This window comes from Vicia villosa, linkage group LG3, assembly GCF_029867415.1.
Source record: "Vicia villosa cultivar HV-30 ecotype Madison, WI linkage group LG3, Vvil1.0, whole genome shotgun sequence".
In the NCBI taxonomy this organism is placed as follows: Eukaryota; Viridiplantae; Streptophyta; class Magnoliopsida; order Fabales; family Fabaceae; genus Vicia; species Vicia villosa.
The window spans coordinates 53,206,482-53,278,570 of NC_081182.1; the positions used below are offsets into that span (position 1 = coordinate 53,206,482).

The 72,089-nt window shown below is 38.6% G+C and overlaps 3 protein-coding genes across 3 annotated transcripts; 2 read left to right on the top strand and 1 right to left on the bottom strand.

Moving 5' to 3' along the window:
* The first annotated feature begins 3,373 nt into the window (after positions 1-3,373).
* Positions 3,374-4,582, top strand: LOC131658056 (uncharacterized). The gene has a single exon (XM_058927393.1). It carries the CDS (start codon positions 3,374-3,376, stop codon positions 4,580-4,582), a length of 1,209 nt encoding a protein of 402 aa, XP_058783376.1.
* A 12,956-nt stretch (positions 4,583-17,538) lies between these two features.
* LOC131655734 (protein INCREASED RESISTANCE TO MYZUS PERSICAE 1-like) lies at positions 17,539-18,790 on the top strand. Its single transcript, XM_058925547.1, has 2 exons — positions 17,539-18,144; positions 18,321-18,790. The coding sequence occupies exons 1-2, from the start codon at positions 17,750-17,752 to the stop codon at positions 18,472-18,474; spliced, it is 549 nt and encodes a 182-aa protein (XP_058781530.1). The 5' UTR covers positions 17,539-17,749; the 3' UTR covers positions 18,475-18,790.
* A 12,520-nt stretch (positions 18,791-31,310) lies between these two features.
* LOC131658057 (uncharacterized) lies at positions 31,311-54,890 on the bottom strand. The gene is made up of 4 exons (XM_058927394.1): positions 54,707-54,890; positions 54,068-54,562; positions 53,546-53,974; positions 31,311-31,396 (listed from the first exon to the last, which is right to left on the bottom strand). The coding sequence occupies exons 1-4, from the start codon at positions 54,888-54,890 to the stop codon at positions 31,311-31,313; spliced, it is 1,194 nt and encodes a 397-aa protein (XP_058783377.1).
* Between the last annotated feature and the right edge of the window lie 17,199 nt (positions 54,891-72,089).

A 72,089-nucleotide genomic window follows, 5' to 3' on the forward strand; every position in this document is an offset into this window, starting at 1 on the left:
GTTATGAAACGCGATAGTTCCATACTAAATTAATATCGATATAATACTAAAAAGGAGTAGCAACATCGCTCCCTATCGACACCTGTATGTAACAGGACTGTATATATATATATATATATATATATATATATATATATATATATATATATATATATATATATATATATATATATATATATATATATATATATATATATATATATATATACAAAGTACCTTTTCAAGTATATATACAAAGGTTATGTTCGCATTACAATTGTAACCATAACTTCGAAAAATCTAAAAACAAATTCAGAGCATGAAGAAACTAATGAGTTTGAACAATATCTTGATTGTAGATATATATCCATGCGAGGCATGCTCGAGGTTATTCTCTTTTTCTATACATGGGAGAAAACCTAATTTTGAATGTTTGTTCTTTCATCTTTTATTTCTAACAGATGAATTACATAAAGATTATTAGTGAAATTTCTTTGGTACAGTTGCAGATACACCATATTAATACTAATGTTCCAATATCAGAACATGACATCAAGACAGATGCTATGGCATCTGATCCTGATACATAATAATAACATTCACCTGTTATTTTTGCACACATATAGATCACATAATGATAACCTTCACAAATCACAGATTGAGATTAAAGTCTCAACACAAACAATAATGTCAGGACAGACCATATATTTAACAACTAGAAACATATGCAGAAAATAAATGCAGAATGGTAAATAACACAGAAAAATTGTTAACACAGTTCAGTGCAGCGTCACCTAATTTGGGGGCTACCAAGCCAGGAAGGAAGTCCACTATTAGCAGTATTAGCTCAAAGCTAAACACCTCGTTCATAACTTATCGCCTAATCATTACCCAATGCTACTTTTGCCTATAAGTCAACATCTAGACATGAGAATTCGCCATCCCATTTCCACTCACCGCAGTGATAAAGCAATCACACACCCTGCGACCAAAGGTTTTAAATAGAAAGATCACACTTTCACACAAACAAGTCACAACCTAGTGACAAGGGAAAACTACACTTCGAGTAAAATAAACACAATCTTGCTTCACAGCTTGAACTAAGAACAAAACTTGATCTTGCATAAAAGCTTAGATCAAGAACAATACTATACTCTATGATTAAAAGCATAGGAGTGAGGACAACACTCAAATTATTACCTAGAGGCTTCTGAGTGAGAACAAACATCCTTATAAACAGTCAAGCAACATACAATCTGTCACATAGTATTAAAAGACACATGAGAGACTTGAAACACAAGAGACTCTCAAAACTGTAGAGACGTTAAGAATTGCAACAAGTCTGTAGAGAAATCTCTTCCAATCTTGGAACAAATATTCAACTTTCCTGAATTGTCCAATAAGCCATTTTTAAAAAATTTAATACTGACTAGATTTGATTCTCTAGTTCCAGATTGAATCTTCTTGACCTACGAATATTATTGAGATATATTTGAAAGAGATATCACAAAATCAAATCAAATATGTCAGATTCAAAACAACATGTACTGATGTTCTGGTTCAGAATGTCATGACATCTGTTAGAATATCTATCTTCAATGTAAGCACAAATTCTGTTGTTTCAATATAATCAAGATAATGCGACATCTTGTACAACATCAGTCGAGAACTATGTTTTAGAAAAATTGTTGCAAACACAAAACCATGGAACAAACAATTTGTTTCACCACTTAATTAATATAATTTTTTTCTGAAGATTAGGAGTGGCAACGGCGCTCACAATTAGGGGTGAAGAAACATAACATGTACCGCCGCGCGTACCCGCCTAAAAATAGCGGGTTAGATTGGGATTTTAGGCCCACCGTCCGTTAAAGCTTGTCCTGCCTTAAGCCCGCCATTTTTTAGTTAATTATAATAATTCTAATTCTTGATAATTTTATTTTATACATTTATTTGTGAATATATGCAATATCATTTTAAGTAAAATTTGTTTAAAAGATGATTTATAAACATTTGTTCTAAAAATAAGTGAAAAATCTAATTGAAAGATAATAAGAGTCTATTAATCTACTAAATAAATAGACAGGCAAGCCCGCCGCCCGCCAACGTGCCACATTGGTAGAGTGAGTTAGATTTTTATGTCCATTTTCACTTGACGGACCTGCTCCTTTTTTGCAGGCTTAAGGAGGGGTGGGGCAGATGATCCATTTTGTCACCCCTACTCACAATATATAACTAAATATATCTACATTGAACTAATATCATTTTGGTACTAAAAAAGAGCTGCTCTTCGTGCGTACGCACGATGAAACCTACTTGTTACTCTAAAGATGTTATTTTGGATAGTTCATCACTTTATTATAATTTTTTTTATATCAGAACTTTAAAATTATCGCTCAATTTTGAAACTTTTTCAAATAGTTTTTCATATAAATTATTTTTGAGATACAACTTTTTTTTAAAAAATTGATTTTAATTTTAACTATGATTTAATCTTCAATAATGTATATTTATGTTATACGATTTTAAAATTAATCTTTAAATTTATAAAAAAAAACAAATATAAAAAACTTTTGATATTTTAAAAAGAGAAAAGGGATAGTGCACTGCACCATCAATCAATGACAACCATGTATCCTGTCAAGTCAGACTGTAAATTTTAAAACACTTAGGCTCTGTTTGGTAAGACATGTTTTCGAACTTATAGCTTATTAATTTAGACTTGTCTGGTAACGTTCTTTTCATCATGAGCTTATAGTTTATTTTACTAACTTATAGCTTATTTTTCTGACGCTATTTCAAATAGCGTTTTAGCTTATGTCTTAGAGCTTTTTTTTTCTTCCTTTTTTATCCTTATTATTTTAATTAAAGTTCTTTTTTAATCCTTATAATTTATTTTAATTTAAAATAAAATAATTATATATTAAATATTCTTTATGTCATTTTACATTTATAAGTTAATTGAACCGCTAATTTTATTAAATACTTCAATTAGCTTATAAGCCACCAGTCTCAACCATCCGCTAACCATCCGCTATAAGCCAAATCCCAATTAATTGATTTGCAAAACCTGGGATTCAAACCCAGGTCTTAATGCATATAGGGAGAACTTCCAACCATTGCACCATTCACGTTTTCTTGTACAACCATTGTGTTTCCTTATATATGTTATAGTTAATATATTTATTTAATGGTACGTTTTTATTAATATTTTACTTATTATTAATATTTATTTATTATTAATATTATTATAATAATATTAAACAAAAACATTAATAATAATAATTATTATTTACGTTATTAATATATTATTTACGTTATTAAATTTTATATAAATATAAATAAACATATTAATAATATTAATAATAAATAAATATTGAATTACACAGTGAGGATGGGGCGAGGACGTCCGAAAAAGACGGTGTCACCGTTACCGGATCTCACAAACGCTTCATCTTCGATTCCCACCTTGCAACCTAGTAACCTGCAATCTTCTGTGAGTGCCTCTAGCTCCCGTAAGGTTGACGACGATGCTGTTAATGAAACTATGGAGGAAGCAAAATCGAAAGAATCCCCTGAAACCCTAGTTCCGAATCGCAAGCTATGGGTTGATATCCTTAAGGATAACCGAAATCCTGCGAAAGGAAGGAGTATGAAATACATTGCCCCAAAAAGCATTGAAGGTGGATGCGAAGTTGCGATTGAAGAGGCTGATATAGTTGATGAAATCCAATTCGGGCGACCATCTCTTGTACTCTATGCTTTGGGATGTGAGTTGAGTATGCACGCCGTCAAAAACTTCATGAGTAAGAACTGGTATTTTGTTCAATTACCAGACATGTATTATCACGAAGAGGGGTATTTTATTCTCAGATTCAATTCTTTCAAAGATAGGGATGATGTGTTGATGAAAGGACCTTACTCTATCAGAAATATGCCGCTACTCATTCGTGAATGGAGGCCAGAATTCAATCTACAAACTGATTTGCTTCGAACTCTTCCCATCTGGGTTAAATTGCCTAATCTTCCTCTGTACCTGTGGGGCGAAACAAGTCTCAACAAAATAGGAAGTGCTCTTGGTGTTCCTATAGTTACCGATGAATGCACGGCAAATAGATTGCGGATCTCCTATGCCAGGATTATGGTTGAAATGGACATTACAAAAGATCTTCCAAGTGAGATTATTATTAGGGATAATCATGGTGAGAAGATGCGACAAGCTATAGAATACGAATGGCGTCCTGTTTTCTGTGGTAGTTGTCAAAAATTTGGTCATAATTGCGACAAGCCTAAGCCCAAAGCGAGAATTTGGCAACCAAAAGCTCCTGTTGAGATCAAGAATTCAGCACTCCCAACTGAAGAGGAACCACCAGTAACAAAGACTCAGCCCACAATTTCCCCATTACCTGTCATCCAATCACCTACTGATGCTACAATTACAGATCCAGTTCAGAGAACCCCTGATGCTAAGCAATGGACTTCAGTTAGAAAATCTGGCAAGGAGCGTGGCAAGCGAGTCATGATAGAGGAAACTGATGCTTTTGTTCTGAGTACAAACGACTTTGATGCTCTAGGGATTTTGAGTGATCTTCTAGTGCTATAAAATCTGGGCTAAATGATTAGTTCTTGGAACGTGAGGGGGCTCAATAAGAGTGGAAAGCTCAAAGAGATAAGCTCCCGTCTCGCCGAGCTTAAAGCTGACATAAATATACTGATTGAGACTAGAGTCAAAGCAGGGCAGGCAATAAATATCAGGAATAAACTCCATGTAGGAGGGAACTTTGTTGATAACTATAATTTTCATATGAATGGAAGAATTTGGATCAATTGGAACTCCGACAATGTGGCCATTGATGTTTTGGAATGTACTAGTCAGATGATTCATTGTAAAGTTCAGAACCTGCAGAGGAACTTTTCCTACTTTTTAACAGCAATCTATGCCTTGAATAAACTAGAACAGAGGAAGATTTTATGGAGAGATTTACACAATTTGCAGACTCAAGGCCCCTGGGTCATATTGGGAGACTTTAATAATGTGTTGAAAGTGCGGGATAGAATTGGGGGTCAAAGGGTAGCAGATGGAGAATTCGTGGATCTTCAAACATTCATGGATAATCATGGTCTCAATGAAATGGATAGCACAGGGGATTATTTCACGTGGTCCAACAAGCATACTGTGGGCACCATATATTCCAGGATTGGCAGGATAATTGCAAATGCAGCATGGTTCCAACTTCACATCAATTTCAACCTTAAGATCCTGCCTCCTCAAGTCTCGGATCATGCTCTATTGCTTCTATCAGATCAGCATCAGATTAAATTCAAAAGAAGATTTCGATTTCTGAATTGTATTACTGATGTTAAAGGTTTCAAGGAAATTGTCAGGAACAATTGGATTATCCCTTTGGAAGGTAATCCCATGTTTGTTCTTTGGTCAAAGCTGAAGAGACTACAGCCTATCCTCTATTCCATGAATAAAAACCTCACTCTTTCTCATCAAAATATCCTTCGGGCTAGGGATCACCTAGAGAAGGCTCAAACTGAACTTATGACTGATATGATGAACATCCATTTGATCGAGGAAGTTAAGCAGTGCACTAACAATCTGATTCACTGGCAGGAGATAGAGGAGTCTATATTGAAGCAGCGGGCAAAATTAAGGTGGATGAGAAATGGTGATGCTAACACAACTTTTTTCCATGATGCTATTAAGGCGAAGCATACTTCTAGAGCCTTAACTTCTCTCCATAAGGACGATGGAAGCACTATTAATTCCCAAGTTGATATTGAGCAAGAGATTCTGAATTTCTATGGCTCTTTAATGGGGAAAGAAGATGATGACCTCCTTAGCATTGACATAGAAGCCATGAGAAAAGGTCCTCAATTGTCTAGAGAGCATAGAATTGAATTAGAAAAGCCCATCACCGAAGCTGAAATTGTGAAAGCTCTTAAAGGTATTCATGAAATGTCAGCCCCCGGTTTGGATGGTTATAATTCCAAATTCTTCAAGTATTGTTGGGATGTTATAAAGCAAGATGTGGTTGCGGCAATACAAGATTTTTTTCTTCATGGTAGAATGTACAAAGCCTTCAACTGCTCCCTAATCACTCTCATTCCCAAGAGTAAAGCTGCTAAGGCAGTCAAAGATTTTCACCCGATAGCTGTTTGCTCGACCTTCAGCAAAATTATTTCGAGAATCCTCACAACGAGATTGAGACAGGTTATCTCTATGATCATTAGCCCGAACCAGGCAGCATTCATTCCGGGTCAACAAATACATAGTCATATCCTTCTTGCCTTTGAATTAATTAAAGGATGAAGTCGGAAGAGTGGTCCACCGAGATGCATGGTTCAACTGGATTTACAGAAAGCGTATGATATGGTTTCTTGGGAAGCCTTAAGAAACATTATGCAAGATGAAACACCCCTCTAATAACCCGCAGCAATTAAATAATTATTAATCAGAGTAAACATGCAAGAGGTGTCACAATTCATAAAAATAAAGAAAACACACGTCGGTACATATCATGCATTCACTGAAGCAACCGAAATTATAACTCATTAAATAAAATCATGTTTTACACAGCGGAATCAAAACATAGAGTCAACATTCATCATTAATGTATCCGACTCAACCAACAAAACCAATTAGAGTTATAATCAACTCAAAACAAACGTGTTCCCAGTGTTACATCTACCAGAGCATGACACCGACACTATAACTAAAAACCGACTTATGAGCTAATCCTCACCAAGTCGCGCCGCTATCCTCAATCTGAAAATGACAACAAGTAAGGGTGAGTCTCATCACAGTTAACCAATGTTATTGCATCATAAATAATAACATATCATAGTTATATCATTTACCCAATTGTTTCATATTCAGACAAATCACTATTCACACATCCACAGATAAACAGACAGTCAACATGTAACATATATCATTATGGTATAAACAAATCATGCACATGTATGAAACTGACACTATGCATGTGGTACCAATCATCACCAGTGGAATCATCCACCGACCGATCTATCATCATCCAGATACGGCCCTGCCAGCACCAATTCCACACAATGGGAATTCTGCCCCTCACTGAATCCTCTCATCATCTAGGATCCAGCCCATGTTTATGAATGCATGCAACATATATATAACATACTTACATCATTACCATTCTATGAGCAGCATCATCTATACTCATTTCATCATCATCCTCAACAATACTAAGCATGTTCATATATACATTACATCATTCAATACAATTAAAACATCAGTAAACCACATAATCACATCACAAGGTTTATACAGTACCAAACAGTATACAAACAGGCATACCAATCGAAAGTTACACATCATCGAACTTTCCAGAAAAATCACAAAACAGAATTTTGCACTCGTAGCGTCCATACGCGTATCGTGATGCCCATACGCATCAATACGCGTATCACTATGTCCCATACGCGTATCATACGCATTTCACCAGAACTCAAAATGGCCTAGAAACCAACCCATACGCGTATCAGCCTTGCCATACGCGTATCACCAGAATAATTTTCCTCTTTCAAAATTTCCATACGCGTATGAGCATCCTCATACGCTTCTCATACGCACATCACCAGCACAGGGTGTTTGGGACAGGGCAACTGCGTATCATACGCGTATAGCCCATTGGGAGTGTCCCCCATACGCGTATTGACCTCATCCCATACGCGTATGGCACTGTTTCATACGCGAAACACCAGAAAATGCCTAGAACCTGCATAATTCGTAACAGTCCAAAACCCATTCGTTTTTACTCATACCAGTCCACGATTGTGAGTCTAAAAACCATAAAAATTCACATCTAAACACCATACGAATTCATCCATAACCATAGTATATGATTCCCTACCAATTCTATTCATCATACCCTAAATCTATCAGTTATTAGGGATTAACAGTTCAATTTTTATGATGAACACAGACACAATTTTCAGAATATAGAATCAATTATCCAAACAATACTCCTAATCAACATTACTATCCATAACACGATAATAGAGATTAAATGGAGAGTCTCCCCTTACCTTAGACAAGAGTTCTTGATCCTTGGTCTCTCCCTCTACAGTTCTCCTTCACGTTCTTCGTGTTCTCAACCCTTTGTTCTTTCACGTTCTTTCTTCCTTTCCCAAATTCCAAATGCTTTATGAAAATAATAATAATTTAGTAAAAGGATTATAAAATCACTCTCCTTCTTTTACTATTTACTCACATGGCCCAAATGCCATAAACCATTATTTATTTATTATTTTCACAAAATCCCCAATAATTCTAATTATTAATTCAATATTCCAATTAAATTAATATTAAAATTATACGGGTGTTACAACTCTCCCCCACTAAAAGAGTTTTCGTCCTCGAAAACATACCTCAGGTAAAAAGTTCTGGATAAGAGTCCTTCATCTGACTCTCTAACTCCCAGGTAACATTGCCTTCAGCTGGTCCTCCCCAAGCTACTCTGACCAAAGCTATTTCCTTGCCTCGCAATTGCTTCAGTCTTCTATCTTCAATCCTCACAGGTAAAGTCTCAACCGTCAAGTTATCTTTCACCTGTACATCATCTACTTGGATCACATGGGACGGATCCGAAATGTATTTCCTCAACTAAGATACATGAAACACATCATGTAAATTTGCAAGCATCGGCGGTAGAGCGATACGATAAGCCACTTCTCCCACTCTTTCAGAAATTTGGAATGGTCCAATAAAACGCAGAGTCAACTTCTTCGACTTCAATGCCCGACCAATCCCTGTCATAGGAGTAACTCTCATAAACACATGATCTCCCTCTTGAAACTCAAGTGTTTTCCTCCTTTTGTCATGATAACTCTTCTGTCGGCTCTGAGAAGCTTTCATCTTCTCTTGAATCATTTTAATCTTCTCTGTAGTTTGTTGTACAATTTCAGGACCAATCACAACACTCTCACCAGATTCGTACCAACACAACGGCGTCCTACATCTTCTCCCATAAAAAGCCTCAAACGGAGCCATACCGATACTCGAATGAAAACTGTTGTTGTATGTAAACTCAATCAAAGGCAGATAATTATCCCAAGTACCTCCTTTTTCTAACACACAAGCACGTAACAAATCTTCTAACGACTGAATCGTCCTCTCAGTCTGTCCATCAGTCTGCGGATGATAAGCAGAACTCAATCTCAGCTTAGTACCTAAAGCTTTCTGCAAACCTTCCCAGAACTTAGACGTAAACCTCGGATCTCTGTCTGACACGATACTTGAAGGAATACCATGCAGACTCACTATCCTCTCAATATACAATTGAGCTAGCTTCTCCATCGGATAATCCATTCTCACTGGTATAAAATGTGCAGACTTCGTCAACCTGTCTACCACGACCCATATAGCTTCACAATTTTTTACAGTCCTCGGCAAACCCGAAACAAAATCCATTGATATGCTATCCCACTTCCATTCAGGAATAAACATCGGTTGCATAAACCCATATGGTTTCTGATGTTCAATCTTTGACTTCTGGCAAGTCAAACAAGAATACACAAATTCAGCAATTTCCCTCTTCATTCCCGGCCACCAAAACAACTTTTTCAAATCATGATACATCTTAGTGGCACCAGGGTGAATACTTAACCCACTACGATGTCCTTATTCCAAAATACGTTTTCGGAGTTCATCAACATCAGGAACACAAACTCTGTCACCAAACTTCAGTATACCATTCTCATCCACTCTGAATTCACCACTCTTACCTTGATTAACCAAAGTCAACTTATCAATCAATCCAACATCAGCTTTCTGACCTTCTCTGATTTCTTCAAGAATACCACTAGTCAGCTTCAGCATACCCAATATAACACTAGTAGGAGTACCTTCACACACTAAACTCAAATCTCTGAATTGTTCAATCAAATCCAATTCCTTCACCATTAGCATAGACATATGCAAAGTCTTCCTACTCAATGCATCAGCCACGACGTTTGCCTTACCCGGATGGTAATTCAAACCAAAATTGTAATCCTTCAGAAATTCTAACCACCTTCTCTGTCTCATAATCAGCTATTTCTAATCAAAGAGATACTTCAAGCTCTTATGATCACTGAATACCTCAAATCTCGAACCATACAAATAGTGTCGCCACAACTTCAAAACAAACACCACAGCTGCCAACTCCAAATCATGAGTCGGATAATTCCTCTCATGCACTTTGAGTTGTCTCGACGCATAAGCGACCACTTGTTGATTCTGCATCAATACACCACCTAAACCCATCAGTGATGCGTCACAATAAACCACAAATGATTCTGTCGGATTTGGCAAAATCAAAATAGGAGCACTAGTCAACCTCCTCTTCAGCTCTTGGAATCCCTCTTCACACTTTGCATCCCAAATAAAAGCTTGTCCCTTCCTGGTCAGTTTAGTTAACGGTAAAGCTAACTTTGAAAACCCTTCAATGAACTTTCGGTAGTAACCTGCAAGACCAAGAAAACTACGAATCTCCGACACTGACTTCGGAGCTTCCCATTGAGACACAGCTTCTATCTTTGTAGGATCAACAACAATACCATTCTTAGAAATCACATGTCCAAGAAAACTGACTTCCTCTAACCAGAATTCACACTTCGACAGTTTGGCAAAAAGTTGCTTCTCTTTCAACAATTCTAACACAGTTCTGAGATGCTCTGCATGTTCCTCCTTATTCTTAAAATATATCAGGATATCATCTATGAATACCACCACAAACTTGTCGAGATACGGATGAAAAATCCTGTTCATATATTCCATAAAAACACCAGGTGCATTAGTAACTCCGAACGGCATTACAGAATACTCATAATGTCCATACCTCGTTCTAAAGGCAGTCTTCTGAATATCGTCATCTTTCACACGTATGTGATGATACCCAGACCTTAGATCAATCTTACTAAATACACGTGCTCCAACCAACTGATCCATCAAATCATCAATCCTCGGCAATGGATACTGATTCTTGATAGCAACCTTGTTCAATTGTCTGTAATCTACACACAGCCTCATTGAACCCTCTTTCTTCTTTACCAGCAACACAGGCGCTCCCCACGGCGAAACACTAGGACGAATAAACTTCTTCTCAAGCAATTCCTCTAACTGCTTCTTCAGTTCAGCCAATTCAGACGGCGACATACGATACGGCGCCATTGACACTGGACTAGTTCCTGGAACCAAATCAATAGAAAACTCCACTTCTCTTTCCGGTGGCAATTCATTCACATCTTCTGGAAAAACTTCTGGGAACTCACACACCACAGGCAATTCGCTACTCGCCACTTTCTCCTTCCCATTCATCAATGCAAACAACATAAACACTGTTGCACCATCTCCGATAGCCTCATTCACTTGTCTAGCTGTCATCTCCAGATTATCATTACTAACCTCTTCAGGAAAAATTACCGTCTTCGTAAAACAGTTGATATGAACACGGTTGAATTCCAACCAGTTCATTCCCAGAATTACATCGAGTTGTTTCAACGGAAGGCACACTAAGTCCATCCCGAATTCCCTACCAAAAATGTCAACCGGACAATTCAAGCATGCAGACGAAGTAGTTACTGAACCCGACGCAGGAGTGTCAATAACCATACTTCCATTTATATCAGATATCTCAAGATTTAACCTCATAGCACAATCCAAAGAAATAAAAGAGTGAGTTGCTCCAGTATCAATAATTGCAACCAAAGGTGTGCCATGAATGAAACACGTACCTTTAATCAACCTGTCCTCTGGAGTAGTCTCTGACCCGGTCAAAGCAAAAACCTTTCCTCCCGATTGGTTCTTCTTTGGCTTAGGACAATTAGGACTGATGTGACCCTCTTCACCACAGTTGTAGCAAGTCACAACCCTCTTCTTGCAGTCAGCAGCAATATGACCCACTTGGTCACACTTGTAACACTTCTTCTGATCAACCTTGCATTCATTCCTACGATGTCCATCTCACCACAATTGTAGCACCTGATACGAGCACTGGAATCTCCCCCACTGGGTTTCTTCCATTCAACAGGTTTACCTCTACCATATGGCTTACCTCTATCCATAGGCTTCTTACCCTTTCTGTCAACCAACTCGCGAGAGTGAGATGACTTCAGCTTGATGTTATCTTCCTCAAAAATCCTGCTACAATCTACCAGATCAACAAACCTCCGGATTCTCTGGTACCTGATACCCTGCTTGATCTCATCACGTAGACCATTCTCAAATTTAACACACTTCAAGAACTCACTGGTTTCGTCATCATTGTAGTGCACATAGTACCTTGCCAGTTCCACAAACTTGGCAGCATACTCTGGTACTGACATATTACCTTGAACCAGCGCCAGAAATTCAACTTCCTTTCTTCCCCTGACATCTTCAGGAAAATACCTCCTCAGAAATTCCCTCCTGAATACAGTCCAGGTAATTGCTGTACCACTAGCATCCAGCTCAGTTCTGGTTGACATCCACCAGTCATCAGCCTCCTCAGATAACATATGAGTACCATACCTCACCTTGAGATCCTCAGCACAGTCAATGACTCTGAAAATCCTCTCGATCTCCTTAAGCCATTTCTGAGCACCTTCAGGATTATGCGTGCCCTTGAACAATGGAGGATTGTTCCTCTGGAAACTGTTCAGTTGTCTGTCAGCACCAATCGCAGCTCCAATGGCATTCCCTCCCAGCACATCAGCAATCATGCCCAGAGCCTCAGCGATAGCATCGTCGTTCCTTCCTCCTCTTCCAGCCATTGTTCTGCTTAACGCAAACAATCCAGTCAGAACAAAAGTATCGACAAATAACTTGTATTAGTCGCATACACAGAGGACTGACACTAAGACTCTGGTCACAACGACCGACTATGCTCTGATACCACTCTTGTAACACCCCTCTAATAACCCGCGGCAATTAAATAATTATTAATCAGAGTAAACATGCAAGAGGTGTCACAATTCATAAAAATAAAGAAAACACACGTCGGTACATATCATGCATTCACTGAAGCAACCGAAATTATAACTCATTAAATAAAATCATGTTTTACACAGCGGAATCAAAACATAGAGTCAACATTCATCATTAATGTATCCGACTCAACCAACAAAACCAATTAGAGTTATAATCAACTCAAAACAAACGTGTTCCCAGTGTTACATCTACCAGAGCATGACACCGACACTATAACTAAAAACCGACTTATGAGCTAATCCTCACCAAGTCGCGCCGCTATCCTCAATCTGAAAATGACAACAAGTAAGGGTGAGTCTCATCACAGTTAACCAATGTTATTGCATCATAAATAATAACATATCATAGTTATATCATTTACCCAATTGTTTCATATTCAGACAAATCACTATTCACACATCCACAGATAAACAGACAGTCAACATGTAACATATATCATTATGGTATAAACAAATCATGCACATGTATGAAACTGACACTATGCATGTGGTACCAATCATCACCAGTGGAATCATCCACCGACCGATCTATCATCATCCAGATACGGCCCTGCCAGCACCAATTCCACACAATGGGAATTCTGCCCCTCACTGAATCCTCTCATCATCTAGGATCCAGCCCATGTTTATGAATGCATGCAACATATATATAACATACTTACATCATTACCATTCTATGAGCAGCATCATCTATACTCATTTCATCATCATCCTCAACAATACTAAGCATGTTCATATATACATTACATCATTCAATACAATTAAAACATCAGTAAACCACATAATCACATCACAAGGTTTATACAGTACCAAACAGTATACAAACAGGCATACCAATCAAAAGTTACACATCATCGAACTTTCCAGAAAAATCACAAAACAGAATTTTGCACTCGTAGCGTCCATACGCGTATCGTGATGCCCATACGCATCAATACGCGTATCACTATGTCCCATACGCGTATCATACGCATTTCACCAGAACTCAAAATGGCCTAGAAACCAACCCATACGCGTATCAGCCTTGCCATACGCGTATCACCAGAATAATTTTCCTCTTTCAAAATTTCCATACGCGTATGAGCATCCTCATACGCTTCTCATACGCACATCACCAGCACAGGGTGTTTGGGACAGGGCAACTGCGTATCATACGCGTATAGCCCATTGGGAGTGTCCCCCATACGCGTATTGACCTCATCCCATACGCGTATGGCACTGTTTCATACGCGAAACACCAGAAAATGCCTAGAACCTGCATAATTCGTAACAGTCCAAAACCCATTCGTTTTTACTCATACCAGTCCACGATTGTGAGTCTAAAAACCATAAAAATTCACATCTAAACACCATACGAATTCATCCATAACCATAGTATATGATTCCCTACCAATTCTATTCATCATACCCTAAATCTATCAGTTATTAGGGATTAACAGTTCAATTTTTATGATGAACACAGACACAATTTTCAGAATATAGAATCAATTATCCAAACAATACTCCTAATCAACATTACTATCCATAACACGATAATAGAGATTAAATGGAGAGTCTCCCCTTACCTTAGACAAGAGTTCTTGATCCTTGGTCTCTCCCTCTACAGTTCTCCTTCACGTTCTTCGTGTTCTCAACCCTTTGTTCTTTCACGTTCTTTCTTCCTTTCCCAAATTCCAAATGCTTTATGAAAATAATAATAATTTAGTAAAAGGATTATAAAATCACTCTCCTTCTTTTACTATTTACTCACATGGCCCAAATGCCATAAACCATTATTTATTTATTATTTTCACAAAATCCCCAATAATTCTAATTATTAATTCAATATTCTAATTAAATTAATATTAAAATTATACGGGTGTTACACAAGAAGTTGGTATTCCCGCCCGATTTATTCAATGGATTATGACCCTTATATGCATTGTTTCTTACAGGTTCAGTGTCAATGGCAACATCACTCAAATAATGAAGGCTAAGCGAGGCATTCGACAAGGCGATCCCATTTCTCCCTACCTCTTTGTCCTAATCATGGAGTATCTTCAAAGACCTCTACACAAAATGCAACTCAACAATGACTTTCATCATCATGCAAAATGTGCAAAACTCCACCTAACAAATTTGATGTTTGCAGATGATGTCTTGTTATTTGCCCGTGGTAACAGCACGTCAATGGACCTCATGCTTCAAACGTTCTCCAACTTTGCTTCCTCTACTGGCATGAAGATCAATCAAGCGAAAAGCAAGATGTTTTTTGGCAATATTGTGACGGAGGAGAAACTTACTATGCTTGGTAAATATGGATTTTCTGAGGGCAGATTCCCATTCAGGTACTTGGGGATTCCCATGTCGAGTAAAAAGCTCTCTATTACTCACTATATGCCACTAATTGACAGGATCCTTGGAGGAATTAAGCACTGGTCAGCGAAACTGCTGAGTTATGCTGGACGGATTCACCTTGTTAAGAGCATTTCTCTTGCGATTGCGAACTACTGGCTCATGGTTATTCCCTTGGCAAAAATGGTGCTAAGGAAAACTAACAATATCTGTAGAACATATGTGTGGACTGGTTCTGATATGGGCAACAGGAAAAGTCCAGTAGCATGGGGAGATATGTGCAAACCGGCCAAGCAAGGAGGACTGGATATTCTTAATATCAACATATGGAATAAATGTGCTTTGATAAGATTACTGTGGAATCTTTGTAACAAGGGGGATAATCTCTGGATCAAATGGATTAATTCCTATTATTTAAAGGGCAAAGACATCAAGGAGGTTAAAATAAAAACTGATAGTACATGGATTACAAAGGCCATCTTAGAGCAAAGGGATTATATTGACACTCATCAAAGGCTATGGGAGGATATGACAGCCAAGAGTAAATTCAAAATGCATGAGGTGTATCTTTCGCTGAGCTACTCCCCTATTGTCAATTGGTATAAGCTTATCCTGCGTAATCCGACTAGACCAAGAGCAGTGTTCTTTTTATGGTTGGCATGCCATGAGCGTCTGGCCACAAAGAGCAGACTTTTTAAGTATGGTATGGTTGCTAACACAGAGTGTGTGTTTTGTAGACAGGATGAGACTAATACTCATGTCCTGTTTGATTGTGTGGAACTGAAATCTATATGGATGGCAATCCTAAAATGGATCAACTTTGACCATGTCCCCATGAAGTGGCAGCAAGAGCTAATTTGGTGCATTGAGCATGGTGCAATTAAAGGATGGAGGGCTACTCTTCTCAAACTTGCATTAGCAGAGACGATCTACGGCATATGGATGTATAGGAACCTTGTTTCTTTTGGAGGCCGAGCTGATCATGATTACATTATCCAAGATATTAAAAACAAAATCTGTTATAGGGGTTGGGTCCATCATTCTCTTAAGCCTAAGATTATTACTCTTATGTTAGAATAATCCCTTTTGTCTGTTTTTAGGATTATCATGCAGCTGGATCTTCGGATCGCTTTGTAATTCCTTGCCTTTTGGTTAATAAAGTTTCTATTTTCCAAAATAAATAAATAAATAAATAAATATTAAATTTTATTCAGTTTTTTAAATTTATATAAACGTTTTTTTATAATTATATTAATAATATTAATAAATTAATAAATTAAGTAATAAATTAATATTAATAATATTAATAATAAATAATTAAGTAATAAATAAATACTAAATAAAATTATTAAAAAAACGTAAATTAAAAAAAATTATTAAAAAAACGTAAATTAAAAAAAATTATTAAAAAAACGTAAATTAAAAAAAGTTAATTAATTTTTAAAAAGTTAATTAAAAAACTAAATAAAATTATTAAAAAAACGTAAATTAAAAAAATTATTAAAAAAACGTAAATTAAAAAAATTATTAAAAAAACGTAAATTAAAAAAAGTTAATTAATTTTTAAAAAGTTAATTAAAAAACTAAATAAAATTATTACAAAAACGTAAATTAAAAAAAATTATTAAAAAAACGTTTATACAAATTAAAAAAACTGAATAAAAATGTTTATGAAAATTATTACAAAAATATTTATATAAATTATTAAATATTACATTTATATAATTATATAAAAACGTTAATTAAAAAAAATTATTAAAAAAACAGTTAAGTAAAATTATTAAAAAAATGTTTATATAAATTAAAAAAACTGAATAAAAAAAACATTTAAATAAAATTATTAAAAAAAATGTTTATGTAAAATAAATAAATAAATAATACATAAAGTAAGATATACATATTAATAATAAATTTATAAATAAATATTACATAAAAATATGAATATATACTATTATTGAAAAAAAAGTAGAAAAGTAAAAAATATGTTACATATTCAGATCCTTCCATATTTAAAACATGAAAGCTTCTATAGCCTAGTGGTAGAGGGAATGCACGTGAATCCCTTTGGAGCATCAAACACCAAACAAGTTATCACTTATAAAATTGAACAATTATACATAATAAACTAGTATCAAAAAAGAATAATATAAAAAAGGTATGACGTTGGTAAAATGAGGAAGATTCCCGCAAGCAACGGCTGAGATTGGTTGTAAGCCTTAACACGCTTCGTTTATCTTCCACTCCAGTTTCCACCATTCCTTCTCAGTCACACACACTCCCTCCCTCTCTGTTTTTCTTTTTGTGTGAACTCAACTCAATTCAACTCCACCCATCCTCTCCTCTCTCTCACCTTCTCTTACACAACAACATGTTGTAGCTATAATCAACACTTTCTAACATAAAAAAAAACACATAGAATACAGAGAAAAGAGTAAGATAGAAGAAGATGCTACTTGGAAAACGTCCTCGGCCACCGACCATGAGAAGAACCAGAAGCATGAGCGGTGGTTTGTCCGTGGACATGCAGTCACATGATAACCAGATCACTACCAACACCGTGGAATCACATCATGAAGAAGCATCAGTCATGTCTCTGCAACCGCACCATGCGGTTGTGATTAAAGGAACGGAAACTCACGGTGAATTAGTGGAGAGTACAGTGATGTTCCCTTCACACACAACCACAACCTTAACCACCACAAACACTAAAAATAATATTAATCATAATAATGATCCTGTGAGTGCGAGTGCACATGTCATATACAGTACACCTCACTTTCTCCGAATTTGTGGCCTCTGTAACTGTCCTTTGGCACCCACTCGAGACATCTACATGTACAGGTACTTTTTTTTAAACTTTAACAATGTCCACGACGGAGTTATAACAACATATTTCTCTGGTTCATCTGAAAGAGATCTTTCATCATCTCATCTCAAGTGTGAATTATTAATTACTATTTAATTAATTTTATTTGGAGTTAATGAATTAATTGAAACAAAATTATCAATGATTTCAGGGGAGATACAGCATTTTGCAGTTTGGAGTGCAGGGAGGAGCAAATAAAACAAGACCGGAGAAAAGAAAAGTGGAAAGTTTCTGTTTCCAACAAAGAAGACCACCGTGTACCACCGCCGCGCACGGCCAAAGCTTCCACTGCGGCTTGTTCTTGAAGGTTGTTTTGCTTGCACAATTGAATAATTACAATAAGGAATTATTATTTCGGTAGAATATTAGTATTAATTAAGAATGAAAGAGTGTCACGCTTACCATGTCTAATGCGTGTGTTTGCACTTGCAACAAAGAAGGACCATCCTAAATTTGTCTTTTCATAATCATCATACTCCTCATGGCGTTTTCATTCTGGTCTATGCTAGTGATCGTTATTAACATAATTCTGCTACAAGCTTTGTCAAGGAGTTGTTGCTGTATTGTTATTATTATATATCTATTTCTACTTTACTAATCTGAAATCTAAAATTTCTCATATATCTATGTTGTCATATTATTTTATGAGTTTAGAAACATATGATTATCATATATAAACACATTATATAATTAAGTGTATGAGTAAAATATGTTTATGCTAAAAATAGAAATGAATTATTTTATGCAAACTCAGTATATGCAAATTAAAAAGGACTAATTTATTAGTATATGCAAACTTAGTAAACAAATCTTTCTTAGTATTATCGAAAATCCCAGCCTTCTTCATCAACAAAGAACTTGTCAAAGAGAATAAAAAGAGTATTTATGAATTAGAATGAATTTGAATCATACATTTTTTTTTTTTTAAGTGAGATACCTTATATTATGAGACTTAAGACTTTCTCTTATTAAACTTTTGAACCACCCGAACAAATTTAATTGTAGAAATTACACATTTTGATTTTAAAATAATTAGTATTATTTAACTCACTTTTATATGTTATATTCAAACATAGATGTTGTTATACTCTATTTAAAATAAATAACACAAATGATTTTATCTTCTATGTAAATTAATAAGAAAAGTCAATTTTATAAAATTCATTCCACCATGTCTTTTTTAACCTTCAACATCGCTTTTAATGCTGATAAACATAATAGAAAGGAATGCAGTTGACAAAATCAAATGCAACAAAACTAAACAAATGTTGGACCCACTTCCAAATCATAAAAGCCATGTATGTAACAATCAACCAAAAACAAGAATCTTCAGCTTTTATTTTTTTGTATCCCATTGCTTTTTCGTCCTTTCCTTGAGTGGTAGATCTTAGGGGCACGAAAGCATGCACATTCTTTTCCTTTTGTACTTTTCCTCCTTAACACAACTGAAAATTTTGATAAAAAATAAATGTGATTAATTAAGGATGGAGATTGATGGCACATCTACTCATCAAGTGGGGAACTTGGTATGGTGACGCCAAGTAGCACTCTTTCTTTCTTTTTCCATTTTCTATAAGTTTTTATTTAGAGCCTTAAAATATGGTCACTTACCACTACAAAAAGGAGTATAATAGTCACAAAACTCAGTGTCACGCACAAGGCCGACACTACTTTCGGATGTCATAATCCATCATTCTCTTTTTTTTTTCTTCTTTAATATTTGGGTCACTGAACCGTGTAATTTAATTTGGAATTAATTCATAATCAAATAATTTTAGATCTTTTCTGATCATAGTTGTAAAGAATTGAACTGGATTTCTTTATATCAATGTTTTAAAATTTGGATTGATCCGGCCGGTTGAACCGGTTTAATTTTGAACCGTTGTTTAATCCGGTTCGATTTGGACCAACAAACGGTTAGGTCTATAAAATTGAAATAAAATTGCTTCAAGCGCAAAATAACCGTAAAATTGGGACCGGTTTTGGTTAACCAGACGGTTCAAAAAATCGAAGATAATTTTTTTATATTTTACTTCATTTTATTTCTTTGCTTAAATCTAAAAAATTAATTATAACAAACATTTAAAATTGTATAGATGAAAAATAAAGAATAAAATTAAAGGACACAAGACAAGACAATGTAAATGTAACAAAAAGAGAAGAAATAATGTAATGTATGTGGACACAGGATAGCTGATGTTGGTCTATAAAGAGATGTGAAAAATTATACTGATGAATAATTTATGGCTTTGAGTTAAACAATTAGGACAACTATATACATATTAGTCTTTAACTAATTTTATGATTTGTTATTAGGTCATTCTTTTTATTTTGTAAGTTTGTTTATTAGTATCATATTTATTTGAGAATTTTATTTTACAAATTATGATATAAATTAATTTTATTACGATATTTAATAATATATTTATTTATTTTTTATTTTAAATTTAATATATGGTTCAATCATGGTTGACCGATTGAACTATGACCCGCATTTTAACGGTTCTTTATTCGGTTCGGTTTTTAGAAGATTGCTTTATATTAAATTTAATATCAATCACTAATTTTTTTAACAAATAAATTCTTTATAAAAAATTTCATGTTTTTCCACTAAATACTCAACTTTTTTAAATATACTTTTCTTATATAACTGATAATAGTTTTTAATTCTGATTTTTTTTCTTCAAACAATTATATCTAAGAAGAAATTACGTTTTTAGTTGAATTCTTATTTCCTAAAATATGTTTCGAGTAAATAAACTAAAAAAAAATACATAAAAATGAAACCAAACGATGAATTGATAAAATAAATAAAATTATTGTTTGATTGATTATGTCATGAATATTTTTATAAATATATTATTGATAAGTAACACAAATTTTGCTGGTCAAATTAACGTAACCTACACAATTCAACCTTGCTCAACTAGTTATGTGTGAAGTGTGTAGGAGTATGTAGCACCAAAGCCCCCCTTGCTCTTTTCTCTTTTGCGAAATTTCTTGTTTCTCTAATACGTGCATGTGCCATCTTCTAAGAAGATATCTTTGATCTAATAAATATTGAAAATTTCTTTGCCAACCTCCCTACCTTCTAGTCCACCTCTGGTGAAAATCCCATACTACCCCTAACTTTGGAAATGCATCTCCGAAATACAAGAAAAAGGTGTTTTCGGAGATGCATCTCCGAAAGCGTCTTTTTTTTGAAAAAATTGTCTTATTTCGGAAGTTCATTTCCGAAAACAACATTTCAGAAGTGCACTTCCGAAATACTGCGATTTCTGCAGATTTATCAAAACACTCCCCCTCCCCCATTCATTTACCCTAACTCAAATCAAAAACAAGCAAAGGCGAAAATTTGTGCAAACAGAATTCCAAGGCTGCATCAAGGCTCCAATCACATTGCTAAACAACATTCAAAAGCCCTCAAATCACTCAATTTGTAAGTTTTGAATTTGTTAGATTCATTATTCAAATGCATGTTATTTAGGGTTTCAATTGCATAAATGATATGTGGACTGGTTGTTAGTAGTATTTAGGTTGTTTAGAAGCTTTTTGAATTGGTTTTATGTTTGATTTTGGGGTCTGCCATGGAAGTTGCAGAAAACTCCATCGCAGGGGTGTTTCGGAAGTTCATTTCCGAAAACACCTCCATCCCAGTTTTCGGAAATGAACTTCCGAATTGTATCAGAAGTTCAAATGTTTTAGTTTTTTATTTTGTCTCGCATATTAATCGACTTCAATTGTTTACAGGAACATGTCAGGCAACCAACCAGCACGCATCAGACAGGGTAGGGAGACCCAGACTGCGTCGGCTAGACGCGAGCGGGCGGCGGCGCAGCTGGCGTCGACCCAGGGACGGGGGCATGGTCGGGGACGCCGTGTGCGAGTTCCCGTGGGCGAGGGAGAGGGTACATCTGCTTCAGGATCTAGGAGTCGGCTGGCTCGGGCATCTTCTTCCCGCCAGCGAGAGGAGGAGGAGGAGGAGGAGGAGGTGGCGGCAGTGACTTACCACGAGCCGGAGGGGGTACCGGAGGTTGACCCTCCAGCCGGGGAGGATGATGAGCAGGAGGACGGCTATCCGGGAGGGCCCTTTGACACCTCCGTGCTGATTAGCTACCACGATCACGTCGCTCGGCGTATCTGGGAGGGAGAGGTATTTTTTATAATTTAACCGTTTAATTGTCACCATTTTTTATAATTTAACCGTTTATTTGTCGCTTATTTAATATATGTTGCTTATTTGTTTTTTTTTGTAACAGGAGCGAGAGCCGTTGAAAATGGTTAACCACGCCCGGAAGATTTTCAGTCTGTTTAAACCAACAGCTGAGTGGTTTAACGACCATGTGCGAGGTTCAGGGCTTAGCGGGCTCTGCATGACGGGGTACACCACCATCAGCACCGGCATGCAGGGGGCATTTGTGCAGCACTGGCACAAGGAGACGTCCTCTTTCCACTTGCCGGTTGGGGAGATGACGATCACCTTGCATGACGTGCAGTGTCTTCTCCACCTGCCGATTAAGGGGCCGCTACTCACCCACTCCAAGATCCAAAGGGTCGAGGCCATTGAGTGGATGACGCTCTATTTGGGCATGGAGCACGAGGTTTCTCACTTTGAGTGTGCCACGACATCTGGGCCTCATGTCCGGTTCACCACACTGAGCACTTATTTTGAGCACCACCTGGACGCGGCTGCCGAGGCTGAGGGTGAGGGCGACGAGCTATTCACACAGTATCACCGCGGCTGCGCTCTCCGGTGCTGGTACATGCATGTGGTAGGCGTTGCATGCTTTGTGGACAAGAGTGCCAGGTACGTCAACGTGACATACCTCCGCTACTTCATGGACCTGGATACCGTTCACCAGTGGAACTGGGGGGCAGCTACTCTGGCATACCTCTACCAGAAGCTGAATGAGGCCTCCAACTGGAGGACGAGGCAGTTGGTCGGATCCTGCACACTACTTACGGTACATTTTATTTTAATACATTATCGTATTTATTTATTTATTTATGTTTCGTATTTATTTTTAATACATTATCGTGTTTCTGTTTCAGAACTGGATCATCTCCTACTTCTCCCGCATCCACGGCTTTCACATCGATCCTGCATACGTGGACGCCATGCCCAGGGCCGCCAAATACGCTCTCTAGAGGGGGAACGATGCGGTGGGACCATACCGTTTGTACTTGGACCGCACGATGCACGACGACGTCACCTGGAGGCCGTTCGTCAACTACGCTCAGATTGTCCCCTTTGACGACATTGCTCTATATTCAGGCTGGTTGGCATGCGGGACCGGCATCATGGTCCGGTATCTCCCTGAGCGGTGCATGCGTCAGTTCGGATTCGTGCAGCGGATACCCGGGTCACCTTTTGAGGCTGCTCCCGACACAGCGACCCGAGTGCAGCTCACTGCCATATGGGAGGACTGGCAGCATCATGTGGTACCGCAGGAGTACCGTCTCACTCGGGTCACACAGGACTGGCACAGTGAGGAGGGGTACGTCACATGGTTCTACCGGGTGTCCCATCCTCTGCTGAGACCCGACGTTCCCGGCGCTCCTAGGCCAGCACATGAGGAGATCCTGGAGAACCAGCAGGCCGAGGATGACCACGCCATTGATCTCATGCCGATCTGCCAGCGGATAGAGATGCTTGGGCGGGACGCGTTGGATCGAGGTATCGTTGATCAGGGCGGTCCAGAGGCAGTCGCCGTGATGGAGATGATCGTCACTGATGCGGGCCGTGCGGCGAGGTACAGGCGGCAGAGGAGGGCCCAGGGTGAGAGGGTTAGGCACACCCAATAGTGGTCGGGTTTATTTATTTTTTGATTTCGGATTGTATCTTTCGCACAGTATTATTATTATTTTCGGTTTGTATATATTATTTGGATTGGATTATCATATTAGTATTTTAAGTTTATCTGTTGCTTATTTTATTTGGCGTTTGCGTTTAATTAAAATGCGAGACTGTTAAGAAAAAACATAAAAAAAACACAGTTTCTGCATAATTCGGAAGTTCATTTCCGAAGACACCCGCCATGAGGTGTTTTCGGAAGTTCATCTCCGAAGACACCCCCCATGAGGTGTTTTCGGAGATGCACTTCCGAATTGTGGAAATTTTTTTTTAAAAAAAGCGCTTCGGAAGTTCATTTTCGAAGCAGGGGTATTTTGGGATTTTCGCTGGAGGTGACCCCCATAGGGAGGTGGCTAAAGAAATTTTCTAAATATTTTGGTTAATGTCACTAGTAGCAACAAACACAAATAAAATGTATCCAATTTCACAAAGCCTTAACTAAGTCTAACACCTTCTGGCCTTCGTGGACCTAGTAGTGAGAAAAATTTGACAAATTGGCATTTGAGCATTTTTATACTTACGTAGCTTTCTTTGGATGAGGGCAGACTTGATCGATCCTAAATTTGATTTTTTTTGTCAGTTTTGACTAACAAGTTACTTATTTTTTTTAAATGTAATCAAATGTCACATGCATCGTATTATCGGCTAGCGTTGAGTCTGAGATCAAGTGGCATAAATAATAATTACTACATGTGAATAATATCATTTGATAAGTGGTTTTTGCACCACTTTTTATTAGTTGTTTTTCTTCGTTTGTGTCTATTTATTCTTCATTTAAATCCCTTTTTATGTGGGATTGTGTGTTTTTCCATGTTTTTAGGATCAAAAGAGTGTCTCCGGAAAAAAAATCAAAAGGAATCAAATGCATAAAAATGCGAAAAACGGAAATTTTCTCTATACAAAATCCAAGGAGCTACTACAGGTAGTTATAGCAGCTGCTACGGGTCGTAGTAGCCAATCATCCACTCCCCATATAAAAGGAAGAGGTCATATACGGGTGTCCGTAGCAGGAGAGCAGATTTTTCTTGCTCCTTTCTCTTGTCTTTTGGAATCCCAACTGTTTCTGAATGTATTGATTGTTCCTCTCACTAAAGGGACACAAATTTGATGTTTGTAAAAATATCTTAGCCTATATAATCTTAGAGATATGAAGAGCAAAAGGGACCTTATCCCCTAGCTTTCTAATTTACATTTCATTTAATTGTTGTTCATTCGACTCATTTCTTTTATTCCAGGTTCTTAATTTTATTGCTTTTCTCGCTATTATTATTACTCTTTATCATGTATGCAATGTATGCTTTGATTATTATTGCGATTACCATGTCTGAGTAGTCTATTAGGGGTTTAGGGAAATGAGAATTGTATCGTAATAATCCTCATGTAGATTCCCAAACAATTTGTTACGAGAACATAGGGAAAATTTATATTCGCTATGAAATTAAGACTGGCTTATATATCACATATACACTAAAAGGGTGTAACACGATATCGGAATTAGAAACGCCAAACAGGAGAATTGAGACAATGAAAGTGTCTTAAGTTTGCGATAGAGAATATATTTTTGCTAATGGATGCTTTGAAATTGACTCTAAACAAATATACTACCCTGACGAAAGTAGGTAGCGTGTTTGATTAGAGTAAGACACTACACCGACAAAAGTGGATGTTGTTTACCTTATCCATTTTTCTATGAAACTAGCTTTATTCTCATAACGAACCTGGGTCTACAAGAGGATTAGAGGCATGAATCAATGTCCTAAACTCTGCCTATTTTATTTATTTAATTTATAAATGTAAAAATCATTCCCAAACTCTATTTTCGATTGTTATAGCTACACAAAGATAAAATATAATTCAGTAGTCATTCACTTGGTCTCTGAGGTACGATGCTATTTATACTACTCGATATTGTTGTACGCTTGCGGCGTGTCAAATTTTTTGCGCCGTTATCGGGGACCAAATTGATACGATATTGAAATTATGGGTTCACCGTATAGAATGAAGCACTTTTCTCGCCGCGAGTTTATGCGGAGATCTCGTAATGCAAAAAACCTTGTTAAGTCTATAAATGAGATCGAGCGTTCTTTCATGAGAGACGTTGACTTTTAAGATAACAACAACAAATGGCTGAAGAAGTATATAATAATCCCTTTAAAGACTACGTGATTCCCACTAATGAGGAACCGCAATGCAATATAGTCCATCTGCCCATTGGGCCAAACAATTTTGAGATTAAGCCATCTCTTTTGGGCATGGTTATGCATAAGTAGTTCTTGGGATTACCCCTTGAAAATCCCTATACCTACCTATCTTTGTCGAAATTTGAGGCACGCTAAAATTTTACAATGTCAATCTCGCTGCTATCCGACTTAGATTATTTCTCTTCTCCTTACAAGATAGAGCTTATGCTTGACAACAATTCCTTCATGCAAACTCCATCACAACATAGGGTAAGCTAAAAGTTGCGTTTCTCACACGATATTTTCCGTCAAGTAAAACCTCACAAATTACAAGAATAATAACACCTAACATGCCATAGGACCAACAGGTTTCCAAAATGGTATAGTTGCTTCGCCTAAGAAATCCAATCTAGAACTGATGATGGAGAATTTTTTAGCGACTCAAACTCTCCAAAATGAAGAACTTAGGAACCAAAATCTCCATACTAATAAAGTCCTTAGGTAGTTACCCACTAAGATAGAGTTCATTGATGCTCATAACAAAATAATAGAGACTCGAATCTCACAAGTTGTAGGACAACAAGCTTTATTGTTTATCCCTCCTAGATTATTTAAAGGACAACCTGAATAAAATCCTGAGGAACATATAAATGTTGTAACAACTAGGAGTGGTAAGCAAGTGGAGGGGCCTAGTGAGAAAAGTAAGGAAGTGAAGGAAAATGAACCAACACTACCTAAGAAAGTGGTTGTTGAAGAGAAAGATAAGGAGGAACATTATGTTGATCCTCCTTCCTATTAGTCACCTATCCCATTTTCGTAGATTTTGGTAAAGGCAAAAGTCCAGGCCCAATTTAAAAATTTTGTGGAGATGCTCAAAAAGCTCCACATCAATGTCCCTTTCACAAAGGCTTTATCTCAAATGTCTCCTTATGCAAAATTTCTGAAAAAAATCCCCTGTAATAAAAGGAAACTCGGCCATGACACCATTCTGATAATTACTACATGTAGCGTCATAATTCAAAACAACTTGCCACCCAAGCTTAAGGACCCATCGACTTTTTCCAATACCTTGTATTATCATAACAGTGAGTTTCGAGAAGGCATTGTATGATCTATAGGTCAGAGTTATCCTGATTACCTTATCTTTGTATAAAAAAGCTTGACCTTGGTGAGATCAAGTCTACCAATATTTTTGTGCAACTATAAGATATGTCAGTTAGATACCCAGTATGGATATTGGAAGATGTGCCCATAAGGACTGGGCAGTTGTTTATACCCACTAATTTTGTGATCATAGAGATAAAGGAGGATTCTTATATCTATATCATCTTAGGTAGACCTTTCCTAGCCACATCTAATGATATTATAAATGTAAAACAAGGAAAGCTCACCTTTGAAATATGGGATGATAAGATCGAGTTTATTTTGGCCAATTCAATGAAAAATACCTCTATTAAATACTCTTGTTTTAGTCTTGACACAACTTATAAATATGTCAAAGAGGATAAGACCCTTGGCAAATTGCTAGTTGAAAATCCTACCCTCCCATCTGAAGTGCTAACCCACGCCGAGGGGGGGGGGGGGTCCCAAAAGTGGAAAAAACCCCTAACATCATACCTCAAATATGAACCCCCTAGCAAAAAAATAAATATAATGGTAAAAAGTATGATAAACGGTTATATGTGTTGAAATGGATCCCTAAGTCCGTTAAGAACAAGGTTAATGATTCGAGCTTGAAGGAAGCACCCTCTTGATTATGAGGGTCAAAATAGTTGAGTTAAAGGACTTTAAACAAAGTACTACGTAGGAGGAAACCCACGATTTGTTTTACTAATATAGTTGTTTTTATGTTGTTGGTTTTTGCTTTAGGTGAATAAAGGACTCACAAGGACTGAAATTAACTGAAAATAGATTGGAAATGTTGGAAAAGACCGAATATCGAAAGTCGTGTAAAAGCCCCGCAAAATGCAAAATCTCCATACAAATTCAAGGGGGCTACTACAAGTGCCTGTAGCAGCTGCTACAGGTCGTAATTCCCCCCATTACCTAAATCTTAAACACCCATACAAAAACCAGACACTTGCTATGGGTGGTCGTAGTAGGCTCCACTACCTCCATTTTTTAATTTTTTTTTTAAATCCTCACTTTTAGTGGGCCCACCCAACTTTTTAATGTCTAATCAAGCCATTTTACTACCCTTTCAACACCTCTAATAATTATATATTTTTCATTTTCTACCAAACATTCTCTCTACCATCATCTTCCATGTTTCTTCTCTCAACCAAACCACAAAAATCTCCATTGTTACATAACTTAAATTCAACCTTTACCCTCATTCAAACTCCAAAACAAAAACTTCCATCATAAAAGGTTCATTAAAATCCATCCTAAACACAAAACCCCAAACAAAAAAACCAATATGGAAAATTTACAATATTTCCAAGTTCTCAACAATGGCTTCAAAGAGAAGTGACAAGGGAAAGCCAGTTGAATCATCTAGACCAAGAAAGAGAGGTAGCTAAAGAACACCTAACACTTACGACACTATTTTCGAAAATGAGGACCAATAGTGAGGTACACGATGCTGCCTTAGCGGAGGTTAACTCCAACAAGGTACGTATGTGTTGATACTCTAGCTAGGCTTGGTTTAAAAACTAAGGTGAATGGGTTGTTTAATATAATTGGGCTGCTTGAATTTTTGCAGAGAGACTTCCATACTTATGAGCATATAACTCTAGAGTTTCTAAGCACTCTAAAGTTTAAGTTAATGAAAAAGTGGGAAGAAGGTGCGAGGTACTTCTATGGTACTCTTTGATTTTGTATGTTTAACGAGAACTGTGAATTGGTTATTGAGGAATTGGGACATATTCTCAGATTTCCTACTGATGGGCCCAAAGATGTCCCCAATGGTTTTCCTGCCGCAGAGTTCTGGGCAGCAATCTCAAGCGAGCGGGTTTATACCACTGTCAGAGCAAAAGCCTCTATAATCCAAAATCCTTATTTTAGGTATGCTTAAAAAGCCTTGGCATATACCCCATTTGGTCGGGACGATAGTACAAGCGTTGTTATCCAACGAGATCTATTTTTCATTCATAGTATGGTTAACAATGAAGTGATTAATGTTGATGCCTTCACGGCAAATTATTAAGGGTGCATGTTGTAATACCCTAAAACCCTGATTTTTTTTATAAAAGATACATAGTTATTTCTCCAAAACAGGTGTTACACATGCTCAACAAACACGAAGAGGAAAATTTACGGGATGATTGCATTCCACAAAAAGGATGCAAGTACGTCAGCGAAGATTCCTGAGCTATGTTGGGATTCCAAGAATCAGAGAAGATAAGATGCATCCCTACTGAAATCTTCCCCCTAGTGATCATAACCATCACCAAGAAGTTTGACGTATCCCAGATTGTGATTAACGGGGGAAACTCCAACGATATAATGTATTCAGAATTGTTAGAAAAGATGAACCTTGAGAGAGGAAGCTTATTTCCATATGAAGGCTCTGACTTGCAGGATTTCAATGGAACGACCACCCATCCATGGGGATACGTCAAGATGGTGATAATAGTAGGTGATGGAAAAGACATTTGAGTAGTCAATTTGAAATTCCTCGCCATCCCTTATATTAGTTTATACAATTGTCTCCTATGAAGGTCTTTTGCCACTATGTTGAACATCGTAGTCTCACATGTGCATCTCAAACTTATGTATTACAATCTCTAGGGGGAGTTGGTCACCATTAATGCCTACCTCAAGGGAGCAAAAATAATATATCAAGTGCTCTAAAGAGACCATAGAAAAGGTGTGGCCATGGAGATTAATGTATCTTCCCTCACCAGCCAGCTCACACGATGGGCATCAACCCCCACAAAGTGGCTAGGTTGACGAAGGGCGAACATGACGAAGAAGCAGCAGCCCTCCTGGTTATGTTTACATTCAATTTATATTAAATGTTATGATTGTATAATCATTCTAATTATGTATATAGGCAACTTGCCATTATAAATAAAATACGACTTTTTTCTGAACATGGTTTTCTTTGTGATTGTGCATATTAACAATGAGCCCGTGTACGTCCAACGAGATCGAGGCTTGGTAGAAAGAAAACTAGGGTGTTATCGAAGACTCTTTGCACGTCGGACTACAATAATCAACCCCCATAACACAAAGCACACACAAAGAAAATCAAGAGTGTTGTCGGAGATGCATTGCACATTCGACTATAACAATCACTTCCCCTCCTAAAGTCAGGGGTGATGTCAGACACACTTTGGACGTTCGAATACAACAACCACTTCCACACCTAAAGTTGGGGAGTTGTCGAAACCTACATTCACGTTCAATTTATAACAATCAATCCCCTACAGGCAATAATGGTCCACCACCTCTAGCAGCTAGCTACTCCATAGGATGCAGAGGGTTGACCATATGTTTAACCCGAATCGAGTTTTCATATGGTGCGAGAAGGGAAACTGACCCTTGGCTAGGAACAACCCCATTGATGTCCACTAAACTTCGATAGAAAACCTTATAAATTTGTACAATGATCCAAAGCTCTGCACTCAGGATCCTACAAATACACCTTAAATAAGTAAAAAAAAACATTTCATTCCAAAAATGATATTATATGCACATATATTCTTCCATTACAATAATGTTACACGTGAAGTACCTAAAAAAAGTTGGTTGAGAAGGTTACTTTCCCAGAAAAAAAATCACTCCATCTTTGATCATTTAATCTAGTAGAATTTGTATCCTCGAGATAATCAAAGGATGATGAAAAAATCAAAGGATGATGAAAATACTTCTCTTGATGCAAAGCATTCTCAAACAACTACGAAACTACCTCAAGGGTGGTGCGCGTATATTGGGCTAGCTGCTGGGTCAAATAAGAATTTTCAAGGCAAAAATACTTTAAGTCCTTCTGGGCCGTCAAAAAAGACGCTTGAGAAGATGATAGATTACCCCAAACAGAAACTAGATCCTGGTTCTTCCTCGCCACCATTCTCTCCAGATGAGTCACCTGGTCAGTAAGAGAACCTAGGAGATTAAGTGGAAGCAAATCATCCATTACCCTGGTTAGAGAGGTAGAAGCTATCTATATTTCATACAGATACCTATCCTGCTGAAGCTTCACATTGCCAACACTCTCTTCCACCCATTGCTTCTCAGCACGGTGTTGGTCTGACCAAAGAGCATTCCAGCAGCCAGTTCCATAAGGTCCAAAGCGGTAGAGGCACATCAGGTATACTGAGCCATAGTAACTAGTTCCTCCTCCAAGGAAGATTCACACATTGGCCAAATATGTCCATTCCTATTCTAAAGAAGGGGTCCACTGGTCTCTAGAAAAACGTCAGCTCGACCCCATCAGCAACAGACAAGTAGGAAGATCTAACATATTTTGAAGCATCAGAAGTGTGTATCAAAGCAGCTTCACTCTCTTTCAGCCATATTCCTCGCTTTATGAGTCAGGGTTGTACTTCATCATAATCAAAGCAAATACCTCATGAACTGGGGGATTCAAGACGGAAAAGCCATGAGTTTCTAGAGCTTGCCAAAGAGGATTTTTCCTGGAACGGGCCTTCATCGGCAATTTAACGTCTATGAGGTGCTACAAATATTTTAAAATGAGATCCTCTTCCTTGTATACATATACCATGTTCCCCATAAGAAAGTGATTTTTAGTCCAGTACCTGGAAAATAGTTCGGCACATCTTCCCTCAACTCCGTCCCCAACGACATAAACCATAACATGAGCTTCTGGGCAAATAGGGGTGACCAGAAAGAACTGATCTTCAGAAGGTAGTAACTCAAGAAGAGGCCCAAAGCCACGCACAGTCGACTCCAAATAGATTAGCCTTATGCCCTGCGTCCGAGTCGCTAGAACCTGGTGGAATTTAAAGATGTGAAAGAAAAGAATCACAGAAGGCTTTCCTTTCAGTTATTTGTAACAGTACTGGTAGACCTTCACGTACACCCAACTTGCGGGACGAAGTTGCGACTAAGGAATTACTAGGTGCTTCAAGACTTCCATCTAAAAGGCAGTGAAGGGTAGGAAAAAATCCATAACTGAAAAGTGCACTCGTAAAAGGGAATGGTGCAATCTTCATACTTACTGCACATTCTTTCGTCTTTGGTGGGAGTTAAGACAACCTAGTGAGGTGATGATCCAACTTCAAGGAAGGCTCCGTCAAGACTATCATTCCTAGCAAAAACAGAAATAATAAAAGAGTAAACAGAGTCCACCCAAGAAGTTATAGTATTCTTTTGGGATTGGTTAGCACTCTTCTGGGATTTTTTACCCATTATGCACTAACTTTTCAAGTACAAGAAATCAAAGTGTCCAAAAAGAAGATAACCGCTAAACTAAGAAAGCGACTCAAAGAAAAACAACGCCAACTCTCTATGGACTATATTCATGCATGCGAAAGGAAATGTACTCTATCAAACGTGTCAAATCACGCGCACACAACACTCGAGTGTTACGGTTCCCAAGAGTTGTAATGATGACACTTCTGAAAAGACGTTTGAAGTATAGAGCATTAAATGCACGAATCCTCAAGGGACTGGAACATTTTCTTTGGCTCTTCCAAACTTAAAGACTAGAGTAGGTGGCAACCAACGATGAAGTAACAAACACATACGTACTAAACATATACAAAAGGTTAGGAGACAACTATTCTGAACCGATCCAAAAAATAAAATTTTTATTTTATTTTTTCACGGTCAAATCCATACTAAATATTTGTCTAAAAGAGGAACATGTTTGACTAGTCAAAGTCATTCTAACACTCTAAACAAAAAGACTAAAAGAAATTAACAAACTAACTCATCCCTAATAACACAACACTATTCTAAAACCGACACGTCTAAAGTACTATACGACGGATGGAGTTGTCTTCAACCTTAAATTGATATAAACTGAATAGTTTTATTTTGAAAGACATTGATGTAGAAACTTAAGGGTCTAGCAAGTTGTAACACACAAAAAGTAGCACATCTTTTTGTCACGTTGGGACCATTTCAAGAGGTCCCTCCATCACAATTAGCACTTTTGTTCAATAACCGTGAAGATTCAATGATAAATAATTAGTGCACTTGAAGGTAAAAAAAGAAAGAGCAAGCTAAAGAGAAAGCGAGAAAAAAAGAGTGACATTGAAATGCACTAGCTCATACTAAATTTAGTTGATCTATTTTGAATTGACTTTATAGTTCAAAAACACCGTCTGAATCTGATACCAACTTGTTCAACTTATGTTGTTTTGTTCAGATTCTTTTGGGACCATTTTATTGATTTTTTGTCTCTGATCTAATCTAATTATCTTGCCTTTTAGTTTACAAGAATCTAATTATCTTGCTATTGTAAGGTAAAAGAGGATTTTATGATAATTCAATTAAGATTTGTATGTGATTCAAATGGAACTAAATAAAGTGTTACCTAGGTCGTGTCACTTATTGACATTAACAATTAATATGCTTTGTCAGAGTGAGAATAGCGAGAATGTTCTTTTATTTTATGAAATGTAACTATTTACATCAAAGTATTATGGTGGCATCAATGTATATAAGCAAGCCGATTCTTGTTTTGTGGTGATAATTATACAATGAAAATATTATTCGGATAACCGTATACTTATTATCGCAGGAAGCAAAATTTATTGGATAATATGACAAGGAAGCCGAATGATTCCCTTTTATTGACTAAAGTGTGAGATAAGTTTCACAAGAATATTTTGTGAAAGAATGCGAATGACATAAGAGTTAATGTTTGAACAGATAGATGAATTTTAACAGAACAAACATTTTTCTTCAATTTGGCTCGAGCGGATATGATTTGTACATATCCCTCAAAGTTAAAGATATGGTTAATATGGAAGGGAGGTGGAACTTAGAGTTGCTTAAGAAGTGATTCATTGGCGAGCTAGCTAATTGTATTATGGCTATCCCTCCGGCTCTCCCAAATGATGGTATTGATAAATTAGGATGGGATTATAATGACAAAGAGTTAACCCGAGAGGATTGACCTAGTGGGAGGGTGTTTGGGTCTCAAGGGTATGCTCCCCTTGAGGTCCTGAGTTCGAAGAAGCCTAGGACTAATTTTCGAAGGCTACATGGGGCATGCTCAAAAGGTATGCTCTCGGGTGGATTAGTCGGTACGGAAGGAAGGAGACCACTCTATAAAAAAATAATGACAGTTTATGGAGGATAATGTCTTATAATTATCTTTCTCCTCATCTGAATTCAACGAAAATAAGGTATGGAGTAGCATATTGAAGTGGAAAGGACCCCACCAGATCCAAACTTTCACTTAGTCTATGTATCACGAGAGACATTTGACTAACGTTCGGCGCCGCAGGTGGAAGCCGACTATCTCAGGGAATGGATATTTTAGTATATTAAAGGAAATGCTATGGAATTGCACATAGACCATTGGAGGTCAATTTTTATGATCTTGTGTATGAAAATGGAGGAACAAAGATCTGTTTGAAGAAGGCATTCAGAGACCACTCAAGCCAACTGAAACGATCATGCATCTAGTTAAGGGGGTCGAGACTAGAATTCAGGTTTAGAACAATGTTATATTCACAGTGTCATAAATCAAGCATGTCCAATGGTATCACCATGGAGAAAATTAGATCAAACTAAATTGTGATGATGTATACAAAAAATCAAATCCCACTGTAGGATGTGCTTGCTTAGAGACTCCTCTGAAAAATTGGGTGAAAGACTATGTGCGAAAGATTGATTTGGGTGATGCTCTCACGGAATAGATATGGGCAATGTTGCATGGGATTTAACTAGTTTGGCATGACAGAATTACAAGTCTGGTGGCTGAAAATGAATCTAAAGTTCTGATAGATATGGTTAACCAAGAGATAGGGGACGATCGCAACTTCTCAGCCTTAGTTCGTAGAATCAGAAGGATCACTCAGAAGAATTGGCACATCAAATTCAATCATATTTGGAAGAAAGGAAATCAATGTGCACATAGGATAAGCAATTATAGTCTTACTTTTAATAACAATGAGCTTCTCATTCTTCTGAATCTCGTGGTAAATAAGTTGAATCAAATTTTAACTGATGATAATTATGATACATCATTCCTTAGACGTGTTAGAGTGTGTCGCTATGTTTTTTCACTTGTTTGGACATTTATGCCCTCTTTTATTATATATATATATACACACACACACACACACGAGAGAGGACATATCATATGAGAATGACATTTTTATGTGAGAATATGAGAATGAATCTGAAACATTAGATTTTAAAATAAATGGTGGAGATTAATTGTCAATCTTTTTTTCTCTCTTCTCCATTACGTATCAAATAGAATGTTTAAACTTACGAATTAGTTTATCGGTGCGGACTTCTACTAGTTAATTGTATATCTCATGATTAGTCTTATAGGACTATTGGAGATGTATACTAATGCCCTGCCTTAGTTCTATAACCCAGTTTTGATATTTATTGTCATTAAGGGTAGTAAGTCTTATTAGTGTCTTTGACTCTGAAGTGTCATCATTAGACTGGACATAAAAAAATTCGTTTGAAATTTTGTTTGTGCTTCTCTGTTGGTTGCTCAAGAGAGCCAAAGCATGACATATATTATATAAGTATGTTTGAAATTTTGTTTATCCCATTTGTGCTTTTGTGTTGGTTGCTCATAAGAACCAAAGTATTATTTTGTGTAGGTTTCCAAAATGTATTTTCGAAGACACATCATAAATATATTTCTGAAATAAATTTAAACATAAAATTGGGGCATAACTAAAAAAATAATTAAATTTTGTGTGCATGAATACATTCGGAGAATTTCTGGAGTTTGAAGGACATTTTTTATTTTTATAATGGATGCTTTTCCACCTCATAGAGTGAGATTAACATTTCCCTAATTTTAAACATTTTTTGTCTAGGAGGCCCCGTTAAGTGTGGACTTTTAAACAATAGAAAAAAAATTTAGCGTCCAAACAGAAGATTTTTTTTTGGCACCCTAAAATTCTTACCTGACACCCCACAATTTTTTCTAATATTAAAAATGCCCCCTTTAAAAAATCTCTTATAAAAAATTTGGTAGGCAAATAACAAATTTGATATGCATTCAAAATATCTGGCAGCCTAATAAAAAATTTTGATATGTATTTTTATCATTTTTTAAAAAAATTAGTATGCGTAAAAAATTACCGATCTTTTTTAAAAGAACTAGATATTATCGAATTTTGTCCATAGGCCATAACCTTGAAAATTTTGATATTTTTAACTTACCGTTTTTATAAAAATCTCCAGAGATTATTGATTTTTTTCAAAATCTTCGATGATCTGATTTTTTCCCTAAGCCTGAAAAGTCTTGTAGTGTTAATTTTCAATGATTGGGACTTTGCCAACACATTTTTGGGTTGTGATTACACTGAAGATGTTGTGTGGTTCATAATGATTCCTAACTTGTATAAATATGCATCATATATTATTGAAAAAAAACATATCAGAATATCTCAATATTGATATCTTGCGTTTGGGTATTTCAATGAAACTCCAGTTGATTTTAGGATTACAGAGGACAGTGATCAGTGCATTTTAATGCACACTCTTCTACTATTGTACTTAGGTAATTCTATAGTTTATTTTATTATTTTTACTATTTTAGTGTGTTTTTATATTTAAGTTTATTTATGTCTTTATTTTAATTTTGTACTTTATTTTCAGCTTAAACAATTAATTGATACATTCTCACTATGCAGAGCATAACTTGAGCTACGGGAATCGGATTGACGCATTCTAATATGCGTTGGAAAGCGGAGAAGAGAAGCTACAGGTTTCATGCTGAAGCCAAATTCCAGTTCATAGTGAAAGAGGGTCGAATTATTCAGTTTAGTTCCAAACTTGAGAAATAACTAGTATTGGGCCGGTTTTTTATGTTTTTTTGGGTTGGTTGCTATTAGGGCCCGGTTTCCTTTATTTTGTTGAAACAATTTTCGCAATAGGGAATATATTCTGGATTTTGATGATAGAAACATGGTTTTGTATGAATTCATGGAGAACTAATCCCGAAGGCGAATTCTGCTGCATAAGAGTTCCATCGCTTTGAGGTTATTTTAATTCCAATTTAATTTCGATTTATGTTCTATTCTTTCTATGAATTTGTTTTCTTAATTCGATTTCTTTTATTTGCTTAATTCGATTGCTGCTCATAGGATGAAATTGATTAAATTTGATTGTATGCATGCTCCTAATTTTAATCGCGTTTTAAACTGGCTTCTTCGTTAGCTTCGCCTAATATTTAAATTGTCATGCTTAATGCGGTAAACAGGAACATAAGTCACATGATATTGATAGCGCTTGTCTAATTGATTTCATAATCGAATAGAATTGGAGCCGCTTAGGGGATTGGAGTTACAATAGAGCTGAAACCTAATCAGTAGAATTAGTTATTTTAGCTTATTCGTAATCAAACTATTTTTACTAAAATATTAATAGATACCTAAACCTTAAACCCCCATCGTTTTCAGTAAGTAAAAAATACTCCAAGACTCCTTACGATAGGACTCGAGTGTCACTTTCGTTTTACTACAGTTTTAATTACTTGTTTTTTACCCGTGTGCAACCCTCTTGATGTTTTGAAATCTAAAGTGGATAATATTGTTCACCATATCGGCAATAGAAATGTGGTTAAGGGAGTATCATTCACCATCAGCCAGTAACGAAGAGAAGATTAGGTTCAGTCACTTTGAGTTGATGATGTGTGACGATTTAAAAGTCATGTGGAACACATACACATATCACCAATACGAAACAAAGGGTCTGATTGAGGTGGATGCAACAGTTTCCATATCTGTGGACGACACTATACAAATGTTGAAGTGTCCTGAATCATCTAGTACTTTTTAAGTTGGGTTCATGTTATTTTCTTGTTGAGTTATGTTAAGAAATGTTCGTGTTAAGTAATGTAATGCTAATTTTCAAATAATGAAATGTTTAGATAAAATATCAATAATATACAAATAATTTCAGCAACATTAAAAAATAAACAAACTAATAAGATCTACTCACGTCCACCACAGACAATGTGTTCCATCTTAGAAAACTTGACATACATCTCACCATATGGGTTTGTCAAACCCATAAAATTATCTAAAAGAAGTGATATCTTCTGCAATCGATGTTGGTTAGTCATACTAGGTGGAGGTGGTGGCACGTCATTTGACAATGCTCACAAGAAAGTGTGAAATAGATATCATCTAGTAAGATGCATTCAAGAGCAATTTTGTCCTGCTCACTTGCTAGAATACCCTAAGTGGGTTCATCGAACACACATATGCTAAATCCTTAGAGATTAGACGCATGAGTAAAGCTTGAGACAAAGACTAGAACAATCTTGAAACAAGAGTATACACTAATGAGAGCTTTGTTCAACATTAGTTTTTTTTGGTTAAATATATTAAGCCCCCTGCCATTATAACGAGTTTTGGTTTACGCCCCCTAAAGTTTTTTTTATTAAATGCCCCTTATAAAACCCAAAACCTGGATTTACCAAACCCTTTTACCATATTTGCTGACTAGGCTTTGACTGAAGTGGCCACGGTGGCATTTGTTTGCTGATTGGGACAATGATAATGATGAAAATGGCAATGATGTTTATTAATAATTTTTTCTGCAAACTTGTCGCACGCTCGCGAAAAATGAACAGAGTCGCCACCAATATATTTATCCCATAAGGGAAAGGAATATCAGAAAACCTAGCAAAGGAAGGAACAGGGTCTTGCGACCAGAGAATCAAGGTACGGGAGTCGGTTACGCAAGGGGAAGGTATTAGCACCCCTCGCGCCCATCGTACTCGATGGTATCCACCTATGTTTGTTTCTATCTAAAGGGTGTATAACTATGTCTATGTCTAAATGCGAAATGAATGCAAAACGTAGGGAAAAGAAAGAATTGTACTCGCACGGGCCCTACCCCGCTGCCTACGTATCCTTTTCAGGAATCAGAGTTACCGTAGCTCGGCTTACGATTTTCTGTTTGTTTTTGTGTTTTTTAGTTGGGCGGAGTTAACGCTCGCACTCTTGCATAAGGGGACAGCCTAGGATGCAATGGAGCGGAGATAACAATGCCCTTAAGAAAAGAAGAAAAAGAGAGATTGGTTTGTGTCTTTTAGGGTAATTCCATGATGACGAGAACCCACTACAAGGTCTCGCATCACTTCCTTACTTTGTGTTAAATCTGACCATTTATTAGTGTTTTAAGTGTTTTTGGTTGGTGTTTTTTATGGGGATTTTAACTTTGTAACTTAGATCATACCAAAAGAGTTTTGTTTTACATATTTAGAGAATGCACATCGAGGCCTACGCCACAATCGTTTCTCCAAATAGCGGTTAAGAAATACATCGAGGCTTCACACCTCAATCATTTCTTCTCCGCTAAGTAAAGGAAATACAAAAAGGAGTTATTTTGTGAGTACTTAGAGAATGCACACCGAGGCCTACACCACAATCGTTTCTCTAAGCAACGGTTAAGAAATACATCGAGGCTTCACACCTCAGTCATTTCTTCTCCGCTAAGTAGGAAAGAACATACATCGGGGCCTACACCCCAATCATTTCCTTCCTACTATGAAATATAGTAACGGTATGATCTTCATCGATATTTATTAAGTATTTTAAAAGTTGAAAAGGAAAAGAATGCAATAGGGAACTATATCTAAATTCTAGTCTAAGTTGTCTATACAAGGGATTTAAAATGAAAAAACTATACAATTTATTAAGGGATATATAAAGCACACATGGAAGGTTCAATCAAAATTCTATCCAAAATTATTTACAAAAAGAAATCAAGGAAAAAAAATACAAGTATACTATGAAAGAAATGATTTATTAAAGGTATTAAAAAAAATTAAAAAAAATCAACAACAATTATGACAATTACTCACATAGCCTAAAATACCTAAAAACAAATTTATGTGTTTTTTTTATGTGATTAAAAAAGGAATTATGAGTTAAAAAGCTGAAAGAAAACAAAATTAAAATAAAATCTACAATCTAGACAGCAGGGGGTGCATCAGTAACTTTCTAATGGATTAAAATTAGTTATGAGCAAAACAGGGCCTAAAATAGGGGGGTGCGGATGGCAGAGGCGCCCAGGCCCATAATCAGGAACGTGTGGTGTATGATTAGAGCATGGGTGCAGTTCCAGAAACATTACAGGGCCCAAGTGCGTGGCCCAAATTACACTTCACTAACCATTCACTTCCATTTTTATTTTATTTCACTTTTATTTGTTATTTGATTTTATTTTCAATCAGCATGTTATTATTCAGACTATGGCTTTTTATTAAAATCAGCGTGACATTAACACACACCAACCTCATATCAATTGGTCAGACTTATTTAAAGTGAATAAAGACAAAACAAAGCTGAACCAATCAGGAGTCTCCAACACGCCATCCAATCATTGCAACAAGATATCAATCAACAAAAATAATGGGAAGGGTGGCCAATGAACGCGTGACAGGTCCTCTTGACCGTTGGAGAAATGGAGAATGACAGACGCCGGAGATTCCACTCCGGTCGTCTTCTCCGGTGGGTTTAGCGGCGGAGATGAATCAAATTTTTCCAGAAACGTGAGAAGCCTACACCTTTCCACTCGAATTTTCATGTAGATTACGGATCTGGTCTTAGATTTTATTGATCTTACCTCTAACATCCTAACCGAGACCCCTTGCTAAACTCTAGTATAGCTAACATTCACCAAAACATATTATGAGTACATCAATAATTTCATAATCACTCACATGACGCTAACACACGATTCAAACAACTAAACAACTTCATCTCATGGATAACGAAAACGAACATTCAAGAATCAAAGTCATGTGAGATTAAACAACACAGAGCCACCACAAGCATTCAACGATAATCAACCATCACTACATTGATCTTAAAACGTAATAATTAACATGCTGAGGAGTTCAAGGCTTACCTCAGACAGTTCTTGACTCGGAGACGTGAGAAACCTCCACGCTTTTACGCTTTCGTGATGACGTCGCTGCTAGCTATGAGAAGGATGTCAACCTTCGAGAAATAAACTCAAAGGCGTTCAGAACCTGATGGAGGATTCGTCATTTCAAGAAATATGAGACGAGACTGACGAAGCAATGGTGATGATGATGATCCGATCGAAGGAGAGGACACGCTGATGATGATGATTCAACTGCCTGAAGCTTGGAGATTGATGAAGGTGCAGTGGTGAAGGTGAGTTGAAGATGATGATGAAGGTGGCAAAGTTTGATGATGGTGAAGCTGCTACGGATCCATGGCAGTGGTTAGAGGTTGTCACGAGTTTGTTAGGGTGGTTGGCGGTGGAGAGGAAAAGCGGTTATGGCTGCCGGAGTTAGTTCGTTGCAGTTTGTTACGGTGGCAGTGGGTGGTGGGGTGAGAGGGAAGAGAGAGAAGAGAGGAGAGAGATGAGAGGAGAGTGTGAAAATGAAGAAAAATGAGTGCGTCCCCTGAGTTTGTGAGGATTTTCGACTTATATAGTGTGGAGTGTGGTGGTGCATAGAATGTTTGCGTGGAGATTGTAGCAGCGAATCATTCTTTTTTCTTTTAACATGCAAGTTCTTTCTCCTTTTATTTTGCAGTGTTTGTTTTTGCATGGCTTAATAGAAATGATGGTGGTATGGTACAACATTGTGCACACGCTTCATGCTGCTATCATTCCTTCCAAGACACTCACTTTGTGCCCATACATCTCTATCTATGGCTCACTATTTGAATCAAATCTATGGTCAAAGTAAAGAGGAGGTGGCATATAATAACTTTTGTGTTTGGAGGCCCTTAAAATAATGGCTGGAAGTGGGAGAAAAAGGACATGGAACATGGTGTATCATTGAGGCCTAGGGCTTGCGTGCGTATGGCTGGAATTTGGCTTGCAACCTTGCTCAAACAGAATTTTGCTAGGGCACCACTTCAAGGCCTTGTATCTCACTGATCACGCTACCAAAATTAATGAACATTAGCTTGTCGGATAGAGGGCATGGCAAAGAAGAGTTTGATAGCTAGCTTAGGCTTTAATGAAGTTTGTGGGGCCTCAAAATTAGCTTCAAAGTTGGCACACCAGGTGTTTGGTGAAATGCCTTGCGCGTGACCTGGATCTTGGCCTGCCTGATGCCGCATTCTGGCCAGCGTGAGGGCATGATTTTGAACATCCACAGTTGATTCAATACCCATCCAATTTACTCGATTCTTCTTTCATTGCATAGAGGGCATGAAGGAGAAGAGATGCATACCAAGTTTTCATTCATAGCGCACTTGTATACCTCTAAAATCACCTTGAAACTTGGCATGCCACATGCTTGATGAAATGTCTGGTCATAACTTGGCCCATGACTTGGATTGTGACTTGGCTCAAATGACTTTTACACAACTTCAAACCACTTTATCTCTTCATACAAGCTTCAAATGAAGAAACTCCCAACTACAAACTTGTAGAGGGCCATGATTTGAACAACTTTGATGTTGAAATATTTCAGGAATAAAGCCTTTTGACACGTGTAAACCAGGGCTGAAGTGGACTGTTCATCAAGGTTTTTAAGAATCAAAAATTTTTCTAAGTATAAAACTTTCTTTTTTTGATATTTTTCTATTTTTGGCAACTTTTGTCAAACTCCCGATTTTATCCCTTCTTTGACTTTTCTTGACCGATTTCCCACCAAAAGTCAATACTTGAGTGATTGACCCGATTTTGACCCAAAAGTCAACTGTTCCGATTTTTCTCCGATCTTTATGAAATTCCCGATTAATCCACTTCTGACCAATGGAAATCAACTGAACACTTCCACACAAGCATCATGCTATTTCTTCTCATAAAATCAGCTCTTGATCAATGTATTCAACCAAAAAGTCAACTGCGTTGACTTTGGTCAAGAAATCCTAATTCAGGATAACCAGATGAATTACAAGCTTGTACACTCCCACCAATGCCTTGAGTTGAGAAGAACCCTAATCCAGGAAGACTTCGATGAAAACAAAGCCACATAATCACCTCAGATCCTCACATTTGGTAGGAAATTCCTTGTCATAAAAGCTCTCTCTTGCTAGTCTTTGATTGATACCAATGATATGCATGCATGGGTATGGATTATGACCTAAGTGATGTATGTACATGAATGCAAAGCCTAAGCCAGTTAGAAGTAAAGGGGTAGGACAAATTTGGGGTATGACAGCTGCCCCTATTTAATCATCTTAAACCTGAAGGTGAGATTGGCGATAGCCTTTCGAACATTCGAGGTAGAAGAAGATTAAATACCAAAGTACCAAAAATTTGTCCTGAAAAAATGGTATGATCCTTATTCTTTATTTTTGTTTTGATATCTGCTGGGGAAAGAGAAACTTGTTTTTTTTTTTTTTTTTTTTTTTGGAAATATTTACAGTGAGTAATTGGAAGAAGGGTGATAGCTTGTAACGTAGCCCAAGGTGCCAATACAAGGTTCCCAAAGGAAATGTTTCATGAAACAATGACTGAAAGGAAATAGATCTCGTGCGATCCACGACTCAACATCGACTCGACAACAAAAGAGGAAAGAAAAGATCTCGTGCGACCTTCAGGACAAAAACAGAAAAGGATCTCGTGCGACCTAAGACTCGACATCGGGAGAAGACCTCGTACGATCTTCAAAACTGAAAGGAAAAGATCTTGTGCGACCTACGACTCAACATCGGCTCGACAACAGGAGAGGTAAGGAAAAGATCTCGTGCGACCTTATGACCTATCATTGGGAGAAGACCTCGTGCGACCTTCAAAACAGGGGGAAGAATAGATCTCGTGCGACCTATAGGACCAAAGGAGATAGATCTCGTGCGACCTACGACTCAACATCACGAGAAGATCTCGTACGACCTTCAGGACGAAAAGGGGATAGATCTCGTGCGACCTACGACTCAACATCAAGAGAAGATCTCGTACGACCTTCAGGAAGAAAAGGGGATAGATCTCGTGCGACCCATGACTCAACATCAAGAGAAGATCTCGTACGACCTTCAGGACGAAAAGGGGATAGATCTCGTGCGACCTACGACTCAACATCGCCTCGACATCAGAAGGAGGAAAACAGAAAGACTTCGTGTCAGAGATTTGTCAGGAATTGAGGACACCTCGTATCGGCACCATAGCTTAAAAGTGTTTGTAGTATGATAGCAGATATCAGGCAAAGTTTGTACAGGTAACGACTTTGAGAGGATGGGTCATTGTTCTGATTCAACATTGGCTCCTATTATCTGGCTTATGTTCCGTATGCATGTTTGAGTTTTTATGGCGTAATGATCCATTGTAATGGATATGCTACGCTTTCGAGGATGCAATGCTATATGCAATGGATTCTATATGCAGAGAGTGCCAAATAAAGGCCCTTGGTGGGACAGAAGAGTAGGATCATTGGGGTCCGTTGCTTGTGATCTTGAGACACCATTGTGGGTGGGCGTCGGAAACCTCGTAGTGCCAAAGATTATTGGCAACTGTGTGGAGGATTAGAACATAACTCTGTTGGGGAGGAAGTGACTTTGCTCGGCTTTCCTTACATCCTATACTGCTTGGGGAAACGTGAGTTCTGATGGACACTTCCTTGTCTGCCGTATAGGGGAGAGACATGGATTTCTTCAGGTGTCTCGTGCTTACCAGTACTGATGAATTATGCGCTTGAACTTTCACGCGGGATGATGACGACCTTTGTGGCATGTCATAAGCCAAGATGACGACTAGAACCTGCAACCTGCACAGAAAACAACGTTTGGATGCAAATGGTGCCCCTTAGAGCACTTTTATGTTTATGTAACATCATGTTTCGTTTTGATTTTGTGATTATTATTCCCCATGCTTTCAATGCAATGTTTAATAATGAATTAAATCACACCTCGCATGCGAAAAAAATGAAAAGCAGGAAAGAACACTTCTTATCAAAAGATCATTTTATTGATGGAATGCCTATGAATAGGCTTCTGTACAAGGAAGCAACTCCTAAATGAGGTAGTTACGAAAGGAAAATGAAATGCCAAAAAAGCAAAATGGCAAAGAGAAATGCTCGAATTTCCATTAAAACTGATATTGCTACAATTCCCATATCCTCGATCCTCTCAATGCTTTGCTTCAGAAGGGTAATGGTTGGATTGATCTGTCCGTTCTGCCAAGGGCGTATAGGGGTCTTTGTGAAAGATATTCAGACTGCAGCCTCTCGCTTTTGATCCCTAACTTTTGCCTGGATCGCCCTTTCGGGTTTTCAATCCAGCGGGATGCCCCTTTTTGCCTAAGTCGCCCTTTCGGGTTTTCAACTTAGCGGGTTATTCTTCTTTTTTTTGTTTTATCCCTAATTTTTGCCCAAACCCTTTTGGTTTGCCGGGATGCCCTTATTTTTGCCTAGGTACGTCGACCTAGCGGGTCTTTTATGCGTAGTATTTTTTGATTGAGTCTGAATTGACTGGAAGTGGAACGTCTTCCCCATCCATCTTTGTCAGGATTAAAGCACCACCTGAAAATGCTTTCTTCACAATGTATGGTCCCTCATAGTTGGGAGTCCATTTGCCCCTTGGATCGGTATGAATTGGCAAGATCTTCCTTACGACTAGGTCACCTGTGTGGAATTCTCGAGGCCGAATCTTCTTGTCATACGCTTTCTTGATCCTCTTTTGGTACAACTGGCCATGGCAGATAGCAGATAAGCGTTTCTCCTCAATTAGATTGAGATGATCAAGCCTCGTTTGAACCCAATCTGTTTCATCGAGTTTGGCGTCCATCAAGACTCTCAACGAAGGAATTTCCACTTCGACAGGTAGTACGGCCTCCATACCGTAGACAAGAGAGAAGGGAGTTGCCCCAGTTGAAGTACGAACCGAAGTTCTATAGCCATGCAAAGCAAACGGTAACATTTCATGCCAGTCTTTATACGTTCTAACCATCTTCTGGACGATCTTCTTTATATTCTTGTTAGCAGCTTCGACTGCGCCATTCATCTTTGGCCGATAGGGTGATGAATTGTGATGTTCGATCTTGAACTCTTTGCACAACTCTGCCATCATCTTGTTATTAAGATTGGACCCGTTATCAGTGATGATCTTGTTTGGAACCCCATATCGGCATATGATTTCTTTCTTGATAAAGCGAGTGACGACTTGCCTGGTTACGTTCTTGTAAGAAGCAGCTTCCACCCATTTGGTGAGGTAGTCGATAGCAACAAGAATAAATCTATGCCCATTTGAAGCTTGTGGCTCAATTCGTCCAATCATGTCAATGCCCCACATGGCAAAGGGCCAAGGTGACGTCAGGACATTCAGAGGAGTTGGAGGAACATGAATTCTGTCAGCATACACTTGGCATTTGTGACATTTCTTCACGTATACATAACAATCACTTTCAATGGTCATCCAATAATATCCTGCTCGCAAGATCTTTTTGGCCATGGAGTGCCCATTGGAATGGGTTCCAAAAGATCCTTCATGAATTTCCCGCATGATTAATTCTGCTTCGTGTCTATCCACGCATCTGAGCAAAACCGAATCATAGTTTCTTTTGTACAGGACGTCTCCTGACAAGAAGAATTTGGATGCTAACCTTCGAAGCGTTCGCTTATCACCAATCGTAGCATCTTCGGGATACTCTTGCTTCTCAACATACCTCTTGATGTCGTAATACCATGGCTTTTCGTCATACACATCTTCAGTAGTGAGACAATGAGCAGGGAACACATGGGCAGGCTCTTTGTAACGGAGGATCCTTATGTCTGGCACTTCTTTAGGGGAGCTAACTCTGAACATAGCTGCCAAAGTAGCCAAAGCGTCTGCCAATTGATTTTCCTCTCGTGGGATATGATCGAAAGTGATTTCCTCGAAAGCGGGCAACAACTCCAAAATATAGTCCTTGTAAGGAACTAAGTTGGGGTGTCGTGTCTCCCAATCACCTCTTACTTGATGTATGACCAAGGCAGAATCCCCATAAACCTCGAGGATCTTGATCCTCATATCAATGGCTGCTTCGATGCCCATTATGCAAGCTTCGTACTCTGCGACATTGTTTGTGCAATCAAAGCATATTCTAGCTGTGAAAGGGATGTGGGTTTGACGAGGAGAAGTCAAAACTGCCCCAATACCATGGCCCATAGCATTTGATGCACCATCGAACGTGAGAGTCCATCGCTCTCCTGGTTCGGGTCCTTCATTATCATCCAGTTTCATGATATCTTCATCAGGAAAGTCAAACTTCATTGACTGATACTCTTCTAATGGCTGATGAGCAAGATGATCTGCAAGGACACTTCCTTTGATGGCCTTCTGTGTGACATACTGGATATCATATTCTGATAAAAGCATTTGACACCGGGCTAGTCTTCCTGTAAGGGCCGGTTTTTCAAAGATGTACTTTATCGGGTCCATTTTGGAGATCAATAGAGTGGTGTGAGTCAGCATGTACTGCCTCAGTCGGCGAGCAACCCATACCAAAGCACAGCAAGTTTTCTCGAGTAGTGAGTAGCGGGATTCACAATCGGTAAACTTTTTGCTCAGGTAATAAATGGCGCACTCTTTTCGACCAGACTCGTCATGTTGGCCCAGCACACACCCCATAGATCCTTCAAGCACAGTTAAGTACATAAGAAGCGGCCTTCCAGGAACCGGAGGCATGAGGATTGGTGGCTCTTGGAGATACTGTTTGATCCTTTCGAAGGCTTCTTGACAATGATCATCCCAACGGATATCTTGATTCTTACGCAGCAATTTAAAGATGGGTTCACAAGTATCAGTGAGATGAGAAATGAACCTGGCTATGTAATTCAATCTCCCAAGGAAGCCTTGAACCTCTTTTTCATTCTTTGGTGCTGGCATGTTCTGTATTGCTCTTACTTTATCAGGGTCAACCTCAATCCCTCGTTGACTCACAATGAATCCAAGTAGCTTTCCCGATCGCACTCCAAAAGTGCACTTGTTTGGATTAAGCCTCAACTTGAATTTTCGCAAACGAGCAAACAATTTCTCAAGATATACCAAATGTTCCTCCTCAGTTTGGGATTTTGCAATCATATCATCGACGTATACTTCAATCTCCTTATGGATCATATCATGGAAAAGGGTCACCATCGCACGTTGATACGTTGCACCAGCATTCTTAAGACCAAAAGGCATCACCTTATAACAGTACGTACCCCACGGAGTAGTAAAGGTAGTCTTGGTCATATCTTCGGGAGCCATCTTTATTTGATTATAGCCAGAAAAACCATCCATGAAGGAGAACACCGAATACTGAGCAGTGTTGTCGACTAGCACATCAATATGAGGCAGAGGGAAATCATCCTTCGGACTTGCCCTATTCAAATCTCGGTAGTCAACACACATGCGTACCTTTCTGTCCTTCTTAGGAACAGGTACTATGTTTGCAATCCAAGGAGGATACTCACACACAGATAAGAAACCAGCCTTCAACTGTTTTTCAACTTCTTCCTTGATTTTCAAAGCCATATCAGGTCGAGTTCTTCGTGGTTTCTGCTTTACAGGCGGACATTCTGGTTTGAGCGGTAACCTGTGCATAACTATATCCGTGTCTAAACCAGGCATGTCTTCATATGACCAGGCGAAGATGTCAACATACCCTCGAAGCAGCTCAATCAACCTTCTCTTTACATCACTTTGCAAAGCGGCCCCTATCTTGACTTCTCTCTTTGCTTCTTCTGTACCGAGGTTGATGATTTCTATGGCTTCTTGATGTGGCTGAATAGATTTCTCTTCTTGTCTCAAAAGTCTAGCCAATTCCTCGGGGACTTCACAATCTTCCCCACTATCCTCATCAGCTTGGTCAATTGGATTCTCAAAGATATCAAGACGTGGAACTGTAACATTATCATTTTTGATGGAGTTCGAGCCGGATCTGCACGATGGATGATTTATGCCTTAGAGTGCAACACATAAAAGGGAAAAAAGAAAAGCTTTGCCATTTTTTGAAAAAGTTTTTTTTTTAAGTAAAAACAAAAATGAAAGAAATGGAACAGTAATTGCATGCGAAGATATGATTTTCATTCAGTATTAGACAAATTGAAACAACATGGGGGCCCTTCTTTATACAAGTGGTCAAAATGCTTAGGGCGAAGCATATGACTTATCGAAACAAGAAAATTACATCTCCATAAAAGTGACTCTAGGGATGTCCAAGATAGTCCAATTATTGAGTTCCTGTCCAGGCGCAGCATGGCAAATGAATCTGGAGAGATCTTCTTCATCATCATCATCCACAACGAGAACTTGACTTCCAGAACTGGTGCTTGCACTGACGAACACTTGAGAAATGGGGGGGATCACCTTCTTTCCAGGAATTATGCTGAGCTGAGTAGAAGAAGATGGTTGATACCCAAGGCCATACTTGTCTCGCTTCTCTTGAACGTCAATCAGCTTGCCCCAGGCACTATGGGGAGTACCAACTTCTAAGAAAGCCTTAGCATCATTTAAAGACGAGAGGGGCGCTCCGAGTTCCTTCTTATTCTCGACCACAGGGAGTTTGTCAACTGACACAATCTCTAAGGCTTGAAAGGGTGTCTCTTGTACTTCCCCTTCTACTTCCACATATCGGTATGTTGCCAGATTATTGACTACCAGATCCTCTTCACCAGTGATCACAACGATCTTGTCATTCACAACAAATTTCAAACACTGGTGGAGAGTAGATGTCACAGCTCCAGCAGCATGAATCCAAGGACGACCCAAGAGGCAAGTGTATGAAGGGTTTATATCCATAACGTAGAAGGCAATGTAGAACATGTGAGGACCAATCAAGACAGGCAGATCAATTTCTCCTTCTACGGACCTTCTAGAACCATCAAATGCTCTAACACTCATAGTGCATGGTCTCATCATAATCCCATCCATACTCAGCTTAAACAAAGTGGCCTTGGGCATCACATTAAGAGAAGAACCTGTATCAATCAGAACTCGAGACAACACAGCATCCAGACACTTGACGGAGATATGCAATGCTTTGTTGTGTGCTCTACCCTCAGGTGGGAGTTCATCATCAGAAAAACCCAAACAATTACCAGCAGCAAAATTGGTCACAACCCCTTCAAACTGAGGCACGGTAATGTCTTGAGTCACGTGAGCGGAAGCCAGAACTTTCATCAGAGCATCACGATGAGCTTCCGAGTGCACCAAAAGGGACAAGATAGAAATCTTAGCTTGAGTTTGGTCAAGTTGATCAATCACCTTGTAGTCACTTTTCTTAATGATTCTCAGAAGTTGCTCAGCATCTTGTGCATTACGTGTTACAGGAGGGTCGACAACAACTTGCTTCCCCTTTGCTTGTGCATTAGCGTCCTTATTGGTCTCTTTAGGAAGCGGAGGAGGGGCAGCAAAGATCCGACCACTACGGGTAATACCACCAGTGCCAGCAATATTTGTGATGCTCGAATTACCCACTGGAGGACAGTCATACTTCTTCCCTCGAATATACACAGCATTATAACTCCAAGGAACAACCTTAGAATCATTCACATGAGAGGGAGCGAGAGATGAGGTCGAAGGAGTTGAAAGAGCATTTGGAACCTAAATAACCATCGGAGTTCTCGGAGCTTGAATGGTCAATGGAGCACTCGGTGCATGAATAACCAGCGGGGTTTTTGGTGCTTGAATGGCTAAAGGCGTGCTCTGAGTCTTTGACGCCTCAGCAGGATGGTAAGGGATTTCTAGGATGGCCACATCTTCAATAGGAACGACCCTTTCCACTCTAAGAACACCTTCGTCCATTAGTTTCTGAATTTCTTCTTTCAACCTAGCGCACTCTTGAGGATTAAAAGAACATTGCAAACAGTAGTAATGTAGCTCACACAAAACCTTTTGTTGCAAAAGATGTTCTCTGATAGTTGCTAGCGGCATCTTAACCTCACTAACATCATTCACCAGGGTCTGATCATCACATAACTCAATAGCATTGGTCGCACCAGCATTTAGGCATAGGGTTATTCTGCACGTTGGGACCAGTAGGAGTGAATGAGATAAGCTTGTCATCAAGAAGATCCTGAACCTTTAACTTGAATGCTCTACACTTTTCAATAGTATGGCCCGGGGCCCCTGAATGAAATTCACAACGAGCATTAACATCATAACCAGGAGGGAGAGGGCTAGGTGGAGGCCCAAGTTCACGGAGTTGTACCAATTGACCAGCAATCAACTGAGGGAGAAGTTGGGCATATGACATCGGAACCGGATCAATACGCCTATCTTAGAATCTTGTTCTTTGCGGGCCCCTTTGACCTTGAGGCCTAGGATTCTGTTGACGATTCTGAGGAGCAGCAGCTTGTTGTTGCGGTACGAAAGGCTGTTGGGGTGCCATCCATGGTTGTGGAAGAGCAGCAGCATATGCTTGAGGGACATATGGACCAGGAACAGCATAAGGCATCGGATAATAAGGAGGTGGAACAGCAGAATATGCAGGAGCTCAGCCTTGGTCAACAGAAGCGGTGCTAGTTTCACCTTCCTTCTTCTTCACAAACCCAGAATACGGCTTCTTACCATTACCACTTGAGGTGCTAGGATTAGTAACACCTTGAATGGTGCCGGCTTTGACACAGTTCTCAACCCTCTCACCAATGATGACCACATCCGAAAAGGAAGGAGAAGTATTACTAACCATGTGCTGAAGATATGGCCCTTTCAGAGTTCCCATAAACAGATCAATTAATTCTCGGTCCAATAAGGGAGGTTGAACTCGAGCAGCAAGTTCACGCCATCTCTGGGCATATTCCTTAAAGGACTCTTCAGATTTCTGTGACATATTCTGCAGCTGGGCGCGGCTAGGAGCCATAGCAGTATTGTAGTGGTATTGTTTCAAGAAGGCATCAACAAGTTCTCCCCAAGTACTGACATTAGACCTCTCGAGTTTCATATACCAGTCCAACGGGGCTCCAGTGAGACTATCCTGGAAGAAATGCATAAGCAGAGGTTCGTTCTCAGTGTGAGCAGCCATCTTACGGCAGTAGGAACGAATGTGAGTCTCTGGGCAGGTAACTCCCTTGTACTTATCAAAATCTGGCACCTTGAACTTCGGGGGAATAACAATCCCAGGTACCAAGCACATAGCAGCGGTGTCGAAACTTGAATTTTTAGCCACCTCAACAGCCTTGAGACGTTCTTCAAGAGCTTGGTACATCTTAGCAGTCTCGGTCAACTCAGCAGTGAGATCATGTTCAAGATCAATAACCTCATGGTGGTCGTCCACTACTTTAAGTGTCTCATTAATAGGAGTCTCTTTAGTTTTCGTCCCTCCGTCGATAGAAGTGGTAGGAACATCCTTGACCAAACTAGCGACGCTCTTTCTGAGTTCATCCTGTCCTTGAACAACGGCATGGAGAGTCTCCATAAGTTGAGCCATTCTTTCCCCCATAACATCCATATCCCTACGGAGGGAAGCTTGATTCTGTTCAAATTGTTCCATGATTCTCTTCTCGTTGTTTCTGGTGCGGTAAGGATGTAAGGAAGTCAGCTTTGTTGTTGAAGCAGAAATCTGTTGCTGAAAGGGACCCCAATTAGTTTCTTGTACAATAACTTGAAAAATGCAATGTGATAATGTGAATGTATGAGTGCATGTGTGCGTATGACGTGATGTGCCATTTTCAGAGTATCCAAGATTTAATATTGATTCAGAATAGCTAACAATGTGACAAAAGATATGTATCAAGAGAAACTAGTTCTTTTTTATTCATAACAGGAATTTAAACTTGGGCAAGCCATACATCAACAAGATAGTTCAACAAGGGAAATAAAAGACCCCATCCAACAAGTCTGGTGGTGGTCGAAACATACAGACTCAAACATCAATCCATCTGAATATAAAACAGAGGTCCTCCTTGTCTGAAGTGCTCGTCGCTCCACTTCTTAGTTTCATCAAACAGTTTCTTGGTTGCTTCTCGATCTCTTCCTTTAAGAAGGCTTTGGATCACCTCATCTTTGCGAAACAAATGCCCATCCAGCTTCTTGCAGCACTCCCTGAGTTCGTCACATCCTTTGCATTCTGGGAGATAATCTTTCTCAGATACGTCCTCCATACCCATCATTCGATCTCTAAGCTTGGCATTTTCTTCTGTTAGTCGAGTATTACGGAGGTGACTTCCTTTCAGTTGAGTCTCAACTGCCATTCTTTGAGTGGTCTCTTCTTCCAGTTTCTTTTTCAGATTCTTCACTTCAACTCTAGCATCCCTTTCTATCTTGAGCTTATAAGCTTTCAAGTCTTCTCGGTACTCTCGCTTGAGTTTCTCTTCTGCCTCTTTCATGGCCCTTTTTAGGATCTTCTGGTGATCCTCAACAATAACAGTAGTATCTCTTTCACCTTTTTCCGTTCTAGCCCTCTTTTGAACTCTGGAAGATCCTCCCTTCAGCATTTTGGCTTCGTGTGTCAACTCAACCTTTTTCTGGTCCACAAGACAATGTTTCGGTTGCGCATCTGACTTCTTTTCGTGCAATTGGGTGCTTTCCATATCTACCTGGACACAATTCTCAGCAGGCACAGTGGCAATTGGAATCTTAGGTGGTTGCTCGTACAATGGGTTAACCTTCGGGAAAGGCAACAGGCGATCTTTAACTCTATCTTCAACCCAATCTGTGTAGGCTTGTTTGGCAACGACATTCTTTTCACCTAGAGAAATCTGATCATTTGTATGGATGCTATTCCAGGCACTCCTCACTTTTTCTAGACCCTTTGGTTCGGTTCCCTTTTCAAAGCAAACGGATTCGAATATCTCTTTGTCCAAAGGCTTGTCTTCAAGTGCAAAACCCAACTGACGCAGCGCTAGCTTAGGATTATAATTGATAACACCTTTTGTTCCTATGAGAGGAACGTTGTCAAAAGTACCACAGCTAGTTATAACTTTCTCCACGTCCATTCCAGTGGGACACCAGACAATGTCATTTCCGGTAAGCCCCATGATCCTTTGAGGCCATTTCTGAGTAGAAGTAATGAAAGGACCACTTGTAGGTAGGTGGGACTTAAACCAGGTGTATAACAACGGCAAACAATTTCTTATGGCTCCCCCTTTCCCATATCGAGAGTGAATGGAATAGTACGTATCGGCTAGCAAAGTAGGGATCAGATTCTTATCCACGAAAAGACATATAGCGGCCAGATCAACGAACTTGTGAATGTTAGGGAACATCACGATCCCATAAATCAAAACGGCCAGAAGGGCGTTGAAAGCTTCCCACAACTTTTTGTTAGCCAATTCTTGAGCCTTTTCAATCAAGAAACTCATGTAGAAACCATGTGTGTTACCATTCTTCTTCCAATTTCCATGAACGTCTCCTATGCTCAAATAAAGAGCGTTGGCAATGTAGTCCAAATCAGGCTTCTCTGGGACACAAACGAAAGGAACCTTGTGTTGAATCTTGATATTGAGAAAGTGAGAGTACTCCTCGAGAGTGGGAGCCAACTGATAGCCTGAGAAGGTGAAACAACGCAAGTCAGGATCATAGAACTGGAGAAGAGTAGATAAACCCCATTCGTCGACGTGTGAGTCCAAAAGAGTCAAGATGTTTCCATAATTCTCAGTGAACACAGTTTTATTATGACCAGTGATCAATCCACCCAATTGCCCCAACTGAATCAAGCCTTCGCGATGGAAACTGTAAGTGTGAGTACGCCTTGTAGCTTCTCTGGTAGCGGTCACGTTGTTAGCCATCCTGGATGAAAAGTAATAACCTCGGATACCCTGAAAAATGGCATGCATATGAGAGATAATACTATTTTTTCTTCTTTTCTCTTTTTTTTTTTTTTGGAAAATAAATATGCTATGATGAAAATGATGCAATGGAGATTCTCCCAATATGAGAGAGTTGTTGTGTCGTCTCTGAGCAGAATCACACGTCATAAGGTCAAAGGTTCGGCATAGGTGCCACACAGCCATAAGAACAATAGTCACCAACAGAGCAGAATAGTCACCAACGGTACCTGTCATGTATATCCCTCCCCACTCACAGGTGAATCTAGGTCAGGGTAAGGTCATGAAACGCAGTATACGGTCCGCCCGAAGGTAAGCATCATCACAGCGCGGATGCGGGTGACGATAATACCTCCGTTTGAAACCACTACTCTGCTCGTAGTCACATGATCCATCCCGAGACGTACACCTCGAGACAAACCATGCTCCCACTCTATCCTAGGGTACCTAAAGTGCACTCATAGCCTGTGTATTGGGCCTTTTACCTCATAGAATCATCCCACCCAACCTGCAAATAGAGAAAATATGTGGCCCCCACGGGGACCCATAATATAGTCCAGATGCATGCGAAGAGTAAACATGATATGCAAGCAAGAAGTAAACATGGTATGCAAGCATATATACAAAACGCAAAACGCATAAACAAATAAATAAACACCCAATAAAAGAAACAAACAAAGTCTAGGATCGACTCGCTAAGAATGGACCAGCACAGGTCTATCAACATCCCCAGCAGAGTCGCCAGCTGTCGCACGCTCGCGAAAAATGAACAGAGTCGCCACCAATATATTTATCCCATAAGGGAAAGGTGTCGCACGCTCGCGAAAAATGAACAGAGTCGCCACCAATATATTTATCCCATAAGGGAAAGGAATATCAGGAAACCTAACAAAGGAAGGAACAGGGTCTTGCGACCAGAGAATCTAGGTACGGGAGTCGGTTACGCAAGGGGAAGGTGCTAGCACCCCTCACGCCCATCGTACTCGATGGTATCCACCTATGTTTGTTTCTATCTAAAGGGTGTGTACTATGTCTATGTCTAAATGCGAAGTGAATGCAGAATGTAGGGAAAATAAAGAATTGTACTCGCACGGGCCCTACCCCGCTGCCTACGTATCCTTTTCAGGAATCAGAGTTACCGTAGCTCGGCTCACGATTTTCTGTTTGTTTTGTGTTTTTTAGTTGGGCGGAGTTAACGCTCGCGCTCTTGCATAAGGGATCGCCTAGGATGCAAAGGAGCGGAGATAACGGTGCCCTTAGAGAGAAGAAAAAGAGAGATTGGTTTGTGTCTTTTAGGGTAATTCCATGATGACGAGAACCCACTACAAGGTCTCGCATCACTTCCTTACTTTGTGTTAAATCTGACCATTTATTAGTGTTTTAAGTGTTTTTGGTTGGTGTTTTTTAAGGGGATTTGTTTGTGACTCAGATCATACCAAAAAGAGTTTTGTTTTGCATATTTAGAGAACGCACATCGAGGCCTACGCCACAATCGTTTCTCTAAATAACGGTTAAGAAATACATCGAGGTTTCACACCTCCATCATTTCTTCTCCGCTAAGTAAAGGAGATACAAAAAGAGTTTTTTGTGAATGTTTAGAGAATGCACATCGAGGCCTACACCACGATCGTTTCTCTAAACAACGGTTAAGAAATACATCGAAGCTTCACACTTCAATCATTTCTTCTCCGCTAAGTAGGAAAGAACATACATCGGGGCCTACACCCCAATCATTTCCTTCCTACTATGAAATATAGTAACGGTATGATCTTCATCGATATTTATTAAGTATTTTAAAAGTTGAAAAGAAAAAGAAAAAAAAACTAGCCTAAAATGAATAACTAGCCTAATGTTTAAAAGGGGATTTGTAGATCCTAATGTTATCATGGTCTCTACCTAAAGTTAGGAGTAAATGAACGAAATTACAAGCATAAGCGGAGATCGAGAATACAAGTAAAAATACAAGTAAACAAATGATACCAAATTAGTGTAAAATGTCTAAGAGAAACACTTGAAAGTATGGTACAAAACATGATTCAAAATATTGCACAAAATGAATTAAAAGATACTATTTTTTATTGATTTTTTTATATGACAAAAACAAGAATTCTAATCAAACAAAAAGAATTAAAATAAAAGCCTAAACTAATATTTTTAATGATTATTATTTTTATATGTCAAAACTCAAATCTTAAGATCTAAAAGAAATATGAGAAAATCAGTATTTTTATTACTAAAAAAAGAGTAAAAGAAAATCTAAAATCTACCAATTAAACAAAGAGTCAGGGGGGGTGCAACTCTGAAAATAATGGTGTGAAGAGTACAGGCGCTGGGCCCAGGGTATTGGCCCAGCAGAGTTTATTGTAAATGACCAAAAAGGGGAGTTACAGGCCTAGCGTGGGGGGTTTGTGTAGCAATCCGGCCCAAGACGTTTTTTGTTACAGTTTTTATCTTCAGCCACCAAAAAGTAGTGGTTAACGGGCCTGAGGGGTGTATGACTTTAGCAATTCGTGGCTCATAGTGTATGATTTATTCAGATTTTTTTTAACCGCCTAAGACTAATTAAAACTGGTTAATCTTGATTAAATCTAGTGTTAATTCTAATTAAACTCAATTAATCCTAATCACATCTAATTAGTACTAATGCTAGACAAAATTCTACTCAGTAATTACTTAAGACTAAAAAGGATATTAGGGTTCAACGTGTTATGACCATTCATCTTCCTCGTTCCCGGACTCTCTTCTTTTACTCTCTCGTTCACTCTTAAACGGCGCACTACGGCGGCCTCTCCGGCGAGCGTTTTGAACGCCGCCGTGAGTAATTATCATTCTCCTCCCTCGAACTTACTCCCTCCGCCTCTCAAATCCGGCTTCATCAACAGCTCAGAATCAAAAGGGGATTTGAAACCCTAAGTTGCGAGATTGGTGTAATCAGGAACAAATTGAAACGCGTTCGCTCAATTGGAAAAGAGATGTACGAAGAGTGAAGGAGAATAAGCAAGGAACGGAGGGAACTTACCTTGACTCGTCAAAGGAGAAAACTTGAGGAGTTCCGACGAATCTTCGAGTCGATTTGTATGGCGCGAAATAAACGCGATCCAGGTAGCTTTACCGTTCTTGCGCTTCTTTCTTTCCTCTTTCAGTTTTTTTGTTCTTTGCTGAAATTCTCCTTCTTCCTTCTGGTTTTGCAAATGTTAACTTTCGGGTGCGTAGTTGTTGTTGAGTAGTGTAAAGATGATGATGATAATTCAGGGAGAATGCGTGAATTGAAGGCTTGATGAGAGGTTGCAGCGGTGGAGGATGTGGCGAGGTTGTGGCTGAGCTCAGTTGATAAGAGCTTCAGATGTTGAAGCTCTATCAATGGTGGATCCGTGAGCTTTTAGTGGAGGTAAGGGAGAGAGATGAATGGAGAATGAATGAAATGAAGAAGTGGTGAATGAAGAATGTGGGGAGAGTTGCAGAGAGAATCGAAGGGAGAGTGAAAGTGAAGGGAGTGATGAAGTGAAGAGGATGAAGGTGGTGAATTGTGGTTGAGACTGAAAATGGTGAATGAAGAAGAGTCTGAAACTGATAAAGAATGGTGGGGAATGAAGGGTGAAGATTATGAATTGTGGAAGAGAGGACTGAATTAGTGATGAAGGCTCTGTTATATAGAGGTTAGTTCCAGCTCAAATTTCTGTTATGATTCTGTTTTGAATTGGTTAGGTAGTTAGGATTCTGTTAGATGTTAGTTAGTGACAGTTAGGAAGGTTAGAAAACTGTCAGGGAATTAGTTACAATTCTGTTTTAGGTGGTTAGTTAACTGTTAGGTATTGGGATCGGTTTATTTGGTGGTTAGAGATTGTGAAGGTTATTAAGGGATTTGTTAATGAAAGTTAAAATGTGGAGTGGTTTTCTGTTTGTGAGGATGGTTGACTCGAATATGGTTTTGAAATGGTTTGAATTTCTATTTGATGCAGAGGGTTATTTGAACTGTGTGGGTTGGTTTTGGTTTATGTACAAAATGCTTGAAGTTTAACCAATTTGTCTACTGGTTTATGCAGGATGTGAAGTGAACTGAGCAGCTTGGCATACCTTTGGAAATAACATGGAGTAGATGGAAGTGGCTTATGGAGGGTTTTTTAGAAATAGGCTTAGGAGACTTGTGTAATTTTCAACATGCTGAATTTCTTTTATACCCTTTGACTCATTGTAATGGATTGTAACTTTGACTTGAAACGCAAGGAATTTGAGTTGGAATTCTTTTACTTATACTTTGAACTTTGAATGAAGCTTCACCTTTTGTTGTAATCTCTTGTACGGATCAAACGAAATTTGAAGTTTGGTATTGACTTGCGTTCATGTCTTATAATTTTGAATCATGATAGACTTTTGTCTCCTTTTTGTAACCCGAGTTCTAAGAAATTATCGTCTTAATCCAATCAGACTTGTACATCAAGAACTCGATGAATATTTCACAGTAATGAATCCAATTTCAATTCGATTTTCAATATGCACTTGTGTTGAAACAACAACCAAACACCTCAATAATAATGAACTCACAACTCCATATTTTGCACCATGACAACGTCTTTCCTCAGTTGATGCCCTTCATATAACCATAATGCTTTAGGAACCTTTTTGATGAAGGCAAGGATTGGAGCGCAGAAGGACACCTTAACATATGATCCGATTACCCTTTGCTGGCGAACCTTGTAATTTGATGAATAAAAACTCCATGAATCAAACCCTAATTCCATGATCCCAGTGCTCAAAGAACAACCAGGTGAATCAAGTTTATTTCAAGTAGGAGCCTCAAACCAATAGAACCCTAATCCACTAGAAGACCTCTGATCCCCTGTCTCAAATTATTGGTTAATGATGCATGTTATGTCAATGACCTAATGGAAAGATGCAGATGAATGCAAAGCGTGAGCCAGATAGAGATAAATTAGGGGTAGGACAAATTTGGGGTATGACAAAAGGAATATCAGAAAACCTAGCAAAGGAAGGAACAGGGTCTTGCGACCAGAGAATCAAGGTACGGGAGTCGGTTACGCAAGGGGAAGGTATTAGCACCCCTCGCGCCCATCGTACTCGATGGTATCCACCTATGTTTGTTTCTATCTAAAGGGTGTATAACTATGTCTATGTCTAAATGCGAAATGAATGCAAAACGTAGGGAAAAGAAAGAATTGTACTCGCACGGGCCCTACCCCGCTGCCTACGTATCCTTTTCAGGAATCAGACCGTTACTATATTTCATAGTAGGAAAGAAATGATTGAGGCGTAGGCCCCGATGTATGTTCTTTTCTACTTAGTGGAGAAGAAATGATTGAGGTGTGAGGCCTCGATGTATTTCTTAACCGTTATTTAGAGAAACGATTGTGGCGTAGGCCTCGATGTGCATTCTCTAAATATTCATAAAAAACTTCTTTTTTTGTATCTCTTTTACTTAGCGAAAAAGAAATGATTGAGGTGTGAGGCCTCGATGTATTTCTTAACCGCTATTTAGAGAAACGATTGTGGCGTAGGCCTCGATGTGCATTCTCTAAATACTCAAAAAACAAAAATTCTTTTTGGTATGATCTAAGTCACAAACAAAATTCCCTTAAAAAAAACACCAACCAAAAACACTTAAAACACTAATAAATGATCAGATTTAAAACAAAGTAAGGAAGTGATGCGAAGCCTTGTAGTGGGTTTTGTCATCATGGAATTACCCTAAAAGACACAAACCAATCTCTCTTTTTCTTCTTTCTAAGGGCATGTTATCTCCGCTCTATTGCATCCTAGGCGATCCCTTATGCAAGAGCGCGAACGTTAACTCCGCCCAACTAAAAAACACAAAACAAACAGAAAATCGTGAGCCGAGCTACGGTAACTCTGATTCCTGAAAAGGATACGTAGGCAGCGGGGTAGGGCCCGTGCGAGTACAATTCTTTATTTTCCCTACATTTTGCATTCATTTCGCATTTAGACATAGACATAGTACACACCCTTTAGATAGAAACAAACATAGGTGGATACCATCGAGTACGATGGGCGCGAGGGGTGCTAATACCTTCCCCTCGCGTAATCGACTCCCGTACCTTGATTCTCTGGTCGCAAGACCCTGTTCTTACCCTTTATTAGGTTTTCTGATATTCCTTTCCTTTATGGGATAAATATATTAGTGGCGACTCTGTTCTTTTTCGCGAGCGTGCGACAGCTGGCGACTCTGCTGGGGATGTTGTTAGACCTGTGCTGGTCCATTCTTAGCGAGTCGATCCTAGCCTTTGTTTGTTTCTTTTATTGGGTGTTTATCTGTGTATGTGTTTACATTCTGTATATATGTTTGTATACCATGTCTATTTCCTGTTTGCATATCATGTTTACTTTCCGCATGCATCTGGACTATATTATGGGTCCCCGTGGGGGCCACATATTTTCTCTCTGTTTGCAGGTTGGGTGGGATGATTCTATGAGGTAAAAGGCCCAATACCCAGGCCATGAGTGATACCTTAGGAACTAGGAATAGAGTGGCCATGACGGACAGAATACGTATGTCTGATTGATCCGATCATGTATCCACGGGCAGAGCTTGGTTGAAAGAGGCAATATCGTATGATTACGCCTACTTTCAATCCTCTGTTGGCTTTCTTTGACCTACCCTGACCTAGATTCACCCGTGAGTGGGGAGGGATATACATGACAGGTACCGCTGGTGACTATTCCGTTCTGTTGGTGACTATTGGTTCTCCTGGTATTTAAAAAAGGTGTCGGACCTTTGATCTCATGACATCTGATCTATATAAATTATTCAGAGGATTGCACAGTGGTTACTAAGATTTTATGGACCTTGATCCCATGCTTTTGCATTGCATAACATCATTGCTTTAATCCACTTCATTTGCGGGGGATCCTAAAGTCTATTTCAAAAAAAAAGGGAGACAAAAAATTTAAAAAAAAAAAGAGAAAAAAAAACAAAAAGTGTGTGAAAAGACTTTAGGATTCCTCAAAAATGAAACATTGCATTCATATCATATTGCATGTCATGGTTCCCTATCAGAAGCTTATTGGGGTCCCTTTTAATCCACATTTCTGCTTCATCATAAAAACTAACTTCCCTACATCTGTATCATACAAGGATTAATCAGAGGAGAATCATGGACCGTCTTGAACAAAATCAGGTTGAACTTCGTAAAGACATGGATGCTATGAGTGAGAGGATGACCCAACTCTTGGAGACTCTCCACGTTGTTATTCAGGGGCAAGAAGAGCTTATACAAAGTGTTGTTAAGTTGACTAATGGTACTCCGACCACTGTTGCTAATGGGGGATCAAAACCTGTGCCTGTGGAAGTTCCTAACAAGGGGGATTCACACCATGAGAATGATTCTGAACTTGAAGCTTTCAAGTTCCCGATCGAGGAAAATGAGAGGAAATTCCATCTCCTGGAAGAAAGATTGAATGCTTTAGAAGGTCGAGGCTCCTCCGGTTTAAGTGCTATTGATTTGTGCCTAGTACCTGATATCAAGATTCCCGCAAAATTCAAAGTCCCCAGTTTTGAGAAATACAAGGGTACCACTTGTCCGATGAGCCACATCAAGGCGTTTTGCAACAAGATGGCTCCGTATGCAAAAAATGATAAGCTTTTAATGCACTTCTTTCAGGATAGCCTAAGTGGGGCATCCCTTGAGTGGTATACACGACTCGAACGAACTCATATCCGCACATGGGATGAACTAGCAAAGGCTTTTCTCAAACATTACAAGTACAACAGTGACATAGCTCCTACTAGACTACAACTCCAAAGTTTAACTCAGAAGGTTGATGAGTCTTTTAAAGAGTATGCACAAAGGTGGAGAGAATTAGCTTCCAGAGTCCAACCTCCTCTTTTGGAACGAGAGCTTGTAGACATGTTCATGAATACTCTGAAAGATCCTTATCTGAACATGATGATTGGGTGTGCTTCCTCCGAATTCTCAAGTTTGGTTGTCGTAGGAGAACGAATTGAAAACGCCTTAAAGATGGGTAAAATCCAAGATATGGCCAATACTTCCGAATTCACAGAAGAAGAGAAAAGTGAAACAGATGCAATTTCAGAGAATAGAGAAGGAGAACTGAAGGATAGAAAAACACTTAGAAAGGGGGGGGGGTTTGAATAAGTGTAGCTTTAAAAACTTGACAGATAAAAATAAATTGCACAGTTATTTTTATCCTGGTTCGTTGTTAACTAAACTACTCCAGTCCACCCCCGCAGAGATGATTTACCTCAACTGAGGATTTAATCCACTAATCGCACGGATTACAATGGTTCTCCACTTAGTCAGCAACTAAGTCTTCCAGAGTCTTCTGATCACACACTGATCACTCCAGGAACAACTGCTTAGATACCCTCTAAGACTTTTCTAGAGTATACTGATCCACACGATCACTCTAGTTACAACCTGCTTAGATAACCTCTAAGACTTCCTAGAGTATTCTGATCCACACGATCACTCTAGTTCCTTACAACTTAATGTAATCAATTCTAAGAGTATTACAATTGCTTCTTAAAAGCTATAATCACAAACTGTGATATTTCTCTTAACGTTTGAGCTTAATCTCACTAAGATATTACAACAGCAATGTAGTGAGCTTTGATGAAGATGAAGATTCTGAGCTTTGAGTAGAACAGAGTTTCAGCAAGTTAATGTAGGTTGTTTTTGTGCAGAATCGTTAACCTTGCTTCTCATCAGAACTTCATATTTATAGGCGTTGGAGAAGATGACCGTTGAGTGCATTTAATGCTTTGCGTGTTCCGTACAGCATCGCATTTAATGTTATACGCTTTTGTCAACTACCTCGAGCCTTGTTCACGCTGTGTCTACTGACGTAGCCTATAATAGCTTTTAACGTTCCTTTTGTCAGTCAGCGTAGCTTGCCACTTGTACTTCCTTCTGATCTGATGTTTGTGAATACAACGTTTGAATATCATCAGAGTCAAACAGCTTGGTGCAAAGCATCTTCTGATCTTCTGACCTTGAAGTGCTTCTGAGCGTGATACCATCAGAACTTCAGTGCTTCTGTTCTCTTGTTCTTCTGATGCTTCCATAGACCCATGTTCTGATTCTGCTTCGACCATCTTCTGATGTCTTGCCAGACCATGTTCTGATGTTGCATGCTGAACCCTTTGAGACAAAGCTTCTGAGCGCTGAATTATGCATACTCTTTATATATTTCCTGAAAAGGAAATTGCATTGGATTAGAGTACCATATTATCTTAAGCAAAATTCATATTATTGTTATCATCAAAACTAAGATAATTGATCAGAACAAATCTTGTTCTAACAATCTCCCCCTTTTTGATGATGACAAAAACATATATAAATGATATGAATTTGCGATCAGAAAGAGCAGACGGCAAAAGACAAATTACACAGCTATAGCATAAGCATATGAATATGTCTCCCCCTGAGATTAACAATCTCCCCCTGAGATAAATAATCTCCCCCTGAAATAAATACTCGAAGAACTTTAATAAAAGACTTCCCTGATTATTTCGGTAGAGACGATCACATAAGCTTCTGTCTTCAGAGAATTCATAGCTTCTGACTTCTGCTTCCATTGGACAGCTTCAGAACTAGAATTTCTTTAGATCCCTAGAACACTCACAGCTTCTGATTCCTGCTTCCATCTAGGACAACTTCAGAACTTGAATTTCTTTGATCTTCTGAACATTCACAGCTTCTGACTTCTGCTTCCATCTAGGACAGCTTCAGAACTTGAATTTCTTTGATCTTCTGAACATTCACAGCTTCTGATTTCTGCTTCCATTTAGGACAGCTTCAGAACTTGAGTTTTCTGGATCTTTAGATCATTCACAGCTTCTGATTTCTGCTTCCCTCGGATAGCTTCAGAGCTTTGAATTTCTACCAACATCACTTCATGCTAGATTTGTATCAGAACATTGTTGAATGTACCAGAGCATCATCAGAGCATCTCTACATCCTGAAATGTTACAGAACAAAAACTAAACGACAAAAGTCAGCATGAACGAGTCAGAACATAAAATGTATATTAAAACACATGATATGTATCAGAGCCATATAGGCTGAAATAATGTATCAGAGCAAATAGAATTTTGTCAGAGCAGATAGACAAATATGGATCAAATTCTATTATCAGTGCTTCTGATTTCTGAAGCTTGACAGCACTCAGCTTGCTTCAGTTTCCATGAGCTTATTCTTTTTACAGAATAACACTTCTTATGGTTTTGCTTCTTGTGTTTGCTTTGAAGATCCTCTTCACTTCTTTATACCTGCAAAACACTTAAACCATATAGAACTTGCAGTTCTTGTTAGTAAATGTGTGGGAGCTTTACCCAGCAACTGATAGATTAATCAAATCATTTATCATTTATCTTCTCCCCCTTTTTGTCATAACATCAAAAAGAATATTTCAAAAGATTCAGATGAATAAAACGACAAATAAAATCACTGGAATGTAAAACAAAGAAACTTTTCATTGATAATCAAAAAGAAAGATTACAAAAGAGGGATGCAGGAAAACAGATGCAACAAGGAAAGACAACTACACAGATCAAAGGATTAAGATCCTAGCCTACGCAAAATCCGCGCCAGAACATCATGAATCCCGTCAGTACTTGTAGCTTGCGTTGCCATGAAAGAGCGAAACTCAGCATTGGCTACTTCTTGCGCGTCCAAACGAGAAGCCAGCCTAGCTTGATTCTGATGAAGAGCTTCCAAGGTCTCCATCAGAGCTGAGGTTTCACCAGAAGAAGAGGCACCTGAATTTCTGCCAAAAGGGACAGCAATCTCAGCAGGGTGATCTTCTGGAAGATCTACAGCTTGTGCATCTTCCATTTCCTCATCTGAGTCTGACTCAGAAGTAGCCTTAGCATATTCTGGTTCAGGCAGCTCAGAAGTTCCATCTTCCAACGCTTGAAGAATAGCCGCTAGGTTTGTTGGAGGAGTAGGACCAGCAACTTCAGTAGGATAAACCACTACTGGAAAGACCATGTGAGGTGCTTTGACAGAAGGGTTCATTCTGAACCAGTTGAACAGCCATTGAAAATCTCCAGTCAGCACAGGAAACCATGGTTTCCACACCACGATGTCTCTGCAGAGATTTTCTTCTTCCAACTCATCTGCAGGTATCTTCTTCTCAAGAACACTTCTGTTCCTGATGAGATGGTGACAGCTGCTTTCACCAACTTCCAACCGAAGACCACGAATACCAGGAGCTTCAGACATGATCCTTCTCTGAGTGTCTGTAGCCCTAACCAGAAAATCCTGACGAAAGGTATCCCAAAGGTTGCTTGTAGCATACTCATCCAAATGGTTAAGGTGAGCAGCACCCAGAATCTCCAACCAGCCATTTACATCAAAATGTAAAAGCTCCAGATATGATTGAGTGGTAGGGGTTGGAGGGTTGACAGTGAACCTGGAGTCGGGAAGAACAACACTATAGGGATTAGGTGTTCTGGTGGGAAAAGGGTGTGAGAGAGATGAAGAAATATCTGATGGATGGGTTGAAGGAGAGAAGATATCAGATGGTGAAGAGGGTAGTTCCGAGAGGATGAATGAGGAGGAAGAGGTGGTGGAGGTCTTTGAAGAGGGAGGTGATTGAGGGGTACCGTCAAGGGAGGTGATCCTTACTCTTTTTGGTTTGGTTTCTGGATCAGCAGTTGCCTTTCTCTTTTGTTTCCGATCATTATCTTGATTCCCAGAGCTTGACGATGGATTCATGATGAAGTTGCAGATATTGGAAACTACTAGGGTTTATGATATGAATGTAAAGAGAGAGAACGAAAAAGAAACTGAATGCAAAGAGAGAGAAATATAAGAGGGAAAAGAAACGTTTGAAGAATATAAAAAGAAAAACTGAAAGAGAGTAAATGATGAAAAGCATTTAATGTTACGTGACGTGAGGAGAGATAATAATGACAAAAGACTGTTAGAACAAGATTTGTTCTTATCAATTATCTTAGTTTTGATGATAACAATAATATGAATTTTGCTTAAGATAATATGGTACTCTAATCCAATGCAATTTCCCTTTCAGGAAATATATAAAGAGTACGCATAATTCAGCGCTCAGAAGATGTGTCTCAAATGGTTCAGCATGCAACATCAGAACATGGTCTGGCAAGACATCAGAAGATGGTCGAAGCAGAATCAGAACATGGGTCTATGGAAGCATCAGAAGAACATGAGATCAGAAGCACTGAAGATCAGAAGATGGTATCACGCTCAGAAGCACTTCAAGGTCAGAAGATCAGAAGATGCTATGCACCAAGCTGTTTGACTCTGATGATATTCAAACGTCATATTCACAAACATCAGATCAGAAGGAAGTACACGTGGCAGACTACGCTGACTGACAAAAGGAACGTTAAAGCTACTAAAGGCTACGTCAGTAGACACAGCGTGAACAAGGCTCGAGGTAGTTGACAAAAGCGTATAACATTAAATGCAAAGCTGTACGGAACACGCAAAGCATTAAATGCATTCAACGGTCATCTTCTCAACGCCTATAAATATGAAGTTCTGATGAGAAGCAAGGTTAACGATTCTGCACCAAAACAACTCATATCAAACTTGCTGAAACGCTGTTCAAATCTAAACTCAGAATCTTCATCTTCATCAAAGCTCACTACATTGCTGTTGTAATATCTTAGTGAGATTAAGCTTAAATTGTAAGAGAAATATCACAGTTGTGATTATCGCTTTTAAGAAGCATTTGTAAACTCTTGAATAGATTACATTAAGTTGTAAGGAACTAGAGTGATCAGTTGATCAGTATACTCTAGGAAGTCTTGGCAGTTGGCTGAGCAGGAAGTCTTGGCAGTTGGCTGAGCAGGAAGTCTTGGCAGTTGGCTGAGCAGAAAGTCTTAGGAGTGAACTAAGCCTAGAGTGATCGTGTTGATCAGTAGACTCTAGAAAAGTCTTAGGAGTGAACTAAGCAGTTGTTCCTGGAGTGATCAGGTTGTGATCAGAAGACTCTGGAAGACTTAGTTGCGGCTAAGTGGAGAACCATTGTAATCCGTGCGATTAGTGGATTAAATCCTCAGTTGAGGTAAATCATCTCTGCGGGGGTGGACTGGAGTAGCTTCGTTAACAGCGAACCAGGATAAAAATAATTGTGCAATTTATTTTTATCGTCCAAGATTTAAAGTCACACTTATTCAATCCCCCCCTTTCTAAGTGTTTTTCTATCCTTCAATTGGCATCAGAGCGCCGGTTCTAAGGTGCAAGCACTTAACCGTGTTTAGAAAAGATTCAGGAAGAGAAAAACGCTTCATTTAAAAGATGGTTGATGAAAGTGAAAGGACTATACCTACACCTGCATCTACATCTGGCTCTGCTGAGCAATACAACGGTAACAATGGTTATACTAGACCGCCGGTATTTGATGGTGAAAACTTTGAATACTGGAAAGATAAACTGGAAAGTTACTTTCTGGGTCTAGATGGTGATCTATGGGATCTTCTGATGGATGGTTACAAACATCCTGTAAATGCCAGAGGCGTAAAGCTGTCAAGGCAAGAAATGAATGATGATCAAAAGAAGCTTTTCAGGAATCATCATAAATGTAGAACTGTTTTGCTGAATGCTATCTCTCATGCTGAGTATGAGAAGATATCTAACAGGGAAACGGCCTATGACATATATGAGTCCTTGAAAATGACTCATGAAGGAAATGCTCAAGTCAAGGAGACCAAAGCTCTAGCCTTAATCCAGAAGTATGAAGCCTTCAAGATGGAGGATGATGAAGACATTGAAAAGATGTTTTCGAGATTTCAAACTCTTACTGCTGGATTGAGAATTCTTGACAAAGGATACACCAAGGCTGATCATGTAAAGAAGATCATCAGAAGCTTACCCAGAAGATGGGGTCCTATGGTGACTGCATTCAAGATTGCAAAGAATCTGAATGAAGTTTCTCTGGAAGAGCTTATCAGCGCCTTGAGAAGTCATGAAATAGAGCTGGACGCAAATGAGCCTCAAAAGAAAGGTAAGTCTATTGCATTAAAATCAAATATCAAGAAATGCACTAACGCTTTTCAGGCCAGAGAAGAAGATCCTGAAGAATCAGAATCTGAAGAAGAAGATGAACTGTCCATGATTTCCAGAAGGCTAAATCAACTCTGGAAGACCAAGCAAAGGAAGTTCAGAGGCTTCAGAAGCTCAAGGAAATTTGAACGTGGAGAATCTTCTGATGAAAAAAGATTTGACAAGAAGAAGGTCATGTGCTATGAATGCAATGAGCCTGGACACTACAAGAATGAATGTCCAAATCTTCTGAAGGAAAGTCCCAAGAAAAAGGCTCATAAGAAGAAAGGTCTTATGGCAACCTGGGATGAGTCAGAAGATGATTCAGAAGATGAGCAGGCCAACTGTGCGCTGATGGCGACAGAAGATGACGGATCAGAATCTACATCAGAATCAGATTCTGAAGAGGTATTTTCTGAACTTACCAGAGATGAGTTAGTTTCCGGTCTAACTGAACTTCTGGAACTCAAGTCTCAGATTAGTCTCAAATACAAAAAGCTGAAAAAGCAATTTGAATTTGAAACCAAGAAGCTTGAGTTGGAGAATTCTGAATTAAAAGAAAAACTTTTAAAATTATCCAATGATGTTGGATCTCCTTCTGATTCAGAAAAATCCACTCCCAGTCTAAACCATATTCTGAAGGAATATGATTTAAGTTTCAGGAAGTTCCTATCTAGAAGTATTGGCAGAAGTCAGCTAGCTTCTATGATATATGCCGTATCTGGAAACAAAAGAGTTGGCTTTGGTTATGAGGGTGAAACCCCATACAAACTTGAACCTGTTGATGAAATGAAAATTACATACAAGCCATTGTATGATCAGTTCAAGTATGGCCACTCACATGATATTAGGCACACTTCACATGCACAAAGTTTTCACATTACACACACTAAGAAGCATGGGACACAACCTAGGAAATATCATGAAACTCACATTAAGAATTATCATGCTGTTCCTCCTATTGCTTATAATGTTAAACCCAAGTTCAATCAGAACTTGAGAAAATCTAACAAGAAAGGACCCAAGAAGATGTGGGTACCAAAGAAAAAGATTATTTTTTTTGCAGATTCTCTTGATAACAAAGAAGACAACATTCAACATGACTTGACACCTGGATTCAAGTTGGTCTCAACACTTGAAAGGAAGAAAGATTGTCTTTCAAGTTCTGGTTCTTAAATCTGTTGAAGAAACTTTGTTTGTAGGAATTCAGAAAAGAAAGTTTATTAGTCTTGGAACCATCTGTTTTTGTCTGTCTCTAAAGCATTGATGTTTCATTCTTGATGCTACAGAATATACAAACATTGAAACATTGATTGTGGACAAATCAATAAACATCTGTTTTGATGATAAACTTGTTTCTGATGAATCAAAGAGCTTAAGAATTTCTGCAGATACAGTTTTATCTTATCAGAAGCTGCAGAACAAAGAAGTAAACCTCCAGTAGCTGTGTACATCTGAAGTAATGGATCAGAAGATCATTCAGACTTATATCAGCACACTTCAGAAGGAGTATTTCCAAAAGAGAAACTTGATCAACTCAGAAGCAGTGATCAGAATTTGAAGGCGTAAAATCTCTCTGATATTTACAGCTGTCATCTATTATCTAATGATGAACACGTATCTGTACGGTTAGTACAAAGCGTGCAGTTGAAAAGACGCCGACCTAGGTAACTGTATTAAATCATTTCATTTACTGTGTTCTCTCTCCTAATGTCATTTCTCATTAAATGCATAATGATTTCTTTTTTTTAAATCTTTTATTTAACCCGCTTCATCTTCATTCCTATTTTTTTCTCTCTTTTGTGCATTCATCTCGTTACATCTCTCTTCAAACCCTAGTTCTTGATTTGATCTCAAAGCATTATCATAATGAACTCATCTTCTCGTTCTTCAATCTCTAAAGATAGCATCACTTCCACACAGAACCGTTCAAGCAAAAATGATGCTCCGCTGAAAACTTGCTTAATACCCACGAAAGAACTGGAAGTTTTATGTGAATCGGCTGTGGACATCAACAACCTTAAAGCAAATGGCTTTCAGTGTGATGCAAGAATCTTTGAGCAAGGATGGTCTAAATATCTTGATAGATTGGTTGGTCCAATTTATCCAGAACTTGTAAAGGAATTTTGGGTACATGCAACAGTTACCCCAACTGCAATCATTTCTTTCGTGCTAGGGCATGAAGTGACTATCACTGAGAAACTCATCAGAAAGCTGTACAATCTTAATGATGAAGAAGGTTGGTCTGAGTTTCAACCCCATACAGTTGACTGGACTTTAGTTGCAAAACAAATCTCTACGGTTGTTGGAACTGACTCTGCTTTTACGGGCAACTTAAAGCCTTTTTATAAAGTATGGGCTGAGATTATCCTGGGTTCTCTTCACCATAGAAAAAAGATGCGCTGCTCCTCCTACATCAGCCCGACTCACAAGTATACTCTTTTCTGCATTGGCAAAAAGATAGAGATCAACATCTCTCATATTCTATTTGAGAATCTGAAAACCTCTATCTTTGAGTCAAGAGAAGATGAAAGGGCGAAGTACCCTCATATTCCAAGAACAACAATTCCTTTCGGAAGGATGATTTCAGACATTCTGATTGAAAGCAAAGTGGTGGACTCCATCAGAAATCGTAATGCCTCGCATTTTCTTGGAGTAACTCAAGGTCCCATCTTCAATGGTGTTGACCTGTTCGGACTGGAAGTCATTAAGAATGTACCTGTTATGTGCACAAGCTTTCCTGACATTCTGTCCAGAAGAATTGCTGTTAAAGGGTTCATCTCTCTGTTTCATAAAGAACTTGATCAAGTTGTCAAGTTTTACTTGGAAGATTGCGTGAGGAAGCAATCAGATGTTGATCCTGCTTGGATCCGTGGCAGAGTACTTCCGTCTAAAGAGGATATTCTGAAGAAGGATAAGAAGGAACGACAGGCAAGGTTAAAAAGAAAGGCTGAAGAAGATGAGGCTGAAAGAGCCAAGAAGTTGAGGGTCACCTATGATCCTGACAAGGTGGACTCTAAAGAACGAAGAGATAAAAGGATCAGAGATTCCTTTCGCAGAACCAGATCTTCTCCCTCTTCTTCTGTACAAATCTCCAGATATGTCCTTACTCCACCTCCTTCTGTCCCTAAACCATCTT

Excerpts from the sequence above, each read along its gene's own strand:
- LOC131655734 (XM_058925547.1), top strand. The coding sequence starts at position 17,750 with ATGCTACTTGGAAAACGTCCTCGGCCACCGACCATGAGAAGAACCAGA. Across the intron at positions 18,145-18,320 it reads CGAGACATCTACATGTACAG|GGGAGATACAGCATTTTGCA; the intron begins GTACTTTTTTTT and ends CAATGATTTCAG.
- LOC131658056 (XM_058927393.1), top strand. The coding sequence starts at position 3,374 with ATGGGGCGAGGACGTCCGAAAAAGACGGTGTCACCGTTACCGGATCTC.
- LOC131658057 (XM_058927394.1), bottom strand. The coding sequence starts at position 54,890 with ATGGCTAACAACGTGACCGCTACCAGAGAAGCTACAAGGCGTACTCAC. Across the intron at positions 54,563-54,706 it reads CTCACACGTCGACGAATGGG|AGAAGCCTGATTTGGACTAC; the intron begins GTTTATCTACTC and ends TTTGTGTCCCAG. Across the intron at positions 53,975-54,067 it reads GAAAGTTATAACTAGCTGTG|ACAAGCCTTTGGACAAAGAG; the intron begins GTACTTTTGACA and ends TTGCACTTGAAG.